The 72089-nt window shown below is 37.1% G+C and overlaps 4 protein-coding genes and 2 long non-coding RNA genes across 6 annotated transcripts; 4 read left to right on the forward strand and 2 right to left on the reverse strand.

The window, feature by feature from the left end:
• The first annotated feature begins 8888 nt into the window (after window positions 1-8888).
• On the forward strand, window positions 8889-9689 carry LOC147475614 (uncharacterized). The gene has a single exon (XM_086585467.1). The coding sequence runs from the start codon at window positions 8889-8891 to the stop codon at window positions 9687-9689; it is 801 nt and encodes a 266-aa protein (XP_086441593.1).
• Window positions 9690-16671: 6982 nt separating this feature from the next.
• LOC147475615 (uncharacterized) lies at window positions 16672-20701 on the forward strand. Its single transcript, XM_086585468.1, has 5 exons — window positions 16672-17375; window positions 17450-17920; window positions 18041-18267; window positions 19300-20088; window positions 20151-20701. The coding sequence occupies exons 1-5, from the start codon at window positions 16672-16674 to the stop codon at window positions 20699-20701; spliced, it is 2742 nt and encodes a 913-aa protein (XP_086441594.1).
• An 833-nt stretch (window positions 20702-21534) lies between these two features.
• Window positions 21535-23509, forward strand: LOC147475616 (uncharacterized). The gene is made up of 3 exons (XR_015208581.1): window positions 21535-21736; window positions 22844-23017; window positions 23107-23509. It is a non-coding gene; the product is annotated as an uncharacterized LOC147475616 (long non-coding RNA).
• A 12564-nt stretch (window positions 23510-36073) lies between these two features.
• On the reverse strand, window positions 36074-36646 carry LOC147475617 (uncharacterized). The gene has a single exon (XM_086585469.1). It carries the CDS (start codon window positions 36644-36646, stop codon window positions 36074-36076), a length of 573 nt encoding a protein of 190 aa, XP_086441595.1.
• A 915-nt stretch (window positions 36647-37561) lies between these two features.
• On the forward strand, window positions 37562-39668 carry LOC147475618 (uncharacterized). The gene is made up of 4 exons (XM_086585470.1): window positions 37562-37882; window positions 37988-38211; window positions 38406-38586; window positions 39438-39668. Exons 1-4 carry the CDS (start codon window positions 37562-37564, stop codon window positions 39666-39668), a joined length of 957 nt encoding a protein of 318 aa, XP_086441596.1.
• A 14308-nt stretch (window positions 39669-53976) lies between these two features.
• On the reverse strand, window positions 53977-56313 carry LOC147475619 (uncharacterized). The gene is made up of 2 exons (XR_015209577.1): window positions 56143-56313; window positions 53977-54113 (listed from the first exon to the last, which is right to left on the reverse strand). It is a non-coding gene; the product is annotated as an uncharacterized LOC147475619 (long non-coding RNA).
• Window positions 56314-72089: the final 15776 nt, after the last annotated feature.

The following is a 72089-nucleotide window of genomic DNA, read 5'->3' on the forward strand; positions in this document are numbered from 1 at the left end:
TGAATAGCGTCTTGTTTACGCGTGCTCAGTGTATATAACAAGTTAGAACACTAAAAACTTTGAAGAAATGGAAGTTCGAAACAAACTTGTGGAAATCGGGCAGTTTCAGATAGGCTGGTGCTTTCGAGAATATGCCTAGGCAGGGCGTAGGTCGCTCTCAGGTAAAAGGTGGGATTCCAGGCGTGTGGGCGCAGGTGGTGCTCCAAGTTGGCCTTGGTAGGGCACAGGTCGCAGTCAGGCAAAAGTTGGAATTCCATGCGTGTGAGCACGGGGTGCGCTCATGTTTTGCCTTGGCAGGGCGCAGGTGGCGCTTAGCCAAAAGATGGAATTCCAGGCGGTTGGGCGCAGGGTGCGCTCCAATTTGGCTTGCCCAGGGCGCGGGCGCGCTCCGAGTAATTTTTCCCAAGGAAAATTTAAGTGTTGGAACAGACAACCACAGTGAGAATCAAACAAGGGTGGGTGGGTTATGGGACTTTGAAAATCTATCAATTCTAAAGAAAATAATACTAAAGGGTACTAAGATGGCAGCGGCGCCATTTGATAACCATAAAAAATATAGTCTTTCTCACAAATAGAGTGATGAACTCTAAACGCAAGTAAAACTATAAACTGGATTGTTACTAGACTTATCAAAGATATTTGTTTTCTACTCTCGAATTTATTGACATAGAGTTGGAATAGAAGATTCGTTCCACTCCTAGTCCTTTAGCATTCAAGTTTTCAACAATTGATGGTCTATCCAAAGTCAATGAGAGATTTACGAGGGAATTTATACTACGATGTGAATTCAAATAACAAGATACGAATAACGAAATGATAGGATGCTAAGGGTTTGAATCTAGATAAAGAATTAATGGGAATTGAATCCACCTTAACTATACTTAATCAACTAAAAAAGACTCGTCGTGATCCAAATTGCAATGCTTCGCATATCAAAATGGTACTTCTAATCCCTAATTATACATGGCATCTCTACCAATTAATAACTAGCATGTGAGGTCGTCCACCCATTCTCATGGCGAATCAACGACCTTCTAGAGTGGAATAAACTCTCGCGACGATTTCTAAGTTAACAAAGATCAAGTTTCATCAAGGCTTCTTCAACCCCTCTAATGGAGGTTTAGCCTTGATTCATCAAGCTATCATTTCCCATTTAATTAACACTAGACATAATATAAAGATTTGAACTTTACTAATTTTAATTAAACAATACTTCAAATCTAATTAATAACTAAGAATTGGATAACAACAAGAATTGAAATTAGATCTAGAAATTTAAATGACAAATTCGAAATGAACAAGAATAAACTATTTTATTTATCTAATCAATGAAGAAAAATGATTCAAAGAATTAATCTAAAACAAGGAATGAAACTAATTAATTTAACTAATTGAATTCAAAAAATAGATCTACAAGCTATTTTAATGGCTACTTTCTATTCTAAGCTATCTAACTATCTCTTTCTTAAGAGCTAAGTCTTGTTTTATGTAAAGGAGGAGACCAGATCCACAATTTCGTGCATAGGCTGAGGAGCCATCTTTTGGGCCGGAAAATCGAGCCCAAAGCCCAATTTCTTCAGTCCACAGAGCCCGTTGCAGCTGACTTTGACTTCAGCAGACTTTTCGTCCACTTATGCTCCTCTGATTGGGTCAAGGCTTGGACTATTGGAAAGTTCTTTCCGATCCGGTCGTTTTGACATAAGGTAGGCCAAAATCTAAGGCCTGAGTCAAATGATATGGCCTTCGGAAGTTTTATTGACTTGTGCACTGTTTCTGCCCGTGTTGACTTTTCAGCTTTTGACTGGGCTTTATAAAGGCTTTGTCTCCTTACATCTTGGCCTTTATCACAGAACTTCTTAGCAACCATCCCTTTGCTCCTTTATATCGCCAAAGTGGCACATTTATGCACATAATTGAGTTCCATGCCTGAAATACATAAAAGCACGTAATTAGCATTAACTCCTATTTATTACTCGCATAATTGGTCTAAAAGTACTATTATTAAGTGGTTAAAACTACAGTTTTGGGCTCTTATCAAGCATAAACACTAAGTTATGGGTAACTTCAGAGAACTTCTCGCTCAAAGAGTTTGAGCTCAGTTCATGAGTGGATTGGAGTTCACCTCATATGATCAGTAAAGGTGTTAGTAACACTTATTCACTCAGAATTCAGACTAGTTATTGTTAGAGATCAAGATAAACATGGATTTAAGCCAATCAAAGTAAAGTCTTGAGGTGAAACACATAATTCACATGAGATCTCCTACCAAGAGTCACACCTCAGTGGTGTCAGCTGACTCTTGATAGGAGAGGGGGCATCTGTAGGGGTAATATTCCGTCAGTGTCCTAAAGACATGTGCTAGAGTGAGATTACACTGAAGGATCGTTATTATAAAGGGAATATAGCATAAGGTAATGGCTCTAGAACTTATTTTGTTAGTTCTGGTCAATTCCTAAGAGTTCAGGACAGTTCCTTTAGTTTGACTAGTCTGTTCTGCGAAGTAGTTCAAGAACTGTGCAGGTCAGTTCTGGAATTGGTCCAGAACTAGATGATGACCTTGTACAGCTGTATTTCATTATTAGAAAGACTCTTGGATGTGTTTAGAATAGGTGTTCCATTTAGAGCAGACTTCTAGGTCTAAAGGCTTATTATGGAAACCTAGTCCAAATGTGTCTCCTTCTATGTGATAACTTCTATTCTGATGTTGATCCTATCTTGACAAGAAAAGAGGAAACCCTAGCGAGAGGATGGTTTCTTGGTAGCCAAGGAAACCTTATTCTAGGGCCTTCCATAAGTCATTATATATAGGAAGCAACAGTATAGGAATAGAGGACGGATCCCTAATGGCCATGATATAGAGGCAGCTCTCTGGAGGCTGACTTCTGGTCATCTCTTCTTCCCCACTTAGTATGTTATTCAGTCATATAAAGAACTATGACAAACTTGATTCCTGAAAGAGGATACGTAGGTAGCCACTTCGTGGTTCAGTCCATATTATCAAATACTCTTATTAGTTTCGGTAGATACGCTTTGAACTAGAACACTGTGTGAAGACATTAGCAGAGGATTGTGGGAACTCAAAAAAGCCCCTACACCCACCACGTCGCCTTCACCCCAAAGGTCGTGTATGCACACCTTGGGCAATAACTTCTAAACCTCCTTGCTACAAAGTGTAAGAGGATACTTGTGTTTTACTAAGCATGCTTGGATAACTTTATGATTTACATTTCAATCTCGTCTTTACATTAACGCTAAGGCTAAACCCGAGCCTTAAATAAAAAAAAAAAAATGGGATTAAGACTCACTTTAAAATGGATGTTGCATGAAATGTTTGTTACATAGACCAAATTAAAAAGATAAAATCAATCAAGCAGAGCCAATTTACTCACGTCCATCAGGACAAACATCTAGCACGAACAAAAAGATTAGTAAACTACCAGATTCCAATGGACCAACCACTTTCCTCACTCCCCTCCCTCAGAAATACCGTGGGTGAGATTCTTGGTGGCACACCATTTGGTGAAGTAGCGATCTTCTCCCTCGATGCGTGTAGTTCTCAAAACCCAGTTTCACGCCCACTGTTAAATTCAAACAGGGCATAGTTTCCAATCTATAAACATTGCATGCAAACTTTTCAAAAACTTCAAAGTCACCAATGAATTTCTGTACATTGTGCATCATTCTTGTTTGAGCATTCATGTCTTATCAGTATGCATCGCAACTATCATGGAATTACAATGCAAACACAGAACCTTGTTCTTGTTGTGGTAGTCCGTATCGTTGGGCATCTCAATGCACATCATATACCGAGTTCGAGCCTCCTATGGAATATTCTTACAATTACAAACCTCAAATTTCAAATTTCCCTAGTACCCAATACACGCTAGAGTTTTCTAATCATGTAGACAATTCATGGAATTCCACCACAAATAGTCAACCATCATTCATGTATCCATATGGTCAGTCAGAGTGCGGTTTCACCCAAAGCTCATTACTATTCACATCACCATCCATATCTAATTCATATCCCACTCCACCATCTATCAGAGACCAACTTTACCAAGCAATGGTTGAGCAAACAATTCAAATACAACAAATAGCAAAGACCTTCTGTTCTCTCCAATCCATTTCAATCGATACCACATCTGAGACTAATATTCTTCCCACCAGTCCAGAACCTAACCAAAAAAAGGAACAAGGTGTTGCTATAACATAGCCAATTGATAAAGCCCATCCTGATGACCAATTAAAATCCTATCACCATCCACCTGACTATCATGCGAATTCCATATTCTATGATGATAACTATTTTCATGAGAACACTTCAACAAAAGAAACTCTAGAACCTATGTTAGAAAGCAACTCGACAAACTTGGACGATGACATTGAGGAAATTTATGAAGTTCTATATAAAGAGAACAGAGAAAATGAAGTGCCTGGAGAAGAGGATATAAATTCTATAGTGGAAAGTGGATCTAATTTTAGTTTGGCCGTTAAAGACTTATCGACGGAACAAATTTGTGACATCCTTAATATTGCCGATATAAACCACAAATTTGTGGAAATGCCAAAGCTAGATAAAGCGCTCTCTGAGTCCTCGAGATCATATGAAAAACCACCACCCGGCCATCATTCCCCCGAGTTAATATCTCTCGAAAGCCAACCTCCATTCATTACAAATCCACCAAATTCTGAGGACTACACTACTAAACCATTTCAAAGAAACTTCAAGCTCACACTTAAGCCAATTTCCTTTGAAATCCTTTATAATTTTCTAAACCTTCCCAGTAAAGAGACTTTGCCCAAAATAGAAACTCCCGAGACTGTCATTCCAATTGAGAAAAGCCCCGCATTAATTGAAGTGCCAAAAAAAGAGGAAATAGAATCTAAGGTGGAATATGAGTTCTTGAAAGCATACAATGATCCCTTTATTCAAGTGGTTGAAAAACCCAGTTTGTCATATGTCGCATCATCAAAGCCTCATACAAAACAACTACTACCACACTCACAATCTCTTGGAGAATTCAATAACGGGTTACTGCATAAGTTCCATGATGGTTTACATAAGCTTTATTTTATCACTCTGCACCTTACACTCCAAATGCATCATATCACTCTGTTTGGGGTAAATGCTTTCATATATTTTTCTATAAAGATCCCCAACTGTTTATACTATTAGTATATAGTTAATAGCATATCATCCATCTCATATGCATAATCTTGGGGAATCTGACTTAAAACGACCGACCCCACATATAGTCTTGAATATATGACTATAAAAGATTCATGTTATGTTTTCTCAATGCATTCCATGGGAGTGCATCATTAAGATAACTAGACCACTCCACTTGGAGTGTGTGGTTGTAAGTACTGGAGCCTTGAGTCCACGTATACCTTGCATATTCCTTGTTAGCACTTTTACTTGTGATTGAGTAGTGTACCCCTATGGAGCAAGTATAAAATTTTCTTTTTCTTTATTTTACACTTATTTTTAGAATAGCTTTTCTATTCCAGTCATTTACAATTCTAATCTTTATTTTCATTTCCCTGTTTTTTGTTTTTACATAAGCATTTTTCTTTCAGTCTTCACTTTTGACGTTGAGTAGTATTTCCTCTACAAAGAAGAGATGTTAAACAAAGAAGAGGATGATGAGGATTGAGTGAAGGTGTCTTACGGTTATCTCTCATGATTGTTTAACATGTCTCATCTTCCATAGGCATGCCATACCGTGGGATGGTTGGCAGTTGGAGCCCTTGATTTCAAAAAAATTTTACTTCTATGGGTGATTTCTAATTATTTTATGCTTCATCTTTCTCTCTGGTTGGAATAGCTACAAAATAAGGCTAACTAAAGATTAGGAAAGGAGAGACTAGAGTATCTAGCAATAGAGCTAGTCCTCTTCACTAGATTCACTTTCTTGCAAAACACGGAAGTGCACAATCTAGGGCAAGCCAAACCCCACGCAGGTTCTCAATTATAATCACTTAATTTCTAACATTTTTTTCATTCTATTGGGAGAATCATTCTCCTCATAGTGATTTTTCTTAGTAGTTTTTTTTTCTTCTGTTATTGTTTTAAGTTATTTAGGACCAAAAACCCAAAAAGCCAAAAAGAAAAACCCTTCTCTCATCCTTTCATTAAAGTTCTTGTTTTTCTTGTGCTTATAATAGAGTTTCTCAATACATCAATAGTCTTGTGCTTTTTCAAAAATAAAAACAAAACAAGCAATGGATTCCACATAGACCAACCCTTATACGCAATCTCCATTCTTCTAAGGGCAGTTTGAGGATCAGTTATATGTTAATAAGGGTCGCCCATATCACCATGCACTTTCTGTCTCAGCTTAACCCACATAGATACCAATTGTCCCTTGCGCAACAACATACCATCAAGAAGTCTGTGCTTTCAATATACCAAATGCACCATGGAGGTAACACCCAAAGCCACAAACCCAACCACCTCCAGGGTTCGTCAAACCACCAACTACATTCAGACAAGGGCAAAGTACTTACAACAATTAGAACAGAGCATTGGTTCCACCCCATTTTAACCAGAACTACCAAAATCCACCAAAGAGACCTAGTTCCACCATCCACTAGTGTCCAATCAGATAAACCATCCCACTACATTCTACATAATAAATCTTGTAAACACATATAACTGAAGCCACAGTCTGACTGGATTGTGTTAAATAAAGAGACCACACAAAAATTGCCTAAGATCTCCTACTATGGTTTGTTTTTAAAACTCACAAGAGCTTCTAGCTCAATTGGTTGTGTACCCCCTCTCCTCATGGGAGAGGTTGCAAGTTCAAATCCCACCAAGTGTTGGTTGGGATTTATTTCTTGTGTAATTATGTGATGGGCCTTTGGGCTAAGTGAGCCTTCGGGCTAGAGACAAGGTGCTGCTATGATGGGTGGACCGAGGAGCGAAAGCAAGTCTTCATGGACAAGGTGGAAGTGGTTGGGTCTACTCAAAATAGTGCATCGACAAGAGCCTTCGGGCTAGGTTCCCTTCAGGGTTGATTAGCCTTCAGGGAATATAAGCCTTTGGGCTAGGGTCCTTCAATGTAACCGGTGTGGGTTTGCCTTAACTCTCTAAATATTTCAAAAAAAAAAGCTTTAGAAATCACATCTTTTGTATGAGTTATCTTTAAAACATCTCTACATAGTTTTCAAATTTTGAGGATATAAAAATTAAAATATTACGCCCTCGAGTAAAGAAAATGATATTGGATAAACGTATGATTTTATCTTCTTGTAAAAACCCTCTATATGGTTAGAGATACCTTTTGAGAAAAATAGGATTAAAAAAAAAATCCACCATCAAATCCTCTCGCAGCACCGCTTGTGCTGCTCCACCACCCACTGCCTCACCATCACTCCCTTAAAAACCCAACCCTTCTTCTCCCTTGCACCTGTGCCACCCGCACCGAATCGGAAAACCCAAAAACAGATCTGACTTTGCAGCACCACTCGCGCTGGACCACCACCGTCCACCACCGGGAGCTACCACCATCTTCAAACATAATCCCCACATTGACCAACACCTAAGTACTTACCATTGCCATTGCCTCTACCATCTTCACCAATTCTCACTGCCAATAACACCATCTCCACCAATCCTCACTGCTACTACCATACACCATCTTCACCAATCCTTACCGCCAGTAACATCTTCACCAATCCTCACTCGCGCTTCACTAATCCTCACTACCACTGCTACTGCCTCCACCATCTTCACCAACCCTCACTCGCACTTCACCAATCCTCTCTGCCACTGCTACTTCCACCTCCTCCACCATCTTCACCCATCATCACCATCTCGGTTATTCCACTACAACCTCCAATAGACCATTCCCCAAGCCCAGGCCACCAACCACTTCCCCGATCTGTTCCCCCTCCTTATATAAGCAAAAAAAAAGTCAGGATGGTTTGCTTTTTTTCCTTGCTATTTTTGTAGCCTTTGTTTTGGTTAATTGATTAGCTAGGTATGGTTGTTTATTGGTTTTGATGGAGTTAGGTTTGCTTTAATGCTAGGTTTGTTGTTTGGGTTCAATTTATGGTAGTGCTCTTGTTTGTTGTGGGATAGATTTTGTTTCATCTGTTTTTGGGTTTATTAGAGCATAGGGTGTCGTCATCATGCTCTCTCAGAAAAAGCATTGTAGGAACTGTTATGGTTTCACCGAATGATTTACGAACTGTGAAAACCCATGCTTATTCCACTGCAACAGACCCATACTACTAACCCCAATTGTAGGAACCATTATGGTCGCAGTTAATGATTTACTACGAATCGCGAAAACCCACGCGCAGTGGAATAAGGGGTTCACAATTTTGGTTAGAAATGATACCTTAGATCGGCTAAGATAGCTTTGAGAATACAAGATCTATGAATCAGCAACCTCTTGATCTTCTATTGTATTCCTATCCTTAGAATGGACGTTGTGTGGGCAACGATCTACCATCCTCTTCTTTCTCTCTTGGCCTCTCTCACTCATAAAAAATGGAATTGATTTTTAGATCTACTTTTCTTGAGAAAAACCTTGAGAGAAAATATGGCCAGAGAAAGAGGTTTCTATTTATAGGCTATAATAGGGACCATGAGGAGAAATTAGGGTTGGGCCTCCTGACGGGCTTGGGCTTCTCATGTTCACCCAAAACACACGGCCCAAGTCCGTCAACAAATGGCTTATTCCACTAAAGGTCATTGTTGCACTACCACCCTAATCCCAAACCGTGTAATACGTTTATGGGCTCCATATTATATGCTCATTGATCTCCCTGTGTTTAAGATATCGAATGCCCATTGATTAAGTCAAGTTATTGATGGTGGTTGGACGAGAGTAATTACTGATCTACAGGAGTGCGAAATTAAGAAATGGATCATGGATACGGAGATCAACTCCTACATCATGGAGGACCAGGTCATATGGACGCCTAACAGTTCAGGAGTATTTTCTACAGCATCAGCGTACTCAGTACTAAAGAATGTGAGGAGTAAAGTCAAATGGTTCAAGATGGTCTGGGGGAAGTACTCAGTACCAAAGCATTCCTTCACTGTTTGGCAACTGTTCTCCGGAACTCTCCCAACACAGAATCGACTGGTGGCGAAGAAGGTAATAAGAAATACAAAGTGCTGTTTGTGTGGTAACCAGGGAGAGAGTTCAGCTCATCTCTTTTTTGATTGCTCATATTCGAAGATAGTCTGGGAAGAGTTCAAGAAGGCGATGGGTTTACCAGGTGCAGTAAGAGCATCACATGAGGAATGGTACTACCTAATGAGCCTAAGTAGGAAGAATAACATGGTGTCGGAAGTGATTCGAGCCTTTACTTGTGCAGCAGTGCAAGCTATATGGACTGAGAGAAATTGGAGGCTAAAGAGGAATCGATCCAAGGCAGCTGATGAGGTAAGCCACAAGGTCATAAATAGCATGAAGATATACATGGGGAAGATGCTAAAAGCTATACAGGAGGACATGGGATCCAAAGTGATGTTGGAGAGGTTGGGTATTAGGGTCCAAGTGATACAAAAGGAGGAAAGATGGGTCAAATGGGACAGACCAGGGAGTGAGACAGAGGCTCTAAACACAGATGGGTGGGTCGGTACAAGAGGGATGGCAGGTTATGGAGGTGTATTGAGGGATAGAGATGGGGAAGTGCTACTGCGATATAAGCGGCAGTTCTAAGAAGAAATCGGTGATCTATCGGGAACCGCTAGCTGTTCTAAAGGGGGCTGGAATGTCGGAGCAAAATGAGGATAACACGAATTAAAGTGCAATCGGACTCTATCGGGGGTACAGATATTAACAAAGAAAGGTAAGCCACCGGTATCTTGTAGGAACCCTGTAGCACAGATTCAAACAAAGAGCTCAAAGTTCGACATAGTATCCTTTGTCCATGTCTTGTGGAAGGTAACCAAGTAGTGACTACTTATCAAATTAAATAGAGACGAGTGTAATGGATTGGTGCTCTTTATTCCCCCGATGGATCAAAAAATGCATGTACTGATCACGAGGGATAAGGAAGGCACTATGTACTTGAGAAAATGAAGTTAATAAAGTTTGGGGGCTGACCCCTAGTTATTTCAAAAATAAATAAATAAATAAAAAATAAAAACTTCTTATGTCCTTAAGTAGTACCACTCAACCTCATTGTCATGTCAGATTAAATCCACCTGCAGGATTTACATGACAATCCATATGAGCTCCTCAAGGGGACATCATCAACCCGACTTCTTGCGGGTCATGGATTCCTTCTATAATCAACAGCACACCTTACATACAATGTCATTGCCCAATCCATCGAGTTTGTTGATTCACAAATGAATCTCACTCATTGATGATTTAAAGCAATGTACAATGCACGTAAGTTCCCGTTATTATATCTGGATTAAGAGGACAAGCATCCATAATAACAGAGGCGTTTGTTCTCTTATATAGTCAGTATAAAGAAAAACAACCTCACTTGGTCCTGTTCAATACACACAAAGTGTACTAGTGTAATCCTATAGTCAAGATAGACTAATACCAGATTATACTACGACCGTACCAATGGTTTGTCCAAATCCATCTAGGTTGTGAACGTTTACTTATACTTTATAAAGTACTGATGATATGATCTTCTGTGTGTCACCACACACCATATCATCTACAACATAAAGTATTAGACGCATGCATATAATCAATAACATATATAATATGCATAACATTTGCCCATATAATTCTCATTCAAACTATAAAGAATAAGAGTTAATACAAAAATAATACTTTTAGTATATAACCTTATCAAGCATGTGTATTTCCCCTTTTGTGAGTTTGACAAGTGCAAAGATGAGGCCAATGGTGGTGGCAGTTTTGTGGTTTCGTATATCGAAACTCATATTAAGAAGCAACACTTGAGTGGCCAGGGAGATACAGATAGACTGCGGGATAAAATTAAAAAGGACATAAGTTTATATTTATCCCTTCTTAACTTTTTGAAAATGATGAACAAATGGATATGTGGGCACTGTCTCAGCATGCATGCCTTAACAATACCATGTCGTTATTCAAGAGGCATCACAAAACCACCGGAAATGACTGATAATGGGGAGTTGGGATGTCTTATTGTCGGTATACCAGAACCACCGCCCATCAACCTACACTCTCATCACAAGGAGACGCTAGTGTTATCCTGAGGCCTCTGGGTGTTGTTCCCTCTCTTGATGAGACGTTACTTGATAGTGCATTCCGTATACCCTTTCGCACTATGAAAAGTATACCACGTGCTTGTCGTTTGGCCTTTTTTAGTGCATTGAAGTCTGCTCTCTGGGATATTATGCCTAATCTTAGTTTAATCATGTCATGGGTTCGTCTTCTCCTTCTTTCGTGTTGCACTCTATAAGGTTTTCAGCCACAGAATTGTCAGGAACGTCGGTCTGGTAATAGGAAAAACCTTCAGCAGAAACAGATTCTCTATGCTTTGTCGATATGGAACGAGCCTGGTGGATTGTTTTGCCTCTTAGAGTCTGTTGTAGAGCCTCCTTCAATCTAGCCACCTTAGAGATCTGTTTCCACTCAGAATGTACGACGATGCTTACAGAAAGTTACTGATGGGCATTTTACTGCAGCGATAAAAGTGTTGTCATTATCAAGGGTTACCTCTAACTCGGCCGAGACTATTCAAGCATTAGAGGAGAAATACCCAATGCGACAACCACCTGTGAGACCAACTGTTCCGTTTGCTAGGCCCCCTTTATTGGTATAGAGAGACACCATATTGTCATGCATTAGGTCATTTTCGAAAGGTACTTCTTGTGGTCGTGATGGTCATTGAGCTCAACACTTGTTGGATGCCATGAGTGGTGCTGCAGTAGCTATATCGTCTGATTTGCTAGATGCATTAACCCCTATGGTGAATCTTTGGTTACAAGGACGATGTCCACAGCTGTTAGCGGAATTCATAGTGAATGCTCCGTTTACTCCACTTCTTAAGCCAGATAATAGTATTTGTCCTATAGCTGTCGACATGGTTTGGCATCGTCTGGTCTCCAAGATTTCCATGAAAGGAGTTTCTAGAGATGTGGTTGGGTACTTACAGGATTTCCAGTATGGGGTGGGTGTTTCTGGTGGAGCAGAGGCGATTTTGCACGCTGTAAACTGTATGGTGTATGCTAACAGTAACAATACCTCTCTTTCTATGCTACTAGTAAATTTTCAGAATGCTTTTAACATGGTTGATCGGACCACCATGTTGAGAGAGGTTCATATCTGATGCCCAGCTATTGCCCCTTGGGTCGAGTACTTGTATTATCAACCTGCGAGGCTATACGTGGGGGATGGCTACATATGGTCTGCAACTGGGGTCCAGCAAGGCGACCCTTTGGGTCCTCTTCTATTTGCACTGGTGTTGCATCCTCTGATTTTATGGATCCAGTCAAGTTGTCAATTATTGCTACAGGCTTAGTACCTAGATGATGGGACTCTGATCGGGGATACAAAATAGGTGGCGACAGCTTTGGGTATGATTCAGAAACAAGGACCTTCTTACAGGTTGGTTCTTCATGTGGCTAAAATTGAGATATTTTGGCCATCACCGGATCCACGTCGCTCTACTCCTAGTCTCTTTCCTTCAGATTTGTCCCATCCTCAGCAGGGGGTCAGGTTGCTTGGAGGTGTAGTTAGCACTGATGCATCTTTTGTTATGGGTCTTGCTCACAAACGTATTGACAAGGCTATGACTTTAATGGACCGTTTGGCTGTATTGGAAGATCCACAGTGTGAGTTAGCACTCTTACAAGCTTGTGTTGGGCTCTCTACATTAGTCTTCGTGATTCGTACTTGTCCACCATCTTTTTTCAGAGAGGCAGCTCAGACTTTTGATCGGCATCTCCACAGTGTTCTCCAGGGTATTGTGGTTTCTGATGGTCCTGGCTTCGGTGACTTGTAGTGGCGTTTATCGACACTCCCATTACGTCTGGGTGGTTTAGGTATTTTTTGTGCCACTGGTGTCTCTACATTTGCTTTTGTGGCATCCCATTTTCAGACTTCTGAGCTTCAGAACCACATTCTTAGGAGTTGAGGTCCAGTGCCTTTGGATGAGATCATTGATGTTGCTAGCAGTGCATGAGTCTCTGTCTACCCGATTTTAAGCTCAATTCTATGGTTGTGAATGCTACCGCCCCCTCAAAACCACAAAATGTTTTGGTGGAAGCATTCTACGGTAAGATTTGTTGATGGTCTCGAGAAGGAGTTTCATTTATCTGCTCGTCAATAGGCAGTCATGGGATGCTTGCAGTCGGAACATGCAAAGAATTTTCTACTTGCTATTCTGATGGAGGGACTTGGACAGCGTATGTCACTAGTGGAGTATCATTTTATTCTCCGATACCATCTCATGATTCCTTTATACTATGACGGTGGTTTATGCCCTATTTGCAAAAAGTGTAGATTGGATGCTTTCGGGGACCATGCAGCACATTGTCGACATTTTCCAAGTTTCAAATATCGACATGATAATGTCAGAGACATTTTATGTGATGCATTTTGGAGGGCTGGGGTACAAGTGAATAAGGAGGCTCCTGTCAATTTTCTCACTCATCCGAATGAGGGGAGATCGACCCTTCGACCTACGGATGTATTGATTTATAGTTGGTCTGAAAGGAAGCATGCATGTGTTGGTGTAACTGGAGCCTCTCCGTTAGTAGGGCTTAGGAATGGAGTCTTTGAAGTGGGTGGAGCGGCTAATAGAGCAACAGCAAGAAATATTGAGAAACATGAGGATGCTTGTAAGGCTAACCAACATTGTTTCATTCCGTTCAGTTTCGACACTTTTGCTTTTTTGGCACAACAGTCGGTTGAGCTCCTTAAGAGGTTGCAGAAAGTTATGGACAGTAACGTAATGATAGCTAGTTCTAACGAGTTTGTGTTTAGGAGGATAGGATTTACCATTCAGAAAGGACTTGCAGCACAGCTTGTTGCACACTTGTCCTAATCATTTGTAAAACTCGTTATCATTATCAATAAAATTTCCACTTAAAAAAAAAACTTTTTCCACCCAAAAATTTCATGGTAGAATAATTACGTATATCCCTAGTATAGTTAACCCATGTACATCTTGTTCTATATCTATCAAATCATGCTCCAAACTTGTTTGGGGGTGGTATATTCTCATCACGAGGAACAGAGTATAGGTTAATGCAGTTTTTGCTCATGTTCCTATGGTAATCCATTTACTTTTCTTCATACTTTGAGGATAAAACATATTTCTGTTTGCGGGTGGTATAGTAACATTTGCAAAAACTAAACATTTATTATATAGTATTCTTATATTAGATAGATTTAGTATATTTCTATATTTCTTTCTTTCCTAAAATATTTCGAAAATACCAAAAATATTTTTTCTGTTTAGTACTAAAAGTCTTGTTTTCCTTTTTCTATGATGAATAAATGGTTTAGAAGTTTCATTGTAGCAATAGAGTAAAGATTCATTCTTCGAACTCAGACAAATATACATACAATAGTTTTTACACCTTTTCATGAATGGCATGCATCAGCATTTGATTATATATAGCAATGAGTTTCTGAGACCAAGGTTAGAATAGTTAAGTTCCATATCCTGTGAGAATCTAGCCAAAAACCTCATCTGAATGATTATTAAGTGATGGCACAAGGATGTTCGGATAGAAAGATAACACGTCCAGTTGCCTGATCACCACGCCATATCCTAGGAGAGAATTTAGGCCCTTTTTGGATCGAAATAGCCAAATAAACGTTAAAACCCTAAAAAGATAGTCTTTCTCTAGTTACCCCCCTTGAGCTTTCGCCAATTTCTAAAAGCTTTAATATTTCTTTGCCATCAATCCCTGAACCATTACTACACACACAATAAAAAGCTTACCCAACTGAGGAGTTGAGAATTGGATGAAATATAAAAAGAGAAGAGAAGGCCTTGTACAAAAACAGAATAGTTAGAAGCTTCAAAAGAGAAAATAAAGAAACGAAATAGAAGATTCAAAAGATTGAAATCTCCCAAAAGTTCAAAATCAAAAGGAGTAAATTTCAAAAGAAACAAAAGCAAAGTTAGGACTCCCAAAATTCAAAATCATATGGAGTCACAAAGCTAAAGGGCAATAAAAATGAATCACAATTTCGGAAGCAAAGAACAAAACAAGGTTCTTCTATAGTTACAATTATCCTAAAGATCCAATTTCTCAACTTATCTGAGTTTGTTTTCCCTTCCCTTTATTTATAAACCACTACCTTATCCCCGTAATTCCTAATAAAAGACTTCTAGCTCAACTAGGAATAGGATTGTGTGATAGTAAGTGGATATTGTGATCTATCGTTTCCTTGGACGTCATTCGAGTATGTGAGGAATATAAGTGCCCTCTGCACTTGAGAAAATGAAACTTTAGTGAATCTATTAGAGAGTTGTGATTACAACACACCCCTGTGAGAACCCAGCTTAAAGACGCTCTCCAAAAGTGTCAGAAACGACTCTACTTTTCCATTTCATCGCTCATGTTTTGCACGTTTATCTTTAGATGATTAAACTACTGTGTATATATTATTCTGAGTTCAAAAGAGCTTTTCTTTATTCCCCCGCTAATGAGATGTATAAACCTCTGAGAATAAATAAGGAAACGAGACCCTTTGTACTAAATAGAGGAATTTTGTGAGTACCTTCTCTAGAAAACTCTCACGAGGCTTAAACTTATCCACTAGGGAAATCCTAGTGGTTTAAGGCCTTGTTGCATATGGTCAATGCAATTGCACTCCGCAAAACGAGACTACTATAATAAATCACACATTTGTGATCTTAGTTTTTTCTCTCTTATCTTTTGCTTGAGGACAAGCAAAATGTTGTTTGGGGGTAGTTGATCAGTCCCCAAATGTGCGTTTTATTATCTTTACAATGCTTCAAATATGCCCTTCTTATGCTTAATGAACAGACGACTTATAGTTTTTGCTACTGTTTGCAGGATACAGGCCATTAAGGACGCATATTCCTAATACGTGCATTTTAGCACAAAAAGGATGGCTATTTACGCTGCTTGGGAAGATTCCAGCTTAGGAGCAAAAGTGCTAGAAAGTCAAAGTCAAAACTCAAGTCAACTGTCAAAGTCAAAGACTCATGGACTCATGGCTAAAAGCTACGGACTCAGGGACCTAAAGCCTAAATCAAGACTTCTATTATATGGGCTTAGGTCAAAAGCCCAGAAGATTGTTTCTAGAAGGAATGGTATAATTATAAATGGTGTCCTATATAAACCAAAGAGATGTAGAGAATTAGTTATCCAATGTTTTAGGGTCCAAACCATTTGGTTTGTTAGGAGTAGTGTAACCTAAATTTAATTTCAAGTCTTTTTTTATTTTATTTTAATTGCTTTATTCTTAATTTCCATTGTTGTCTTCAAGTTCTTATTTCAAGTTCAATCAAGTTCCTTTCAATCAAGTTTTCATTCTCTACAAGTTCTCTTCCATCAAAGTTTCCATCAAGTTTTATTTTCTACAAAGTATTCCATGTTTTAATCTTTGTTTTCATTTTTATGTTTTAAACCCCATCCCTAGTGTTTTCATTCTGTAGTGTTTCCACCATTAGAACTTAAGAACCACAATAAAGATTAGAAAATAGTAGAGAAAGTAGTTTCCATCCATCAAACCCATCCTCTAAACAAAAGAATCTAAGATGAACAACATAACCCTTATCCCACTATTTCTACCTCAACAGTTGTCTAGAATGCCAAAGAAGATTCCTGATTTGAATTTTTCTGCAGGTATGTGTTCTTACAAGTCAGATAAGCGAGGGAACCACCAAGCAAGCATGTTCAGTGTGGATAACTCAATACATCCTGGTATTGTGACTCTAGAATTGGCTCGTTTGATAGATTTAAAAAGAATTCTTATTGCTAGGGTGCACCCAATAATGTATGTATATCGTGTTAAAGGTCATCAATACAAATACGGTGGTAATGTGATAAACTTTGCACAAGATGTCAATGCAATTGCAACTATTTTGCCATACAAGCCTGCTGATTTATCTACAATACTAGTTGTTAATAGGGGCGAGCCACATACAAGCAAGGAGTTTCGTGTTCGTCGCGAGTTTGTACATGAAGCATTGGTTTGGTTGAAAAAATATCATCGGCACTATGATGATATAATTATTGCTGACGGAAGTCTAGAAAGACTTCCAGTAGATGGGAAACCGGAAAACATCCCAAGTGCGAGAGAAAGTTTGGGAGATCTTAACAATGGAGACAAAGTAATGCAGATGCAGGCAGATGAGTCTGAAGGACCACCTGATTCCACATTGATGATTTTTATGCTACTAGTACTATTGCTATTCTGCTGCAACCTAATCAACAAGCATGTCTCTGAAGGGCATTGCAAGTTCCAAATGCAGATCGGACACATGTGCATATGCCTTTCACTATAGAGATCATTAATGAGTTTTCAACTCCCAGATACATTGCTATGACTTTTCCAACCTTGTTTCCTTGTGGCAATGCTGATTTGAGGCAAGCTCGTCAAAGGAAAGTAAACTCGTTGCAATACTTTCAATATTTGATGAAGTACGATGATGGCCGTTTTGCTAAAGATTCAAGATTTTGGTACTTTGCATGGAACTCTTTATCAAGGTGGCGCGCACTTGCATTGGGTGATGTTTTCATGAGAAAGAATCCAGGAAATGTAGAGTTGTCAATACAAGATATTCGATATATGATTTCATTTGGTGACAAACAACTAGTCAGTCGCATTTCTTACTTTGCAAGGAATATCCGTGGTACTCGTGCTTTTTGGTTTACAAGGTTGAAAGAGTTAATAGCCATGGTGAAACAGTTAGGTCCACCAATGATATTTTTCACACTCAATGCTACTAACATGCATTGGCCAGAACTATTTCACATATTGGATCCATCTAATGCACTTGAAAGGTTGTCTCATTTTAATGTTGAATGATGGTGTTGTACATCATTTTAATATATCTTGGCTATAAGTTAGGAATTATTTGAGGATCTTTACAGGTATGACATGTTGAATTATATAACTTACAGGTTGTCTCCTTTAGAAAAAAGAAGGGGACGCGCAAGGTTGGTTAACGAATATCCAAGTGTCGTCGCATGGTTCTTTCAAGCCAGGGCATCTAATTTCTTTCATGAATATTTAAGCAATGAGTTTTCTGTGGTTGATCATTGGTACCAATTTGAGTGGCAGAATCGTGGCAGTGGTCATACTCATGGATTTCTTTGGCTAAGAGGTGCTCCAGATGTTAGTGGGATAGGTACAAGCACAGAGGTTATATCAAATGTCATTTAATATTTTGATAGGCATGTTTCCACTATAAATCTAGATCCTAGCATGGATAGAAATATGCAAGAGCATCCTTGTGCGCGTACTTTGCCACTCGAGTTGAATCTTGATACAGACGAAGATGACTATGCTTTATTGGTTAATCGGGTCATGTGACACATCATATGTGGAAGCCATTGCTTATGTTTACATAAAACAATGAAACAGATGGGATGCCGCTTTAGATATCCATTTGTCGTACTTGATTAGTTGAAGATTGTTGAGGAACCACCTAACAGTAATATGTTCCGGTTTATAGGGCGTCGGACTGATGAGTTAGTCTGCTCCCATAATAGAAAAATTCTACAGACATGGCGTGCAAACATTGATTGGTCTCCCGTCCTTTCGGTGTAGTCTGTAGTAAATTACATTGCTAAGTATGCTTCAAAATCTGAGCCTACATCAAAGAGTTTCATAGAAACTTTACGAGAAATTATTGAAGATCTTCGTCGTCCATGTCAGAATACAAAATCTACTTTCAAGCGATTGCTTATGAAAAGTGTATCCATAAGAGATATTTTTGCCCAAGAAGTAAGTCATTTGCTAATGTAAGTGAAAAGAGCATGTTAGCATCAACTTTATGTCATAGAAGAGGGGACAAAGATGAAGAGATTGTTGGAACAGACCCAATCAAGCTTTGTATAGTAGGAAGATATATATAGCGACCTCCTTGCTATGAAAATACATCCCTCCTTGATATGGTAAAAATACACTACTTTGATCGGAAGGGTTGGCACACTTCTCGAGCTAGTGCAATTCTGCATTTGGTTCCATAACTGGATGGTGACATCCTACCAAACACTGGAAAATGGGAATCATTTTGTCGCCAATAAGCCCTGATTCATCACCATTTTCGGACTCTGGAAGAAGCAAAAAGGGGATTTCCTACTATGGTCAGAAAGGTACATTGACGTGGGCTAAGGAGAACACCAACCAATAATTCTTCCTGAACCTGTTGATGAAGAATTCAAAGATGATATTGAGATAGAGAATGATATGGAAGACCTGTTTCAAGATGAATGGATGATGGCAGCAACAATGGGGCCCTTGTTTGTCCATGGGGAGAATGTCAAATTAGGGAGGAGAAACTTTGATATTTCACATAATTGGGCTGAAGGTTTATATCGATATCCAAACATGGAGAGTGAAAGAAAATTTGTGCATACTTTGCGCGGTGCAGAAGAAGTTGACATTGAACCTCTTATTGTAACCCTTGATGAACTGTCTCCTGAACAAAGAGTGGCACATGATATGGTTATTCGAGCACTAGAATATCGAGCGTGCATTCGTATGATAGTTTGTGGTGGTGCAGGCACGGGGAAGTCCACTCTCATAAATGCAATTGTGCATTCAATTACTGGATTTTTTAGATCTGCCAAAGCAGTACGTGTCATGGCTCCAACTGGAGTCGCTGCTTTTAATATTGGAGGTGCAACCATACACCATGAACTCGCCATCAAAACTGAACAAAGAACTGAACGAAATGTTTCAAAAAAATTTAAATCTTTTGAAGGTGATCAATGTCAGCATATGGAAGAGGACTTTAAAGACACCAAACTCATCATTATTTATGAATATAGTATGGTCGGAACATCTATGCTTGTGAATATTGACCGTCGTTGTCAAGATATTTTTGGGCCTAACGAGCCATTTGGTAATGCCTCTATTCTCCTTGTTGGTGATATGCGTCAGTTACCTCCTGTATGCGATAGGGCATTGTATAAAGGAGATAAGAGTCCTCAGCAACTATACGGTGGACTTATGAACTCTTTTTTTGATAAATGTTTTGGTTGTCTCATATATTTTGACAAGCAGGGGATACGCAAGCATTGTTCCGGGAAGCATTGATGAGACTCAGTGATGGAACATCCACGATCGATGACTGGAAATTATTTCTGACTAGAGACTTTTCCTCGCTCAGTGTGGAAGAAATTAACACTTTCAAATATGCTTTGCATCTATTTCTGACCAAGCAAGCTGCACATGATTACAATCTTAATCGACTAATTGAGCTTGGAAAACCTGTTGCTCGAATTGTATCAAAAGATAATTGTGATACTACTTCCAAGGCTTTGTCTGATGATGCAAAGGGCTTGGAAAAAGTTTTGTGTTTATCAGTTGGTGCACGTGTTATGCTTCAATCAAATCTTGCCATACACAATGGTCTGGTTAATGGTGCAATGGGCATTATTGTGGACATTGTGTATGCAAATGGTTGCAAATCACCAGAAGATATTCCTCTTGCGCTCATGGTTGACTTTGATAACTACTGTGGTCCTAAGCTCCGTCTAGATTCCAATATAATACCAATTGCTCCACAAACAACTCATTGGAGGACAAATGATACTTCATGCCAAAGAACTTAGATTTCTCTTGTTTTGTGTTGGGCTATAACAATTCATAAAAGTCAAGGGCTCACTCTTGATCAGGTTGTGGTAGATATTGGTGAAAAAGAAAGCCTCGGCTTGACATTTGTTGCTTTGTCATGTACCAGAAATTGTGTGATCTAACATTTAGCCCTATATTCACTTTAGATAGACTGCAAAGAATTGGAAGATGTGTTGGTCTTAAAGGCCGTTTGCTCCACATGTCAACTACAAGCATTAGTTGAAACTACACTTATCTTGAGATTTTGTTTATATTCTCGATATGTTTATCTAGTTAGATAAGCAATATGTATATTATATTTGCTTAAGTTCAATTTTACATTTGCGGTTAAGCCTACAATTACCTTGTTTTTACTTTTGAAGTAATGTCTATGTCATTACCTTGAAGAAGGTTTTTTTTATTACTTTGATAAAGTTGATGTTTTTTGTTTTTTTTTTAAATCTATGTAAGGACTCGGCAAATACCAACCATGAAGAACATTTTTTGACACTTGCTGCATATTTTATTATTCACTTCAACTGATGCTAGTGTATCTCGTCTGTTCCTACTAGACTTTGATTCACATCCACCCTAATCTTCATTAGGCTTGATTGTCTGACTGCCCGGCCCTGAGCTTTCTGCTTGTATGATTGCTCGAGGTTCACTTGTAAAGGTTTGTTTCTCAAAGCGTTGTTTATCTTCTAAGTCGCTTTACTTGCCTTTTTAGTCATCAACTCGTCTTGGGTATCATTTATTCAATCTTTTATTTCCTGAAATTGTAAGGAAATACTCGATTTGGTTCTTTTGGTTAAAGATTTGACTTTCCAAAATGGTGATGATGAATAAATTTACTTTTGCCAAACAGCCTTGGATATGAAATGAAATTAAGGAACAGAGGCACTGGGACATCTCTTCAGGTGAAACTACGCCAATTTTGAATACACCAATTTTGAATATTCTGGAATATTGAATATTAAATATTCTGGAAGACTACGCCAATTTTGGCCTTCAACACTGGGGATCCGATACAAAAGGTATGTCACGAGTCTTGTCAATCCAGTAATGCTCATAATATCTGCAGAACCAGTTCCTCTAATGCCATGCATTCTTTGAAATACTATTATTGTGGTGTTGAAGGGTTTTTTTTTTTTTTGATAAAACCTTCATACATTATATTAAAATAGGTAAAATATCTTTAGGACAGTACAAATAAAACTGTTTCGGACCATCAGAACTAGCCCACTCTGCTAGCTTTATAGCCCAATAATAGGACAGTACTATTATTGTGGTGTTGAAGGGTTTAATATACCAATGAGAATGTCATTTGATAAAACTTGCTTTTGTTCATGTCCACCTCGACTCCTCTTGGTTTTGGCAGATAACTTTTATATTCTTTTTGTAGTGCTATATCCAGGTAGTTCCTTAACTGCTTTGTTCAACTTTGCAGTCACTGTAAAATATCTCTTTAAACAATGATTGTCATATGCTTTTTGACGGGCATCATAACATTTCTTGAGACGTCCTTTTCACAGATAAACACCACACCATGTGACAGTTAGCAAACCAAACATTTCCCTTATCTCAACTATCTAATGAAACATCTTGAATTCATCTAGATGTAAATACCGATGATGCATAATTGCTTTATACTGGAAAAAAAATCCAACAAAACATATTGTATGAAGAAGTATTATTAGTGGAATAAATTTGCAACCTCGAACTGTAAAATTAGAAATTTCAACCTCTCTGCCACTAGATGAAGGTTTTCAAACCCCGTCTACAAGGACAGCCAGCTTGATTTGGTTTACATCATAGACCTCCTTTGGCTTCACCAAGTGTAAGAACTAAGAACTCATTAGATGAGACACTGAAGGAATTTGTCCGTTTGGTTGACTTCTTCATTGATAGTAACAGGTTATAAAGCAGAGGTCTTGAAGTGAAATTCTGAGCTTTTGCAGTACGAATGTAACAGTTTATGGATTCATCATTCACAATTAAATAGTTCTCCACTTTCTTTTGTTTGCAATTGCTTCATTGCCCGTAAATTAAGAGAGGCATAGTTGTCGCTTTTTTGATAAAGCCAAAGACAACTATATCTGGATGTCGATATCCGGAAGTTAACATGTTTTATGCATTTGCAGGTGTGGAGATAACCAGGCACTTCTTGCTTGAATGGCTCAGCTATACATATAGGTATGTTCCTGTAGGCTTATTAGATGTTATCCCACAACGGCTGAACTGGCGTCCACCCAGCTACTGTGGCCGTGATGACCTTGAGATGCTAATGGCCTCCGAATCTACGACTGACTGACTGGGTATGTGCTTTGATCGGAACAATGGACCATAAACCATCATTTAACTGTGATGCAAATTTTTAAGCTGTTGTATTCCATTTTCCACGCAGATAAAAATTTCTGAGATGCTGCTTGGAAAGGTTCTAGACAGCTTCACATTTTCACCCAAACAGAAATCCAATGCCTATGATAAAGCAAAGAATGGGTGAGTGATTTAGTAGTTACAGGGGCGAGTTGCTAATATCTTCCAGGTGTCGACATCCTTTTCATCCTTATGAAGTTGATTGGAAATGTTGCCGTGCACTGAATCAATTTACAACTTCGATGCTTAAAGCTAGTGCTGACATGAGCTGATCTGTTATCTAATTTTTTTATTTTATAGTATAACTTATCCGGCTGTGTCCCAACTCCCAGATGAAGACGCATAGTATTTGTATTTGTAGCCTTACATATACTAGATGCAATCGTTCATCTCTCATTATTTTTGCTGACCGAATCAAATTGATCCCGATATTGCAAGTGTTAAGGTCCCGAGTTTGGTTGGTTACTTTACAGCAATTCAACTTTAATTGATTTGCCAATTTCATGAAAAACTTGTCATACCTAGAAAATAAATTTAAATCATCTGGAGACGTTCCACTCTTAGCATGCTAATGTGATGTATGAATCAGCACATTAAAACTCGTTTCTCATGTGCTCTTGCCGTCTGGCTTGTAATGATACTTCCACTGTTCCATTTCTACCTAGCTAGAGGATGGGAAGTGGTCTTTGCCGGGTAAAACTAGGTTTTGGATCTGTTGGTGCCTTAGTAATATACTAATGGGTTTTTTAAACATAGAATATTTTGAAAGGCTACTTGAATTATAGATTATTTATGACATAGTCTAAAAAAAAACATATAAGTAATTATGTGAAACCTAATTGAATTTTTTTATTTATGGATAAAAAATATTAAATTTATAGCCACAAAATTGCATACTAGACTACCAGTACAAATGACTACTTTAGAAATTGTTGAGACTGTTAAAGGGATTTGGGACTTGATAAAATAAAAATTTATCATTGTGTAGAACTAGGTTTAATTATACCAAAGTTGTAGTCTAGAATTATGGTTGTTTTCCTAACTTCAAAGTGTTTGAGTAATAGGGTTACATGATTGAGCTAGTTTTAATAGAATATAGTATTTCAATCTTTTAACTAAACATGATTACGTGGTTTGCCTAATCTTTTATCTAGACATTTTGAATTTTTTTTCAAAGTCTTTTAATTTTAGTCCAACTGTGGTGATCAATTTTTTTTTAGAAGAAAATTTATAATTAAATAATAATTAATTTAACGAGTGAGATTTTTATAATTAATTATTAAATTAAAGAATATAATTTATAACTAACGAAAGGATATGCTCCACTCACGCCCACACTGCAATGCACTATACTAGTTAATAACTAGATTTTGGACCCGGGCATACGCCCGGGATCTATTAAATATTTTGTGTGCTGAAAATGCTTTATATAATGTCTCACACAAATTTTCGAATCAGAATATATTTTTATTGAAAATAAACCGAAATACGTTAATGACCAGCGATTATGATGCAGAAGTACTTCGAAACTAAGGGATCAAATTGAGATAGCCTATTCACTTTGTTGTTTAGGATATTAATCCATAATTTTTAATTAGAATTATTTTAAACTCAATCTAGCTTGTATAATAGTTTTCTTAGATTTATGGTGATTTAGCGGCAAATTTTTGAATCAGAATATATTTTTATTGAAAATAAACTGAAATACGTTAATGAGCAGCAATTATGGTGCATAAGTACTTGGAAACTAAGGAATCAAATTGAGATAGCCTCTTCACTTTGTGGTTTAGGATATTAATCCGTAATTTTCAAATAGAATTATCTTAAACTCGATCTAGCTTGTATAATAGTTTTCTTAGGTTTATGGTGATTTAGCGGCAAATTTTTGAATTAGAATATATTTTTATTGAAAATAAACTGAAATACGTTAATGAGCAATGATTATGGTGCATAAGTACTTAGAAACTAAGGGATCAAATTGAGATAGCCTCTTCACTTTGTGGTTTAGGATATTAATCCTTAATTTTCAAATGGAATTATCTTAAACTCGATCCAGCTTATATAATAGTTTTATTAGATTTATGGTGATTTAGCAGTAAATCGTCCCCGCTCAGCTTACGTACTAATATGTACAAATCACTAAAACAGATTGATTGTTTCCATATCCTCAAAGAATATACTACTCCCACTTGAAAAGATTTATCACATGAATGTATCCTACGAATGGGTGCCGTTATATTAAATTATTCTAAAATATATTAGCAACTATGCATAGCTATGAGATATGAAAATTATATTAATTACTCATTTAAATTTTTTGCACCACTCTCTATAAAAAGGAAGCATTAAACCTTGATAAAACTCATCGACTTCTTTTTATTGTTAGGTTTAACAATAAAAGTTTGATTGAAGTTTTGTGAGAATGCCCAATGTGGCTAAGATAATATTGAAGCTACTTGAATAGCAAGGCATTCCTAATCACAATAAAAGAATTGTGATAAACACTACTTAAAATACAAAACTATATTTGTTGAGACATTTATTCCCCCTACATATAATACAAATATGTTTTAGGGTTATTAGTTCAATACATTTGCATCAAATTTCTGATTTTCCATTAATTATTCTCTGAGGTTAGTTTAATGTAGTATGTTGCATCCAGTTTCCAAATTCCCATTAATTATTCTTTGAGGTTAGTTTAATGTAGTTGCATCAAGTTTTCGATTTTCCATTAATTATTATTTGAGGTTAGTTCAGTGCAATTGCATCCACTTTATGATTTCCCTTTAGTTATTCATTAAGGTTAATTAAGTACAGTTGCATCCAGTTTTTTATGTTTCGTTAATTAATATTTGAGATTAGTTAATTGCAATTGCATCCAGGTTCTAATCTCCCATTAATTACTCTTTGAGGTTAGTTTAATACATCTTCATCCAGTTTCTGATTTCCCGTTAATTATTTTTCTAGGTTAGTTTGATAGTTTACAAATTTTATATAGTTTGCATACATGTAAGAGTCTATTTTTATAAACTCACTTTCATTTTGGGTTCCTAATTACTCGTAACTACTAATGTGGGAAGGCTAAAAAAGCGGACATTTATGCTTTAAAGTCAGTACGATGCAGTTACATCCGACTTCCGATTTCCAGTTAACTATGTTTTGAGGTTATTTCAATACATTTGCATCCAATTTTTTATTTCCTATTAGTTAATCTCTGATTTTAGTTTAATGCAATTGCATCCAGTTTTTGGTTTTTAGTTATTATTCTTTGAGGTTAGTTCAATGCAGTTGCATCCAATTTTCAATTTTATATTAATTGTTCTTTGAGATTAGTTCAATGCATTTGCATCAAGTTTCTGATATCCCGTTAATTATTTTTTGAGGTTAATTCAATACAGTTACATCAAATTTATAATTTCTTGTTAATTATTCATTTAGGTTAGTTCAGTGCAGTTTTATCCATTTTTCAATGTTTAGTTAATTAGTCTTTGAGATTAGTTCATTACATTTGGATCCATTTTTCGATTTCTGGTTAATAACTCTTTAAGGTTACTTCAATACATATGCATCTAGTTTCTGATTATTTATGCTTTGAGGTTAGCTCGATGCAATTATATTCGGTTTCTGATTTCCCATTAATTATTCTTTGAGATTATTTCATTGCATTTCCATTTAGTTTCCGATTTCCCACCAATTATTCTATGAGGTTAGTTCAATGCAGTTGCATTCGATTTTTGATTTTATGTTAATTATTTTTTGAGTTTAGTTCAATGCATTTGCATCCAGTTTCTGGTTTTCGATTAATTATTATCTGAGGTTTGTTTGATGTATTTGCATACCGTTTCCGATTTCCCGTTAAATATTTTTCAAGGATTTGCATCTAATTTTTAATTTCCCGTTAGTTATTATCTAACATTAGTTTAATGCAATTGCACAAAGTTTCCGATTTCTAGTTAATTACTTTTTGAGTTTAGTTTATTGCATTTGCATAAAGTTTCCGATTTCCCGTTAATTACTTTTTGAGCTCAGTTATGTATTTGAATTCAGTTTCCGATTTCCTTTTAATTATCTAATGTGATGTGTATTACCAACTTCTACTTATCCATCTGTAGTGTCCTTGTAAACATGACATAAAAAGTAAATTATGCTTGATTTACTATGTGGGATCATCGAAGATTATCCAATTCCCGATTTCCCATTAATTATTCTTTAAATTATGCATGACTCACTATGTGGAATCTTCAAAGATTATCTACGAACGGGTATTGTTATATTAAATATTCTAAAAAAATATTTGCAAATATGTAGAACTATTATATATTAATATTATATTGATCACTCAACCAAATTTCTTATAACGTGAAAACCTCACTCTCCATTAAAAAAAAAAGAACTCACCTTTGATAAAACCCTTCAGCTTCATTTTGTTGTTTAATAATAGAAGTTTGATTGAAATTTTGTGAGATTGCCTAATAAGGTGAAGTTCATATATATTGAAGCTATTTGAATAGCAAAGAGTTCTCAATCATAGGGAAAGAGATAAGATAAACACCATTTTAAATACAAAACTATACTTATCGAGACATTCCCATAACATATAACCCAACTTTGTTTTGAGGTTAGTTTAATGCATTTGCATCCAGTTTCTGATTTTCCGTTATTTATATTTTAAGGTTAGTTCAATGCAATTGCATCCAATTTCCAATTCCCGTTATTTATTTTTTGAGATCAGTTTAATGCAGTTGCATCCAGTTTCTGATTTCTCGTTAATTATTCTTTTCAATTAGTTCAATACATTTGCATCTAATTTCCAATTTCCTATTAATTGTTATTTGATGTCAGCTCAATGCATTTCCATCTAGTTTCTGATTTTTCGTTAATTATTCTGTGAGATTAGTTTAATACATTTGCATTCAGTTTCGGATTTCTCATTTATTATTTGATAAAGTTACATTTGCATCTAGTTTATTTCTGATTTCCCATTAATTATTGTTTGAGGTTAGTTCAATGAATTTGCATCCAGTTTCCGATTTCCTGTTAATTATTTCTTGAGGTTAATTCAATGCATTTGCATCTAGTTTATTTTTTGAGATTAGTTCAGTGGAGTTGCATCCGGTTTCCGATTTCCCATTAATTATTTTTTAAGATTAGTTCGACGTATTTGCATCATATTTCCAATTTATAACTAATTTTTCTTTGAGGTTAGTTCAATGCAGTTGCATCCAGTTTTTGATTTCCCGTTAATTTAATTTTTAAGGGTTAGCTCAATGCATTTGCATCCAGTTTCTGATTTTCCGACAATTAATTTTTTATGTTAGTTTGATATATTTGCATCCAAACAAGTTTTGATCTTCCGTTAATTATTCTTTGAGGTTAGTTTAATGCAGTTGTATTCATATTCCAATTTTCTATTAATTACTTTTTAAGATTAGTTTAATGATTGCATTTGCATCCAGTTTCTGATTTCCTGTTAAATATTATTTAAGGTTAGTTTGATGCATTTGCATCTTATTTTCAGTTCCCCATTAATTGTTTTTTGACGTTAGTTTTATTCAGTATTATATATTTTTTAAAATATTTGTCATTATTGCTTTGCCGTTATTTTTTTTATTTATTTATTTTCTATTATATATTTTGTGATGTTATTTTTTGTATAATTATTTTTAACTATGTTTTGAGGCCGTGTTAAAGATATATTCGAAATAAGTCGGTGCTTCTTTATCATAGACACTAAAATTGTATGATATGTAATATGGAATTAGTTTATACAAATCACCTATTTTTTAGCAATTTTTTTTTATTTGATCAAATATATAAGAATTAGAACACTAAAAGTGTGGCACCATTATCCGTTGTATGTGTCTGGGAGTTTTTTATCCGCGGACCTCCCTTCGGAAGTTTCTCTGAGGCCTCTCCATTTCCTTACAAGTGGTAAGTAATCCATTTAGAGTCGCAATATTTTTGTCCCACTTGTTTGTAATTTGGCTTTATTTTTGGTGATCCAGGTTGGAGACCCGATTCGTGATCACAGATATACACCGGCGTTTTCTCAGAGATTTTCCAATCCCTTCGCGATTTGGGGAATGCCCAGTGTGAAGTCCTTGGTATAGATCCCGAAAAAGCCAATCCTCTCCTACTTAACCCTTCTTTGAAAGACATCGGCAAATACCAAGGCCCCCTCTATCGACTGCCGCCCCCCAAAGAAAGAAAGCCAAAACCTTCCCCCCCTCAAAAAAGAAAACGTCCAATTCACCGGTCTTTCAAGTATACCACCAAAATCTCTCAATCTCGTGTTGCTGCTCAAAGGGCCGCTGCTACCAAGGCCTCAAATACAAAAGTTGTCCCACGTCCTCCCTCGTATTCTCGCGTGGCTGAGTGGGAAGACGACTTTGCCCCCAATCTTAATCCAACTTATGCTCCCGATATGGATGTAAATAAACACAAGCTTTGGGACAGCGACTCTGATGGTGATGCGCCAATTGAAGTTTCTGATAAGAGTCCTCCCGCGAAAAAGGCCAAAACCACTTCGCACTCCAACACTGGTGCCCGCGCTGAACCTTCGTGATCTATAGCTCCCACACGTCGCTCCAGGCAGGATCCAACTCTAGCGAGTCCATTAACATCCGGCCCGGTTGAAGTATGGCATCCCAAATTCAAGGCTAGAGACCGCAATGTCAACACCCGTGATTCAGCTTTGGAGAACCCAGCTGTCGCAGCATCTATGTTTTTCAGCTCCCATCTCCCTCGGGATCAAGCGTATGGAGACTCTGGCACTGTCGCTTCTCATAGGGCTTCCATATATACTGGTTGGGAAAAGGTGTGTGTCATTTATATTAATTTCCCATTATATGTCCTACTACCTTTGATTCCAAATATGTCTCTCGCGAAATGCACGGATATTGGCTCGACATTACCGCGCCTAACCAAGATCTTGTGGAGAATTTGGATGTTCAGCGGCCGGGATATTGATGGCTGGAAATCAAAGTATGCCACGTTGGAGAAGGAAAGGGATGAATCTCAAAGCGCGGCACGCAAGGCACAGAAAGAGCTCCAGATTGCTGACGATAAGCACCGCGACTACGTAGCGGGGGTAAATTCCAAACTTGAAAGTTTGAAAGAGGCGGAGAAACTTGCCTCTCAAGCTGCTTTGGACAAGGCATTGAAGGAAGCTGCAGAGAGATTCCGAGGTTTAGCTGGAAAGAAGATTGCTCGTGAATTGCAGCAGCAACTTGATCAACTCACCGCGGTCGGACGTCTTCTTCCCCCGCCACCTTCAGTTTCAGATACCATATTGTTGGTTCCCTTGCCTACGAATTGTGAGACTGATGAGACGACTACCACTGATATGCTTATCAATCCTACCAGTGCTGACACCTCCCCAGTGGAAGTGGATGCAGCTGACAACACCGCTGTTAGTGAAGAGGCAAATCCCACTCATGAAGAAGTGAATACTGAATCTCAGCAGTAATACGTGCCGGCTTTCTTTCTTTGTAGTTGATCCATCCGATTTGTAATATTTTGTGAATAAATACTTTTTCTTGTGTTTGAACGAGTATTTCTCCGAACCAATACATTTGCGTTGCAGGTGTCAATCTAAGTTGTTTAATTTCCCTCAACACTTTCATTATTGGATGTTATACCTTTTGATTTTTCCGTAATCAATTCACTATGCCGTGAGGTCATTTAATTAGGAACTCTAATCTTCATACTCCTTTCTTAATATTCGTTGGGGATGTTTTGAGTTGCTCTAAGTTTATACGGGTTGTCACTACCATCCGTGAAGGGCTCCTCCCCTCGATCTCTTTATCCAGCTGTGAAGCTATACAGGACTGCCTCCAGTTTGATTCGGACATACAGTCCACGAAGGGCTCCTCCCCCCCGCTCTCTTTATACAGCTGTGAAGCTATTTAGGGTTGCCCCCAATTTGATTTAGACATATAGTCCGTGAAGGGCTCCTCCCCCCCGCTCTCTTTATACAGCTGTGAAGCTATTCAGGGTTGCCCCCATTTTGATTCAGGCGTCATCCACCCCCGCCCTCTCTTTATACAGGTGTGAAGAAGCTATCTAGGGTTGCCCCAGTTTGATTCGGACATACAGTCCACCCCTCTCTTTTATACAAACTGTGGAAGCTGTTTAGGGTTGCCCCGGTTTGATTCGGACGTCTGCATAGTCCGTGAAGGGCTCCTCCCCCCCTCTCTTGATACAGCTGTGAAGCTATCCAGGGTTGCCCCCAGTTTGATTCGGACATATAGTCCGCGAACGGCTCCTCCCCTGCTCTCTTTATACAGCTGTGAAGCTATTCAGGGTTGCCCCCAGTTTGATTCGGACATACAAATCCATGAAGGGCTCCACCCCTTCTCTCTTTTATACAGTTGTGAAGCTATCCGGGTTGCCCCGGTTTGATTCGGACGTCTGATCCATGAAGGGCTCCACCCCCCCCGCTCTTTTTATACAGCTGTGAAGTTGTTCAGGGTTGCCCCTAGTTTGATTGGGACGTATAGTCCACGAAGGGCACCTCCCCTCCGCTCTCTTGATACAACTGTGAAGCTATTCGTTCCAACATTGATTATTTATTATCTACCGGTGATTCGATTGAAAGAAGTGCCTGTTTATTTCATAGACATAATAATAAACAATACAAATAGTGCGCTACCATAAGCCTTTTCTTAAACCAGCCATACAAAAAAAACAAAGTACAGACCCTAGACATGGAACTTTTTCAACATTCTGACATTCCACGGCCTCTCTATCTTTGCCCCAGTCGTATTCTGTAATCCATAAGTTCCAGAGTTACCCTTCTTACTGATGACATAGGGTCCTTCCTAGTTTGGTCCCAACTTGCCTTCATTTTCTTTCTTGGTGGCAGGAGTAACTCGTCGCAGCACAAGGTCACCCACAGCAAAACTTTTCGCGGCTTTACTCGTTTATCATACTGTCTCTGTAGAGTCCGATGGTAATCCTCCAACCAAATACGAGCTATCTCTCTTCTTTCTTCGAGAAGATTCAAATCCGCAGCTAATATTCTCTCATTCAGTCCTCTTTCAACAGCCTGGGTTCTGGTTGTGGATTCTATCATTTACACTGGTATGACGGACTCTACACCGCACGCCATTGCGTATGGGGATTCATTAGTTGATGTTCGCGGTATGGTCCGATATGCCCATAGCACAGGACTTAACTCGTCTGCCCAAGCACCCTTTCTCTCCTCCAACTTTCGCTTTAAATTGTCCATTATTATTTTGTTGGATGCCTCTGCCTGTCCATTTCCCTCAAGGTTGTAGGGGGCTGAGAACCCTTACTTTACTTTAAATGCCTGTAGAAACTCTCGCACCTTTCCCTCGGTGAACTGAGTTCCATTGTCCGCGATTACTGTATGTGGCAGCCCGAACCTGCATATGATATTTTCCCACAAAAACTTCTTCATGTTTTCTTCTTTGACTTGTTGCAAAGCCACTCCTTCCACTCATTTGGTAAAATAGTCAGTAGCGGCTAACATAAATCTCCTCTTACCGCTTGCTATGGGTAGCGGTCCTACAATATCCAGTCCCCACATGGTGAACGGCCATGGGCTGAACACATTATGCAATGGTTCAGTTGGTGAGTGTATGAATGAAGCAAATCGTTGGCATTTCTCGCATTTCTTAGCGTACTCTGTGGCGTCTCTTTTCATATGGGGCCAAAAATACCCTTGTGATATCAACCTATGAGTTGTAGTTCATCCTGCAGAATGACTACCACAATCTCCTTCATGAATCTCTGCCATAACCTCTTGTGCCAACGGCGGACCTATACATTTTAGCAATGGTCTGCTGAAATTTCTTCTGTATAGTGCACCTTCCAGCAATGTGTACCTCTGACTCAACTGTTCCATTCTTCGTCTGTCCTGTTTATTCTCTACCTCTACTCCCTTTAAGAAATTCTTTATCGGTGTTATCTAACCCTGATCTCCCTCGGTAGTGAGCAAAACCCCTTCCTCATCTGTGTACTTGGTTTGCTCAACACTCTAACTTTAATAGACCAACCCTTTGATCCGGGTAGGACCGCCGCCACATAAGCCAAAGCATCGGCATGTCTATTCTCTCCGCGGCCCAGATGAGCAAATTGTATTTTGTCAAACTCGGTTGCCTTTCGATGTAGGACCTCAAGGTATCTCGCCATCCGAGGGCAGCGAGCCGCAAACCCTCCATTCACCTGACAAACTACCAAATTGGAATCTGAGAAAACAGACAATTCCTTCACCCCCAGATCCTTGGCCAAGTCTAATCCAGCTATCACAGCTTCATATTCAGACTCATTATTTGAAGCCGCGAATCCCAATTTCATAGATAGCTCAAGGCGATTGTTCTGAGGAGTCACTAACACTACCCCTATTCCATTTCCTGTATCTATAGCAGACCAATCCGCAAAAACTCTCCACCCATTGTGCATATCCCAAGGATCCAAATGATTGCTATTGACCTCCCCTTCATATTCCATTACCATTTCCTCTCCCCAAGTGGGATCCTCTGCCGAAAATTCAGCCAGAAACTCCGCCACGGCTTGTGCCTTTTCCGCTGTTCTGACTTGGTATGTAATCTCGTAAGAACTGAGCAATACCGCCCACTTAAGCATCCTACCTGATTTCTCGGCCTTCAATGCTTGTCTCAGAGGCAAGTTTGTTACTACCACTACAGAATGAGCTTCGAAGTAAGGCTTTAATTTAAGAGCTAAAAATATCAGAGCCAAAGCATACTTTTCAATCCTACTGTACCGGGTCTCTGCAACAGTAGGGTTTTGATTTGAAAGTAAACTGGCTTTTCTATCTTGTCGATCACCCTCACCAGAACTGAACTTATAGCGTACTCGCTAACACCCAGATACAAATGCAGCTTTTCTCTGTTCTGGCCATGATAGCAAGGGTGCCTGCCCTAGGTAGCTTTTCAACTCTTGAAAGGCTCCTTCGCATTCTGCGGTCCAATGGAAATCAGGAGTTTTTCTAAGCAAGCGGTATAGAGGCCGGCATTTGTCTGACGACTTGGAAATGAATCTATTAAGGGCGGCGACTCGTCCAACCAGTCGTTGTACTTCTTTCACATTCTGTAGATATGGCATCTCAATCAACGATCGAATCTGCTCCGGATTTGCCTCTATTCCGTGGTGTGTGACTATGTAGCCCAGAAACTTTCCTGAAGTTACCCCAAATGAGCATTTCTCGGGATTGAGTTTCAGTTTATGCTTGCGCAATATGTAAAAAGTCTCATGGAGGCCTTCTAAGTGTTCCTTTTCCGACATGCTTTTTTCCACCATGTCGTCAATGTATATCTCTATCCCCTTTCAAATCTTTCCTTCAAACATCTTTTCTCCCAACCGCTGAAAGGTAGCACCCGCATTTTTCAAGCCAAAAGGCATCCTGGTGTAACAATAGGTACCACCTTCCACCACAAAGGTGGTATTCTCTTGATCTGGCCCGAACATCGCGACCTGATTGTATCCCATTGATGCATCCATGAAGGAAAACACCCTGTATCCTGCCGTTCTATCAACTAACTCATCCAGCCGGGGCATAGGGTAACAATCTTTCAGGCATTCCTTGTTGAGGTCTGTGAAGTCGACACACATTCTAACTTTTCCATTCTTTTTCGGTACCGCGACCACATTAGATAATCACTCTGTAAACTCCACTTCCCTTATTATCCCCTCCCTCTTCAGCCGTATAACCTCTTCGCGAATACCTTCAGCATATTTGGGCCCTATGCTTCTCATCTTTTGTCACACTGGCTTAGCATCTTCATTCATATGCAAACGATGACAAGCATACTCTAGGTCTAAGCACATGATATCCTCGATTACCCATGCAAATATATCGGTATTGTCCGTCAGAAACTACACCAACTTATCCTTCCATTCCTCCAGCAAGTCAGCTCCAACTAATGTAAACTTTTCCTCATCTCCCACCCCCAGGTTCACTACCTCTAACTCATCCAACGTTTTCGGTCCCAAAAGGCTTTCGTGCCATCTGTTTTTCGCTGCCCCTCAGAATCGCTATGCTAATCCCGGGTTGGTTTGACGACCCCTCCCCTTTTGTTCCAGGACCACCATACTTTTTTATAGTAACTTGATGGATATTCTCTTGCACTACTTGGTCCCCTTATTTTCAGATGCCCCCCCCTCATTAGTAAGGAAGCGGATCACCTGATAAAATGTCGAGGGGATGGCCTTCATTTCGTGGATCCATTTTCTCCCTAAAATGGCATTATATTTAGAACTCGAATCCACCACCATAAACCTAGTGAATACCGTTGTCGAACCAACTGTAACCGGTAGCATCAATTCCCCCATGGGCTCTGTCATGTTGCCATTGAACCCATACAGATTAGTTCGAGGTGCTTTTAACTAATTTTTTCAGATATTCATCTCCTCCATTGCCCCCTCAAATAACAAATCCACTGAACTGCCGCAGTCTATCAATACTCTCTTTACCAGATAATTGCCCATTGTTATAGTAATTACCAACACATCCTCTTGCGGGGAAATCACTGACTCTAAGTCTTTTGGTGAACCTTACGCCTTCCTCACCCACTGCTGCTCCGCGAATTAACCGCGGTATGCTTACCACCTCATTCACTTGTTGTAAACTCGCTGTCTTCCTCATCTTTTCTCGATGTGCATTTCTTCCCAGAGTTTCTCCACTAAAAATGACATTGATGGTACATAAAATTCTAGCCGGAGCTGGCACCCTCTCTTCTTGGTGGTTCTACGACAAACTCCCTGAGCATCCCATTTTCAATCATTCTTTCCACCAACCATTTCAATGCATAACATTCATTCGTGGCGTGATTCCTGATTTTATGATATGCACAAAATGGTTTCCCTGGTTTCCCTTCTATCTCCACAGGTGTATTTCGCGGACCCTCAAAATACTGTTGCCCCTTAATCAGCGGCAAGATTTCCTCTAAGGGCCTGTTGAGCGGAGTCTGTTCGATTTTCCTGTACCACTTCCTCTCCCGGATATCCCTTCAGCCACGATCTCCCATCCTATCCGGACCTCGGCTCTCTCCTCTGTACGCTCCTTTCTCTCTTTCCTCTATTCTACTTTTTCCCTTGTTGTCATCTCGGTCGACGGTCTGCACTGCTTTCCCTGATCTCTTCTGTTCCTTTGCATTTCTATGCATTATATCCTCATAGCGTATGTATTTTTCTACCTTTGGATACAGAGCATGCAAGGAAGTGATTTCGATTTTGGAAACCGACTCATGGACCCTAGTTCTAGCCCTCAAGCCGTGTTGGAAGGCTATGACCGTGGTATGTTCCTCCAAATTTTCCACCCGCAATGTCTCCTCCTTGAACCTACACAGAAACTCTCTCAATGACTCCGCTGACCTTTGTTTTATGTTGAACAGAGCTGCGATGTTAACCACCCTTCTTTTCTGGTGTATGAAGTGATCAACAAACGCGCGCTCCATTTCTTCAAACCTTTTGATGCTCCGTGAAGCCAACCTGTAATACCAATCGGAGGCTCCCCCCTTTAGACTGGCGGGGAACATCATGCAGCGAAGCCCATCATATTTATTCTCCTGCCATAACGACATCTGTTGCCGAAAATGGTGCAAGTGATTCATCGGGTCTCCCTTTCCATCATACCTCTCAAATCTTGGCTGGGCGAACCTCTTAGGCACTTCCGAATTCCATATCGAATCTGCCAATGGATTTTTGTTGAGGCTTGCAACCTCTTTCTACGTAGCACTCTGGTTCGCTTTTTCTGCTGCGCGGTTCATCTCCCTATCTTTCTCAATCATCGCCTGTACTACCTCCAATGTGATACCCACCATTTGTTCAGCCTCTAGTGGCGGGTACTCCTCATTCTCCCCCTGTACTTTGCTGCTTCGATGATCATCCCGCCCTATTTCACCATGTGTAATCTCTCTCTCTTTCCTTAACTCATCATTCTCAGTCCGTAACCTAACTATCTCCTCCTGAAGAAGTCTGGTAACGTCCGCCGCCGCATTAAATACTTCTTCTTCTCCTACCCCTTCTTCTCCTACGCTTTCCACTTCCGTGCTCGCTGTTTCCTCGACCGTTTCTCTAACCATTGCTTTCTTAGATCTCCCTACTCCCCTTTTCACTACAGTAGCCATTTTCTCTCAGGTCCCCACAGACGGCGCCAAAATGTATACACTGTTATTACAACCTATAAGATCACTTCTCTCTTCTCCTTACTCTTCTCTTCTCTCATTTTTCCTTTTCCTCTTTTCTTCTTTCTGCTCTTCTCTTTTATCTCTCTCCCACCCCCCACTCTCCCCACGTTCTTCTTCCCCCCATCCAATGTCTCTTCTCTCTCCACGTATCGCGGCAGTTATCTTGCGGTTAGGATTCCGCTCTCTATCCACGTCTCGCAGCAATTCCAAAGCGGTTAGGATATCGCGGATATGATCCCATGCAGCCGCCTTCCTCGTACTATACCACATCCGGTCCATTTGTCACCACTAGCCTTGTAGGTCATGAATATGACCCCTACAGAATTCCAGAAGAGAGGTTTACTACATGCTCACATTTTACTCTTTTTGGACAACGCTTCGAAGCCTACTACTCCTTCTCAAATCAATAAGCTCATATCTGCTGAGTTACCCGACCCAATTGAGGACAAAATTACATATGAATTAGTTGTAGAATTCATAATTCATAGACCATGTGGTGATGAAAACCCAGTTTCCCCTTGCATGGATGAGAAGAAGTGTACTAAGTTCAATCCAAAACCTTTTAGTGAAGAGACAACTATTGATGACAATGAATTCACAATTTACAGGAGGCAGAATAACAATCGGAAGGTAATGAAAAAGAAAATATAAGTTGATAACAGATGGGTTGTTCCACACAATGCAGATTTGATAGTAAAGTACCAAGCTCATATTAATGTCGAACACTGCAACAAGGCCAGATCAATCAAGTACCTTTTCAAATACATTAACAAGGGAAGGGACAGAGCTACTGCAATTATTGTTGAAAACTTGGTTACAAACAACGACAGTAATCATCAAATAGTAAAGGATGTTGATGAAGTAGCAAATTTCTTAGACTGTTGTTTCTTATCTGCTTCGGAAGCGGTTTGGACACTATTGAAATTTGATATTCAATACAGAAATCTAGGCGTTGAAAGGTTACTAGTCCATCTTGAAGGTCATCATTTGGTTTATTATAGTGAAAGAGATTATCCAAAAGATGTAATAAATTAGGAAAATGCTTCAAAAACAAAGTTCACGAAGTGGTTTACGGAAAATGTTGAGTATCTAGAATTAGCCAGGAATCTTACGTATGTTGATTTTCCTACTAAATTTGTATGGAATAAAAAAGAAAGGAAGTGGAAGCCAAGGAAAAAAGGGAAGAAAGTTGGACGTGTGTACACGCACATCCCATATCAGGAGAGAGATTTTATTTGAGGCTATTGCTGAATATTGTCAAAGGTCCTTTGAATTATGAGGATATTCGAACTGTTAATGGAAAAGTTTATCCAACTTTCAAAGCTACATGTCAGGTATGTTTTTAATGACATTTTATCTTTAGTTTATATTGGTTTCTAACATAAATATGTTGTACATAATCTATAAGTTAAAAACAATAAGGACTGGATAAATATGTTGTACATGCGTTCAATGCAACTTGGGAAGATTTTCTGATATTCCAGATTTTTAAAATAGACCTAATATTGACTTCTACTCCTACACTGGACTGACAGTAGTAATTTTAGTCTTTTAGCAATGTTCATCCACATGCTTTCACTGCAGGTTGGGAAGCTTTTATGATATTCCAGATTTTTAAAATAGAATTAATACTGACTTCTACTCCTACACTGCACTGACAGAAGTCATTTTAGTCTTTTAGCAATGTTCTTCCAAATTTGATTTGTTATATCACTTAAAGGAAAGTCATGCATAGAACCTATGTTCATATCACACTAAGTTAAGCTTTCATTTCTATTATCGAGTCCAGAAATAGATGATTTTATGATAGCTAAAGTTCACTTTATGGGATAGATACAAACCTGACAATTTCTAACTTGATGACGACATCCTGCCGTTTGAGACTTTCAAGGTTCAAAAACTGGAAAAAGTAACCATCAAGTATCAAATATATAGTTTTTATAGGATTGCCCTTGCAAAGATAAAGTGGCATTCACTTACCATATTCGTCCAAGAAAAACTATAGTTCATGCATAGGGTGGATTACCAGAAAAATAAAAAACCAAGTTTATCAAGGTAATAATTAGCCAAAAAATTACTATCAAAGATATTCACTGTATCAAAATAAAAAATTGAAATTACGGACTAATTTATATTTTTTATATTCAAATTCTAATGTTTCATTTTGTTAAACTCTTATATCAAGGAGCATGGATTACTAGAGGACAACAGCGAATGGGATGATGCTATGGAGGAAGCAAGCCATTGGCAACTTCCAAAATCTTTAAGACAATTGTTCGTCACTTTGATACTGTTTTGTGGGGTGACTTATCCTGATAAACTTTTTGAGAAACAACAAAAGCACCTCGGAGATGATATTTTGTTTCGATACAGAAAGAAAAACAATAATGAGAAGCTCCAACTAACTGAACACTAGATTAGAAATGAGACTCCCTATGAAATTGAACAAATTATGGCTGAAAAAGGATTATCTCTCACAAACATTCCTGATTTCCCAAAATTTGATATGTCTTCAAGGATCTCCACAGAAAACAGATTGATTGCTAAAGAATTAGACTACAACTGCAATGAGTTGCAAAAGGAATACGAGATTCTTTAGAACGGAATGAATACTAAGCAGCGTGAGGTATTCAACTCTATTACTGATGCAGTTCAATCTCAATCAGGAGGTGTTTTTTTTTGTGTACGGATGCGGAGGAACTGGTAAAACATATCTTTACAAAATAATAATTTCTAAACTTCGGTCTGAAGGAAAAATTGTTCTTGCTGTTGCATCGTCTGGGATAGCTGCACTTCTACTTCCAGGTGGAAGGACAGCTCACTCTAGGTTTAAGATTGTTATTCCGACTAGTGAAAACACCAATTGTGACATCTCTCATGAGACATTATTACACAACCATATCAGGCAGGCTGATCTAATAGTGTGGGATGAAGCACCAATGACTCACAGACATGGATTTGAGGCTGTAAACCATACACTTCAGGATCTTTTGAATCCACAAGGCAAAGATTTTGGTGGTAAAACATTCCTGATGGGCAGAGATTTCAGACAGATATTGCCAGTCATTCCAAGGGGCACAAAAACTGATGTTGTTGATGCTTCTATCAACAAGTCAAAATTATGAAAAACTATCAACAAGTCAAAATTATGGAAAACTATAAAGTTTTTCACTTAACTGAGAACATGCGACTGAAGATTGGAAATGTAGACTCAACTACAACAAACTCTATTGAAGAGTTTAGCAAATGGGTTTTAGACCTTGGAGATGGAAATATGCCTTCTTCTAGATTGAGTGATGAAGTGGAACCAACTTGGATCAAAATTCCTGAAGACTTGCTTATTCCTGAGAGTGATAACACAGTAGAAGATATTGTGTCATGCATATATCCGGATTTGGTCAACAAATATACATATGTTCAGTATCTCAAAGAAATAAGCATTCTAGCCCCGAGGAATGAAACGGTTGATGAAATTAACTCTACAATAATTTTAGAACTCCCGACATAATTGAAGACATACTTAAGTGCAGACTCACTAAGTCTAATTGAAGGTAAACATGCTGAACAAGATGTTCTATACCTGACAAAATTCTTAAACACTCTAGAATTTTCCGGCATACCAAACCACAAACTGGATTTAAAAGTTGGTGTTTCTATTATGTTAATGAGAAACATTAATCAGAGTCAAGGACTATGCAATGGTATTAGGATGATCATCACAAAATTGGCTTCGAAAGTGATATATGCAAATATTATTACAGGGAACAAAGTAGGAGATCCAATTTTCATTCCAAGAATAGTATTGTCACCAAGCGATACGAAATGGCTGTTTGTATTCAGAAGGAAGCAATTCCCTGTAAAAGTTTGTTTTGCTATGACCATAAACAAAAGCCAAGGACAAACTTTCAAAAAAGTTGGAATATATTTGCCAACACTAGTTTTCATGCATGGAAAGTTATATGTTGCCGATATTCTGTAAAACGCTAGTTTTACCAATGAATAAAGCGATGAAACTCTAAACAATAGTAAAACTAGAACTGCTTTATTACTAGATTTATCAAAGATTTCTACTCTCAATCCTATTGAGATATAGTGGAGTAGATGATTCGTTCCACTCCTAGTTCTTTCACATATAATGTTTTCTAAGTCTAATCAATATTAACTAAAGTCTAATGAGAGATTTACGAATTATAAACTACGATGTAACTACCCACAAGATACAACTAATTAACTACGGAATGTTGCGTTGATTCTATGATAAGGAATTAGGGGGGATTGATTCCACCTTAACTCAACTTAACTTACTAACGACGAATCGTCGTAATCCGAATTGAACTGCTACGTAGAACAATCGGTTCTTCCTAATCCCTAATTACACATGACACTTCTACCAATTCATAACTAGCATGTGAACGATTAAACCCATTCTCATGGTGAATTAATCGTTTCTAGAGTGGAATAGAAATTACGAAGACCCTACGATAATCGGAATCAAGCTTTCATCAAGGCTTCTCAACCCCCTCTAATGGAGGTTTAGCCGAGAATCATTACGCAATCATTTTCGATATGAAATTGAATACGACATAATATAAAGATTCTAACTTTATGAATTTTAACTAAACAATAATCCAACCCGAAATCAATAACTACGAAATGAATAACAAACAATAAATGAAATTAGATCTAACAAATTTAAATGACAAAAACGAATTTGATCAATAATAAACTACTTTATTTATCTAATCAAGCAATAACAATATTTTAAAGGTTTAATCTAAAACAAGGAATGAAATGAAACTAAACTTAATTAAAAACCATTAAAACTAGATCTAGAAGCTATTCTAATGGCTACTTTCTATCCTAAGCTACTAGATATCTTAAGAGTTAAGTCTTCTTTGTTGATAAGGAGGAAATCAGATCCAAAATCGTGCATGGGCTTGGAGCCATGTTTTGGGCCGGAAAATCGGGCCCAAAACCCAATTTCTTCAGTCCAAAAAGGGCTCTTCAGTTGGATTTGGATTCAACAGACTTTTAGTCCACTTCTGCTCCTCTGATTGGGCCAAAGCTTGAACCATTGGAAAGCTCTTCCCGAGCCAGTCGTTTTGACATAAGGTAGGCCCAATTCCAAGGTCTGAGTCCAAAGATACGATCTTCGGAAGTTCTACTGACTTTGTGCACTGTTTCTGCCCGCGTGGATTTCGACTTTTCACCTTTTGACCGGGCATTACAAAGGCTTTATCTTCTTAAATCTTGGCCTTTAATCACAGAACTTCTTAGCAACCAACCATTGCTCTTTTATCTCATCAAAGTGTCACATTTCTGCATATAATTGACTTTGAAGCCTAAAACGCATAAAAACACGTAATCAGTATTAACTCTTAATTATTACTCACATAATTGGTCTAAAAGTATGATTGTTAAGGGGTTAAAACTACAGTTTTAGGCTCTTATCAATGCAGTTTCAAGAACAACATCACGAGAGGGACTGAAGTTTTTGATCAAAAGGAATGGGAACGAGCCTGAAGGACACACACAGAACATTGTCTATAAAGAAGTGTTCAATTCCATCTGAAGGTTTTAACACTTAAGGTATTTTCTAAAACTAATAACTATTATATTTTTGATATTTTAGACACTGATTTTTTTTTTTAACATTGTTAAATTATAAAAGATGGTGCACTGACTAAGCAAAGAGACTGCGTATATGATTTTTGGAATAGCATGGCATAGCTCAGCAAAACCGGTTCTCATTTGATGTCACGGACCGGTCATAGTTGAGAAAGCAACAAATGCATGCATAAATTTGAAAAAACGATTCTCATTCATTTGTTTAATTTAATTATGGATTTTATATTTATATATTGTCTTATTAAATTTATTAAACATAGCTTTGATAGACATTATTTGTTTATTTTAAATCAAATGGACGACCACAGTCTAATTATGTTAGTTTTGTGTCGCAGATGTACCCTAAGTTAAATATAGTCATAGGAACCCAAATTGTCATTACATTGTTATACATATTAGTTTTTAATTTTTGAAAATTGAAACTTGGATTTTTGTTAAGAAAGAGAAGTCCACTCTGGATCTATCTAATTTCTTGCAGTGGTCTTATCCTTCGAGTCAGTAATAGAAAATCAAATCGATTTTTTCTGATGTGAAGAAGCCCATTTTGGAATCTGGCAATTAAATACCACTCTTCAATTGGGCTAAGTTATGTATTGAATGGGAAGGGGTTCTTTTCAGACTTCTGTACTTAGGTGGTGCCTATGTTGTTAGGGGGAAGGCAAGGCACTGTGCTTCCCAAATGGGAACCTTGGCACCCCCTCCGGAAACAAAATTCAACTGTTTAAAAAAAAAAAAAAAAAAAAAAAAATTTGTCCCCTTGGGTACCTTTGGCACAGTCTTGATAAATCATTGGTGGCTCTAGTGCTGTGAAAATGTTTTTAACAACATTTGTTAGAGGATTCTATTTGTTTAAGTTAAGTGTGGGATGTGGTTTGTAATTTTCCCTGTTGCATTTCTATTTTTTCTTTCTATGAGATAGGCTCCCTCAACCTACATTTACTTACCTTACTGTAAAATGTCTATTAAGAAAAAACAAAATTATTAGTACATACAGTTTTATATCTTTTATATGCAATTATTACAAAAGCCTTAGCATGAAGAACCAAAAGGCGGTAGTTTATTACACAATGTAGATCATGTGATACTACTACTCATGCGTTAACAAACATAATCTAATCTCAAAATACATGCATAAAGCATTAAGAAAAACATGTTCAGTTCACCACAGCAAGAATCATAAGTTCCTGCAGTTGTAGAATTCAGTAATTCTCTATCTATGGTGAGAGAGAGAGAGAGAGAGAGACTTACAAATACTCCCAGCAGTGTGCTCATAGTAAATAAATAGAAAAAGTTCAGAATAACCTTTAAGACAGTGTTGTAGTTGATGTTTGTCAGATCGAAATTATGGATTGCATTGAAAAGCACTACTGATGTGGCATTATTACCAAAGCCTTTGCCAAAGACCCCGCAGAATAACCTATACCAGCAGTTAGCGAAGAAACAATAATACAAGCTGAGAAAGCAAAAGCAGGACACACCTAAAAAGAAGTTGTCTTTATAGCTAAATTTTCTACTTTTACGCAACTCCTACACCTAGCTTGAAATCCTTTTGTTTTACCAGCTCTCTGTTGCGTCGAGTGTGTGCTTGTGTGGACCTTATTTGTGCACTCCAAAATAGTGTTTATGCATGTCATAACCGGTCTAGGGTCTCATGCGAGTGAGCTAACCGACATCTTGTCGCGATGGCGATGGTCGCATTTCGCGCGAATACCTAAAGGAATGTTTGTATTCATGCTCATGAACTCGGCCAATTACAGATAGCGATATTTTCTATTTTGACTTTATTTAGGATTGTTTAAAGGGTCTTTAAACCAAGGTTCTACTCTTTGGAAGCTCGCTCGCCAACATCCATATAACAATCTTAAACTTCTCGCAGTTCCAACTTTGCTCCACCTATTTGTCTATTTAAGGAGTTAGAACATATAGCTTATTTGTATCAAGTTGAACTTTGGAAAATAAAAAATTGGAACTCTTAAAAACAAAGAAATATGTTAGAAACCACGATTCAATCCAATATGACCCTGAACGAAAATGAGTGGAACTTCCATACATTTAAACTTTTGATTACAAACAGGCCCTAAACTTTTGACTTCAAGGCTCACCTGTTTTTTTTTTTATGCAAATGATCTTTAACATGGTAAGGCGGGGCTAATAGATATTGCCAAACATGTAGCACTTTCAAAGTAGTGGTACGTCCTCTGTTATGGTGTTTATCAGTGTTATTTCCAGACATGGTTGTCATCGTGATCTAAACATAATACTGGCTATGGGCGTCAATTGGACTGCCAGAGCTCATGAAGGAAATGATGTTTACTGGAACCGAAAGAATAAGGATTGATAAAAGAAAGAAGTAATGTGTATTAAAGGTATCTCGACCTCTCTCCCATTTTCTTTCTTTTTTTTTTTTTACCAAAAACATAATTTATTAGCTTATAGCAAGGAGTTCATATAATGAGTCTTTGGACTCGACCGAAAAGAGATTTGAATTTGTCATGGGAATAGCCAAATTACAACCCAGATCAATATTAGACTTCCATAAGTCAGCTAGCAAGTGCGCATGCTGAATCATTTCTCTAGGACTAATGACAACTTTACAAGACTCAAAACAATGTTGCATAGTGACCAACTATAACAAAAGACTATGTAATTGCCATGAAGTATCTTCGGTAGACCCATTTACACCTTTCACCAAAGACTACATATCAAATGGACTCCTACTTAGAGTTTTCATAAAAAAGAAACACTATAAAGATGAGTTTAACTAAACTTCTAAAACCATATCACAATAGATCCTTATAAATTTAACAACACAACTTCCTGTATACCACAATGCAGTAGCAGAAGGTAAAAAAAAAAACTTTTATACTGACAATTTTTATACAGGCTTATCATAAGTATCGTAGTGATTTTTTTAAAAAAACTTACACAATTTTTATTTTCTTTTGCAGATTATTAATAAGAGATAAGATCATCTACGAGGTAATTTCATAATCTACCATGGTATTTATTCACTGTATTTGTTCTTAGCAATAGAAATAATATAGCATGTTTTACAAGCTAATACGGTTAAAAAACTAATTTGAATAATAAGAAAAAGATAGTTCAGTATCATATTCATATTTTCTGTTATATATGAATCAAATTTTATATTAATTGTGACTAAAATTCTATAAAATAATGCAGGTAAACCACATGGATAGCATAGATGTTGACGAAAATAGTTTCAACTGCAATGAAATGATGATTACTCAAAAATTAACTGATCCATGGATTATAATTGAGCAAAACAGACTCTGTTACTACAGGATACACAAGAATACTATTTATTATGAAGACTACAAAGGATTGACAGATGAATTGAAAAATAAAGTCCAGGGAGATCGTTTAGAAAAAAAAAAGAAAAAAAGAATTTAGAAGAATAATAGGGAGAAGAAGATGAAATACAGATGAAAATGAGCAAATAAAAGTTGTGATGGAAGACTTACCTTTCGGAACAGATTAATTAAGATCTTCTATAACCACTACTTCTTCTAAGTTCTTTTCTTACATTCAGAACTCTTATTGCTTCAACTACATTGCCTATAATAGGACTGTGAATTTTTGTGTCTTGATCGCAGAACTTGAGACAGTTCTATAAAAAATAATTGCCTTCCCTGGAACCTCCTCAACATCAGTTTCTAAACGATAAATAAAATCTGCTTTATATTGTACTACAAACAAATTAATAATGTTATGTTAGAGGACTAAGGCTAAACATGGAGTGTATCTGAAGTTCCGATTTTTAGTAATTCATTCTGACAACATAAACCGACAAAAAACACATCAATGAAACCAATAGCAACTCATCATTAGAGATAGTTTTTGGTGGAACAAAGTCATGGAATTCAAGTTTAGATTGTTGTCAATGGAACTTGGTCACCTGCGACCCCCGCTCACCTTCAAGAAATGTTGTCACTCTTGATATTTACTCATTTGTTACTTCAGTGGCTCCAAAGGTTGTTGTAAACTCAAGAGTGTTAGCGCCATTGTTTCGTATAACAACCTTGATGAAGCTTGACATCTCCTCTAATTCTATACAAGGTGAACTCCCAGCAAATGGGATTGTCAACTTTACCAAGTTGCTTCACCTCGACATGAGAGAAAATAGCTTCAATGAATCTATTCCTACTAAATTGTTCCGTTTACAAAGGCTACAAAACCTTGATATGAGTAGTAATATGTTCAATGGAATCCTGAGTCAAGAAGTAGGAGCCCTTCGGAACTTGAGAGTACTGAACTTAGCTGAAAATTTCCTCTATGGAGAGATTCCTATGGAAATTGGAAATCTAACATAGCTACGACAATTGTCGCTTCGTCAGAATAGATTCTCTGGTGGGCTTTCAAATTCACTTTTGCATTTAACTGAGCTCCAAGTCTTGGATTTGCGCAACAACTCTCTATCAATGTAAATTCCTACCATCATTGGAACTTTGTCCAATATTTCAACTCTAGCCTTAAGCAAGAACCAGTTGACTGGTGGAATCACTTTGTCATTACAGAATTTGAGCAAGTTGGTGACACTTCAGTTAGACAGTAACTTGCTATTAGGTGACATTTCGATATAGTTACTGGATATCAAGGCGCTGAGGGTTTTGAACCTTGGAGGAAACAACCTTACTTAGAACACCAATGCTAATGTAGCTCCAAAGTACATGTTGTCTCAGTTATCTTTGAGGTCATGTCGTGTTGCTGGACCAATTCCTAAATGGATCTCTACTCAAAAGACTCTTTATTTCTTGGATCTAAGCGAGAATGAGCTCAATGGAAACTTCCCTAAATGGCTTGCTGAACAGAATATCAGAACTATAATTCTATCAGATAACAAGCTCACACTCTGGAAAATTGCCTAGAAACATGAGAGATACAACTTCCGTCATGATACTTATGTTGGCCAGCAACAACTTTTCAGGTCCCATCCCTAAGACGATCTCAATAATTTATTGACTACTATTGTTAGACCTGTCACAAAACCAATTTTATGGTAACACATTCCCAAGCTTTGGTCAAGATGCTTTACTTGCTTATGTAGACGTCTCTTCCAATAGATTGTCTGGTGAGGTTCCAGTAAACTTTGCATTAGGAACAAAGATACTTGCATTAGATCAAAATGAGTTTTCAGGTCCCTTACCTCAAAATCTTAGCAGCCTGAGCGAACTCAAGCACCTCGATCTCCATAACAACAATATAACCGGTGAATTGCCAGAGTTCCTCTACCAAATGTCTAGCCTTCAAGTTCTTAATCTTAGGAATAATTCTCTTGAAGGCCGGATCCCAAATGCTCTTTTCAATCTCAAGTAGCCTTCATTCTTGACCTCTCCATCAATCATCTCTCATTGGGTGTAGATGCTTGCGAACAGTGAAAGATTTCTGAAGTCTTATCCTTGGAAATGGCACAAGAGAAAAAGGCATTGGATTATCAGGTATTTGTAAACTCCAGAATGGATTGCGTTAATGGTTTTGAAAATGAGTCTAATTATGATCAAACAGGACCAACATTTGGAAAGGGTTTTTTCCAATTTAAACTGGTTTTAGCTAAAGATGTAGTGAAGGTAAATGGGAGTTTTCCACGGACACCAGAGTATGTCACATTCTCGGCTGGGTTTTACAACCAGACCTCTACTGTAATTGATATTATTGACACGACCAAGGCTCTAGGATTCATGGGTTTTACTTTTGTTGCAAATCCCACCTATGGAGACTTCTTAGCACAACCAATTCCCTTCTCTGTTCCTGGCATTATGATTCCAAAGATCTCAGTGTACTTAATGTCCAAGAATGATCACACAAATAGATTTGGTAGGGGGAACTGGGCACTGATATGGTGTGCTGTCCCACCGGAGCTGCCAAAATTTGATAATCCAGTTGATATAGTAATGGCCTGCCAACAAGAGGAGGCCAAGTGTCCTAAGTTTAAGAACACTAGAGAGCACCTAGAGTTTGAGTTGTTCTAGCGAATCTTTGTACAAGTTTAAATTGTTGTTAACTCAGTTAAATTTGCACTAAATAATATATAGAGTGGGCCAAACTTGGATTGGTCCGGCCTTTACCATACTAAAATCAATTCTATTTTATATACTTATCCGTTTCTAATTCAAATAAGTATTGCTTAATTCAACTTCTACATACGATCAGTTTCTAATTCAGGTAAGTATTGCTTAATTCAACTTCTACATACGGTACAAGTCCAAAGCAGGTATACTTCTAAAACTAGAACAAGACCTTCGGAACTTATAAATACAACACAACAATGCCTCCGAGTAATATAATTTTCAGAAAACTATAGAGCTACTACAGAGAAAAGGTACACATGACAATAATTTCTTTTTCAATCTTATTAGATTGTTTAATAGTATTAGTAAACATGTGTTATTTTAATCCATGAATTCAGCATAAATAATACATCTGTCCATGCATACATAGCAAAACGGTTGTATATTCATCATAATTGTGATAAGAATTGTAATTCTAATAGGTGGATATACTGTAACATAACATTATGACTGGAAAATTCAATTTTTTCGATGTGGTGAACGACAAATCTGACAGTTGGAAGGTTCGAGCACGCATAAGCGAACTATGGGAAGTTGTTAATCTACAGGACAAGACACAATCATATGGTCTACACATGTTGCTACTTGACGAAAAGGTAGAACAGACTCAAAAAAATTACTTCTTTTACGAAGAGCAATCAGACAGTGGTGAGAGAACCTGTCCCAGAAGCAGCTCAGCAATGACACAACCCACAATGCCTCGGAATAGAACACCATGACTGCCAGAGCAACTAACAGAAGTGGAAGAGAAGAATATCTTAGCACTACCAGAGTTCTGAAAAAATGAAGCAAAATAATCCTAATCACTGCTACAGCGTCCCATTAATCATAAGCAAATGGTCAATGGTACATAGAATGGATTTACCTGGACCAATACACGACTTTCTGTTTCCTCTCGCCTCTTTAATAGCTCATCCGCAACCGAAAAATTTAACGTATTGCAATTATAATTAGAAGCTTCATATAATGTATTCTAAAGTTGATTATTTGGGGACTCCCATAAATAATTCTTGATACTATTGATACTGAGATACATCATTAGTTATCGCATCGATCAGGAACATGCAATAAGTTTAAAATTAATTACCCGTAACCCTATATCGGATATATTGGGTTTGATTCATTAACAGTAGTAGTATTTCTACTTCTAGCTCCTCTGGAACCACCCTGTGTCGTAAAAGATCTGATAGAGGTGGAAGTAATGGTGGGAATAATCATTCTGGTGAGCTTTGTCGACAGCGTCGGGAAATAGTATACCACCATTGATATATTCAGGTGGTGGAGGAAATGGAAGTGTTAGTAGTAGTGGGAGTGGTTGTGGAAATGTCGGTGTTGGGGGTATGGTGAATTCACCTATTGTGAAGGCATTACCAACTGAGAACATTTGTCCATCTGGGAAAATTTTGAAAACTGGTATGGCGACACGAAGTTCATCGCGAAAGGATGTTTTAGGGTCTGGGACAGGGAACTATGGTCATGGAAGTATAGTGCGGGGTCGTATTTGCGCGAAATGGAGTGTGGGTAGTGGTGGGAATAGTAGTGAGGTGAGTGAATTAGTAATGGTGAAGAGGGCATCAGTGAGTAAACTGCCAAAAGACTAGAGAATAAAGGAAACAATAAGTAAAAATTTACATCAATGTAATAGCCTAGAAAAAATGACCAAGTCCAGTAGGGATTACCTGTGCAAACATGTGGCAAGGTGGAAGGGCCATCAATTTGAGATCAGCCGAATTCCAAGCTGAGAAAATGATCTGCCAGTCGTCAGGCTTATTCTTTACATTCTCAATCACATCCAGCAATTGATCAAATCCTTGGCCAGTGTAATCAGCATTCATGTTAGTATACCTGTAAAAAGCAACTCCTTACGAGGATCCATGCAAATAGGAAAGTAAAAACATACAAAAGACTCGGGTTGTTCATTTGGCACCAAAGTGTCTCCATTGGAAACCATAAATGGGGCCTAAATCACCATCTTCCCTATCTGTCAAACCAATGCTGAAGAGATTAGAACTATTGAGTTACGCAGGAGCACTGCTATAGTGCTATAATAAATAAAGCAGTGTGCAATAGCTCAAGTAGTTGCTGTCAAGATAGTCTTTGGATGCATTGCCATCCCGTCGCACGAATACCTTTTTCCTGTAAAACCTGTTGACATTAAATATTACATATGAGGCTTACTTTGCATAATTTTGACTTCCAAGATATCGCAAACAGAAAACAAGCTATAGTTAAGCTCAAAAGAAAGAAATGAACTTAATTGAAATGAAATATAGTGGAAAGAAAATTTGGGCCAAGTACACTAAAGTCATTCTGAAGCTTCAAACTAATGCTAATAGCAAGCATAAATAAGCTCACCGTTCACACGAGATATTTATGGAAGAAAGACACGAAATAAGGCATGGGATTTCATAACAAACTTCATAATAATGATATTACCTTTGCATTTATTGAACCACTAATAGACGACAAAAGTTCTTCAACTACCCCTCGCCAGAAAACTATTTGAGTAACCAAACATTAGCCATTAAAAATACTCTTTAAAATTAAAAAACATAACAAAAAAAAAGAAAAAATGTACAGCCCAATGAAACATTTACTCAAACAATATACCACATACAATAATTCACTTCAATCAAAAATAAATAAATAAATAAATTACTAGCCAATCACTCTTTATTTAACAGAGCATTCTTCCTTCCCAAGAGAATATTCGTCAACAAGACTTTCATCGAGATTCTCAACAAACCAATAATCCAACGTGGGTGCAACACAAGCACAAACACCAAACAAAAAACAAGCTGAATCCAAACTATTGCGGTTTATTGGGGTTTCAACTTCAATGACTTTATTGGGGTTTATTGTTCATTTTAAGTTCATTTCCAATTTGGCGCGTAATAACTCGGAGGAAATGAAGTTGACTTATTTTAATCAATGGGTCAAAACTCAAAAGTAATATATAATGGGCTTGAAGCCCAAGTTAAAGTTACGACCCAAAACCAATATTTGCAATCTTAGCCCAAATAGAGAAATTATAAATATACATTAAGTTAGAATAATACACAAACTAAACTTCTAATCACATAGGCACTACAACAGAAAAGACATTTAAAATCACTCCATAAGTGATGTCAAAAATATACGACGTCACTTTTGCAAGTGATGTAACTGGTGGCGACGTGAAAAGTCAGGGTTTTCCACATCACTTTTTAAACGATGTCCACAAGTGATGTTACTTTACATCACTTTTTAATTGATGTCCATAAGTAATGTTATAACTTTGCATCACTTTTTAATCGATGTCCACAAGTGATGTTATAACTTTGCATCACTTTTTAATCGATGTCCACAAGTGATGTTATAATTTTGCATCACTTTTTAATCGATGTCCACAAGTGATGTTATAACGTTTAACATCACTTTTTAAGTGAAATCAATAAGGCCGATTAACATCACTTCGGAAGTGACATTTCATTCAGATTCCAAATTACTTGTAAAGTGATGTGAAATAACTCTATAAATCACTTTAAAAGTGATGTCCCATTTATCAAAATAATAAAAATAATAATAATAAAAAAACAAAATTTCCAATATCATCCCAATATAATACCATTTTTCTAGTCATTTATCATCAAATAAAGATGAAATGTATCTTAAAATCACATTCATCACACAAATATTATCTCCAATTACAAATATTACACTATATACAAAAAATTGTAATGAGCCAACATATACCAACAAAATCTAATCTGCAGTACCGAAATGAGCCAAAGAGAACCACAATCACCCAACCAAGAACCTATCACAGCCCAACTTGATGCAATCAATTTAATCGAAGAACCTATCATAGCCTAACAAATCACTCTGTTTTCTTTTTTCTGCGTTACAAAACATTGTATTAGAAAGTCAATGCAAATTTTATAAAAGGAAAATAAACAGACAGAACATCTGCCATAATATAGTACCTGAATGACAAAGGAAGTTCTACAAAAGACAATTACTTGTTTTCAATATTACCTGAAATTCAGTATTATTCAGATCCTCAATGGCCTTAGCAGCCAAATCTTTAGTCCTAAAGGTAACAAACACATAACCCTTATTCTCTCGCGAGTCTTTGCCTTTCATCATCCTGACGTGCAATAGCAAATATGTCAATCTTAAATCTTTAGGTGTAATGAAGAGAGGTAAAACCACCATAAAAACCATAAACATTACCGCAGTGACTTCTCCTATTGACTCACAAAAGCCCTTTGGATCCTTCTCAAAAGCATCATGTGGAATACCACCAACATACACCTCAGACCCATACAATCAAATTTCAAAAATGCATCCACCAGAAGGGAAAAAAACATAGGTAGCACATATGAAAAAGAATTTGATACCAATTATTAAGTCGAGACATAAGAGGATTATTCTAACATCTCTAAACAAATTCAAGTCAGCCCAACAAAATAATACCAAAAAATGAACTGAAAGGTAATTCAGAGCCAATGATATTAAAGAATGATCAAACGCTGCACCAGAAAACTAGTGATGCTTACCAATGAACCCGCAAGAACTCCACATGTTTCTAGATTCTTCGCTGTATTTTTCTGTGCTAGCCTCAGGAAGTCCTCCATCATTCTCACAGGTTGTAGCATTATCTCATTGAAGTTAATAAGGAATTCAATAAGCACGTGGCAGAAGCCTTAAATCTAAATTCTAAAACCATAAAAGAGTAAAGGAAATATTCTGTGAAACCTAAAACAGGAAGATAATTTGGGGAACTTACAATGTGTAAGTTCTGATAGCCCCGTCCTGTGATAACTTTGCTGGTTCAGTCTTGGATCAAAGAACTTTTGAAGGAGATAATGGAAGGAAATTAGCCTCAATAACTTGTGGCGAGAACCGGGGAGGAAAAGGTTATTATGACCTCCTTGAACTCATCTTAATGCCAGATTTTAACCTAAGAACAAAACTCTAGAAACAAATTTGGTTTGCAGAATTCTACTTATGGTAAATATCTGCTTGTATAAAAGTAGTTTTTCCATGACATCATTTGTCAGAATTTCGTCCTGTAATTGTTACACATGGGCAAAAATCTGATCCACAAACTGAGTTGGCCCTTGTGATCGTGAACTCAAGTTCTTTCCACACATGAGATTCTGCAAACAAAAATACAAACTAACTAAAAATACAAACAAACTAACAAAAATACAAACTAACTAGACGAGGTAACTCATTTCCTTCAACATCACAGACACTATCTTGACCAAGGAAAACATGTAGTTCCAACAATCATAAAATATAAGAGGGAGCTGAAAGATTTGATCAGTGGAGTAATTTAGCTGAAAATTTTGATCAAGTAAAACTACCATTCCATAAGAGATCACATGATGAGAACTCCGAACTAGAATCAGATGAACTATCTGGCTCAGAACTAGAATATCTTCATCTTTTCCTCCTCCTTCCTCTTGAAGGCTTCTTAGATTTTCCTTTTCTACGCACAACACCTAAAAACATTCAGTTGTAACTCATAAGAAAATCTATTATACCACAAATTATCTAGAAACTGAAAAGCTCTATATCTTTAGTGATAAACAATAAAAACTCTATCACCAAGCCGACCGACTCCCCTCTCCAAAGCAGCTCTCACATATCTTACCTTCAAGAAGTTCACCACAATTGACAATTTTCACAAAAAATGCAGATTCCCCCTGCTTGGAACCTGCGCTTTCAATCTTCTTCAATGTCCGACGCCCTTGCACAAACTTCCCAAAGACAACATGCAACCTGTTGAAATCAAAGGAAAAAAAAAAATGCACATATGAGCAACAAACAATACACACATATAGGATGGGATCTATACATAAAAAGGATTTCAGATAACGGGCACCTACAAGATAAATTGCGGTGAGATATTTGGAACAAATCATTAGCGACTCATCCGACAGTTCTAACCTTTTTAAAAGTTGTCTATACCTTAAACAACTTTTTGAAAGTATATGAGGAGCCGTATTTCTCAAAATAGGATCCTCTTTTGACAAGGTTAAAACCGTCCGAATGAATTGAAAGCTTATGGGGACATCTCTACGATGAGGAGACCATATCCACCAAACACCAAAGACCTAAGTCAATTTGTAAGTTCACCAACTCACACTTTGTACAAAACCATATGCATATACATCACGTCCCAAAGATATATATAGAGTGGGGTATCAAACTAACCCATCAAGATGGTGTGCGACTCTGAAGGTAATGAAGAACTGAGAGTTATTCTTTGTTGGGACCAAGATTTGACATAGACAGATAGCCACGACCATCATGTTTCAAAGTGAAGGACTCATCCGAAGAATGTCAAAGCAACCACTTTCGTTAACAAGAAGATAAATATAATGAAAAAAACCAAAGAGTCTTTGCTAGAGACTTAAGAGCAACATATGAAAGACGACACCACCAAAATACCTAGCCAATTAAGGAAGTGAGCATCCACATATCAATACACCGGCCCGATACGTATGATAGGTTCGAATCATACGCACCCAACAAGGAGCATTTTCCCGTTTCTCCTTCTTTGGTGACATTTTCCCCGTTCTTCTTTCTAGATCTACAACACAGCAAAGCACCATTTTGGCTAACAATTTTCGGGTATTTGCGGGGGTTTCTTCTTGGTGGGGAATCAAATCCATACAAAGCTTGCCTTCTAAAAAACACAACCTGTTCCAACATAAATAGGTCCCTATATGCCATCAAGCCCTTTCATGTTGATCTGCGTGACACTCGCATGAAAAAAAAACAAGTTATCCATTCTACAAGATCGGAGAAAAACAAAAACACCAAAATGTGGATGAAGCAAGCAGCATTACGCACATCAAAGAATACAATGTTACGATTTGAATATCTATCATTACGATCAATTCCATCAAACCTTTGAGGAATTGCACGTGAGCGCATCTTCTTCCCTAAATTGGGTCCATCATAAAGCGCGCATGGCCTCTCCGAGTGCCTTCATCATTGTTTATATAGTGATCACAATCTACATTCAGAAAGTATGGAGCATTGGAGATGATTGCTGAGACTCTCACCTTGAGCAACCGGGCAAAGAAGTAAGTAGAAATAAAGCTGAAATAAATAATAAAAAGAAGTGCAAATACAAACATCAGAAAAATGTTGCTGATTAAAATTCATTCTTACCAGAGCATGCATTGCCCCTGCTTTCTTATGGTGATCAAAGCCTGGTCTTTTCTCACAAGAAACATACACCAGACGAGGTAACTCATTTCCTTCAACATCACAGACGCTATCTTGACCAAGGAAAACATGTAGTTCCAACGATCATAAAATATAAGAGGGAGCTGAAAGATTTGATCAGTGGAGTAATGTAGCTGAAAGATTTGATCAAGTAGAACTACCATTCCATAAGAGATCGCATGATGAGAAGTCCAAACATAGAGAGAGAAACAAACAAAACTTGGGAAAAAATATAATAAATAGACAAAACACCAGCTGAACTAGTGTACTACTTAACAGACTACTACACATTGCCCATCAAATGCAAGCTTTTTTAGTTTGACATAATTAGTCTTCATAGTTTGTTATTTGCTTTACCTCGCATCATCTTTTATATCGATCAGTCTATAGTCTCCTACCAAAAGATAAAAGATAGAGAGGGAAACAGGCACATTGCATAACATTGATAAAGTAGATAATGCAAGGACTAAGGTTTTAAGAATAGTAGGAAACACTGATAATATACATGACGAATTACCTGTATCATTCCAGGATGATCCCGGACATTGTTCCCAGGCCATGGTGTTCCATCTTGCATTGTCCAACCCTCCTTGGGAACCTTCTTTGCCATGTCAATCAAACTATTTATCCGAACCTTAAAGCCTCCGTACTCTCTCTGAAAATGGAATGATGCAATCAAACACTTAATTTGAACTTGAATGGTTTCATAACCATCAAGAAAACATAGTTGAAAGTAGATAACACTAAGATAAGATCGGACAACACATCCAACTAATTTGTCTAAGGCCAACAACATAATTTCTTCTAACAGGGTGCGTGTGTGTGTCTTTGTGTCCGAACCGAAAGCGCATACATGCTAGACAAAAATAAACCAAATATGGACAAAAGATTAAAACCTTCATTGCACGTCATTCTCTCACAAAGTTTGGATGGACTTTGTCTTTTAGATAGTCAATCTTCTGAGAAAAGTACCACTCTGGGGCTCGGGGTTCTATATTGAACTTTTTGCAAAATGGAACCCACTTCCTTGCAAATTCACACGTCTCAGAAAAAGCTTCAAAAGTAAGCATAGCCGCACCTATAGTACAATAACATCATTCGGAAGTAGCACAGAATCCACATTTGTGTAAATATACATATAGTCAGAATGCGACAAGATAAACATTTCAGTTCGGAAAAATCATGTTCATACTTTTCAAAGCCTCGACTCCCAAGCAAAGTTTTGTACATCCCGACAACTTTAGCTCCCTATTAAGCACAAATACAAATGAACAATCAAATAATGCAAACCGTAATTATCAAACTAATTCCTAAAAATTATCAAGTAGTAGTTAGAACTAATGAGAAAATGCGATTTTGGTTCCTCGACATAAAAGTAAATACAAAAAGAGGTGAAGTAAATACCGTGGTTACAAAGAGAGAGATCATCTGCTTCACTCCCAAACTTTGATATATTTTAAAAGTGAAAATTTTAATTGCAATACCCTATACTCTTCCCTTTCCCTCCTCCTTTATCCGGGCTTGGGACCGCATTGTAAAGATAGCGACAACTTTACAAAGGCGGAGTTAAAATTGTTGGCCCGCAAAGAAGCAATAGAGAACAATCAAGATGGATATATGAATAATGATCAGTTCTAAAACCTGCAAAACGGATCAATAACAAAGCTAAGAATAATAAAGAAAACAGATACATATAGCACCAAGTAGAAGAATCTAAACCATTCACCATTCATTGAGTCCAATTCCAACTAACACAACCGCCCAAACACGATAATTAAAAGGTCTTCAAAATTTAAGTGTTTTCAAACAACAAAAGACTAGCTCTTAAAATTGAGTGCACATCGCAACTTAATTATGGAATTGGTTGGCCAAGCCACAAAACTAGAGACAAAGATCTTCTATCGCCTTCATAGCATTATTCCCCTAACAAGCAAAGCATCCTTTTGAATTGCAACTTCAATGAAACCTTTGAATAACTCCGGGCCTAAAGGCTTAGTATGCACTCAGAGCTGCCGGATCATCGGATACCACAATCCTTCTACGCTCGACATCTTCGTGGAAACAAGTCTAAACAACTTGCACTTCACAACTTTAGATTTAGTACCCTGTATGAAAACAAAAGGATATACATACATGACTCTAGAAATTTACATGTTAAATGAAATAGCATTTAGCAAGGATAACATACGGAAATCAGATTTTGATTGCTTTGGGCAGATGGACTTTGATGGTCACGTTGAGCCTGATGAGTAGGTCTTTGCATAGATACAACTTTGGATTTAGCCCCACCCTTTACTTAAAACATGAAAGGGAAAAAAAAAAAAAGACATGAAATTTTCAAATTTAATGAAATAGGATTTAACAAGGAAAACTTACTGAATTTTGATTGCTTGGGGCAGATGGACTTTGGTGGTCACGTCGACCCTCAAGAGATCTTTCAGTAGACACATCTTTCGATTTAGTCCGTCCCTCAGCGAATAATATAAGGAAATAATAATATAAATGTAAATCTAGGAATTTGAAATTTAAAAAAAATAGAATCCAACATTGTATACATACGAATTCATTGTGATTGCTTTGGGAAGATGGACTTTGAGGGTTCATTGCCACCTCCGAGAAGGTTGAATGCATCGAATGGTTTGGCTGAAAATAATTTTGATGTTAGTAAATCAAAACAAAAGTATATATGGAATCCCCAAACAAATTTGAATACCTCTTCACTATTCAATAGTTTGGCAACAAGTTTCTTGACATAAGACATTTCTTCCAATACAACATCATATTTCTCCTGCAATTCACTCATCCTCCCATTGCATTGTTGGATACCATACAAAGTAGATGGAGTAACTCCATATCCCACTCCACGCGCACGACCATTAGGATCTGGACCTAAAACTTGTGAGAGGGCATCTCCTCTTCCACATTCTATATCACAGTCTATTTCATTCAACTTATCCTATAACAACAACAACAACAACAAGAATAAAAAATATAACTAGAGTCGCATGGAAATCGAATAAGCATGCCTTTTATCTTAGAAAACATTTTATGAACAGTGAAGGACATACTATTTTCTCTTTAGCAAACTCATTTACTGGTTCTCCGTTTTTCCTCTTGTGGCTTGCAACCCATACAGTACCTCTTGTAACAGGCTTACCAATAATCTTACCCTTTTTACGTCTCTACAGAACAAGGAAATAAAACATTTCACATATATATATTAAGTACTCTTAAGGGGAAAAATCTTCACAAGTCAAAAATAGATCATTCAATTACCAGCTCATCTTCCAATCTTGCATAACCTTTACGACTACAAGTATGGGGCATCTTGTGGTGTTGAACTACCTTCTTCCCATTTTCCCTTAGTTTCTACAAAAAAAATAATATATGAGTCTTGATATGCAAAATGGATTTTATAACCAATATAATGTATGATGAATACCTTGTATCCTTCGTGTGAACAATTTGCAACAAATGTTTTCCAATCAGGTAGCTTTACATCAGCGCAATTCTAGCTTGGTCAGTATCATATGCATCATAAATTCCTGATCTCAATTTTGTTTTGAACCCACGCCAGAGCTTCCCAATAGACTTAAAAGTCTGTTTTCTAGCACGCTCGTGCTACAAAATGTTATCAGAAAAGATACATAAACAAATATTACTATATTTCTTTAATAATATATAACTTGCCATGTAAATAAAGAAATTTACCTTTATAATAAATTCACATTTTGTCCTTAATCTCGGGTGTTACTTTATGCCAAGTAGGATAGCCAATTGAGCGCGATCCCTTGCTACTTTGCCCAAGTAACTCTTTGTATAAGTTCAATTAGGACCTATAGGTAGACCTTTTTCATTAAAGTCAAACACAAGTTTTTTGAGCTTTTGGATCCAATTGATTCAGTTTTGTCGCCCCCGGTGTTGGTTGGCTGAGGATCATTCGAACCTTCGATGCATTACCTTCTCCTTCAGAGTCATTTTCATAGTGGTTTTCCAACCATTCGCCATCTTCCATTTCCGTGTCATGATTTCCATTTTGTTGCTCACTTGGTAGCTTTTCCATATCCCCGATTTTTATTTGGTTAATCCCTTGGCAACCTTTCCACTTGAACTTTCTTACCATAAACTTTATTTGACTTTTCAAACCTTGTACATGACAAAATAAATTGGTATAATATACTCACAACCACACCTTAATGACACAATCACAACCAAGCATAATTATTTTTCTAAGTGGAAATTAACAATATACACAAACCTGAATGTGCACGCCCACTTTTCTTAGATGTTTCTACAAGTGCTCTTTTAAACTTTTTGAACCTTAGCTCTTGCCGCTTTTTGGTACTAGAAAATCCAAAACAAACAAGAAAAAAAAAAATTAAAATACTACAAATACAAAGATGAATAAAAAAATTGAGAGAATCAAAATATCTTACCAAGGTTAGTTCTCTAGTCTTTTCCTTTGCCATTCTTCACATGCATTGAAAAGATTAGAAAATACGATAGCAAAAAGCAAAACAATCATATACATGGCACTTAGATAAAATAAAGTACATAATTTGATCATGACCATAACACAACATGCCTTGCACCATTATAAGAAGCACTCACAAAACAAAATAAAGTCAATAACTAAATAGAAAAAAAAAAAACCACATAATAATCAGTCTAAATGGACAAAATGAAAACAAAATGACATTACAATTACACTATATTTCTTTTTTTTTAGCACCCAAGTTCCCTCACAATCTTGACGCTTTATAGACTTCTCAAGCTTCTACGCCACCTTCGATGTCATTAACTAGCTCCACACTTGCAAAAGGTGGTGGTGCAGGCACATTGCTAAGGTCCTCTTCCTCAGACTACATTCAAAAAATCACGGAATCCACGAGAAGGTGCTTTCAAAACCACATACCAACCGCTGTCATGTGATTCTCGTGGAGTAGAAAACTGGTTCAAATTTTGGGATGCAAGGATAAAAGGGTCTTGCTTTGTGTGTTAAACTTTGATGCAAATTAACTAACGGAATCCCTCTTCTACTTTGATCCCACTTCCTACATTTGCCCAATCACAATTAAATAATGGGTACCTTGAAAACACCATAATCTAGCAAAATTATCTGTTTTATCACACCATAATATGTCACATCTTCCTCGATTTGTTTGGTGTCTTTAGCACTTGCCCTACACAAGCTACTAGTCGACAATGACACTCCGAGTTTTGAGTTCCTTTTTCTCCATCCTTTATGTGAAGCGTAGCCACTTATCAAATAACCTTTATAGCTCCAAGCATCACAACGAGGTTCATCCGAGAGCCAAGCCAACATATCAGATACATGTTTGGTTTTTTTTCTCATTTTCAATCTAAAGACAAACAAAAATTGAAAGTCAAAGTCTTACATCAATTAAAACTTCTATAAATTTAGATAACAAAACCTGGTTCTTCACCTCAAGCTTAAACCACTCACTGAACGTTTCAGCATGCCTTGCTCCTAAAGCACCTTCATTTCTTTGTAAGCGAGGTTCCTTGCGGATGAGCATTTTTTTGTGTCTTCTGTTTAAAAAGGTGCTCATTAATATATATATATATATATATATATATATATATATATATATATTAAGTTGTCACATTAAACATATTAACTTACTCAATGTATGGCTGAACTTCCTCGAAATTGAACAAAATGCAACGATGTGCTGCTTCAACCATGTCTCTTGTTAATGTAATAATTGTCCCCTTCAATAGTGGCTTACCTTCAAGAATACTGGATTTTGTTGACTCATCATTATAGTCTTCATTTCTACTTGGTTGGTCATTATTAATATCAACTTGCTTCATATGCTCGGAAAAAAATGTTACACTCTCTTCAGCCAAGTTACATTCCGCCATGCACCCTTCGGGCCTTGCATGATTCCTTACACTTGCTTTCAAATCCTTCATATACCTATACTCAATAAATAATCAAATGTTTAGAATGCAAAACTCTACAAACTAAAAGGTGTATCTTTTAGCTAAAATATATTGTAGTAAAAAAAAAAAAAAAAAAAAAAATTAATACCTTTCAAAGGGATACATCCAACGAAATTGCACCGGTCCTCCAAGGCACACCTCCCACACAAGATGAAGCGTCAAGTGCACCATAATGTCAAAGAAAGATGGAGGAAAATATCTTTCTAGTAAACACATTGTCACTACAACTTCATCCTCCATTTGTTCCATTTTTTCCTTATCAATAGTCCTTTGACATAGTTCATTAAAGAATGAACAGAGTCGGAAAATTGCATTCCTAGGCCCTTTTGATAAGAGATTCCACAAGGCCAAAGGCAACAGTTGTTGCATTAATACATGGTAATCATGAGACTTCAAGTCATATATAGCATAATCAGACAAGGAAACAAGGTATGATATATTGGAACTATACCCATCAGGCAACTTCAGCGCTTTCAACCTTTCACAAAAAATTTGCTTCTCACTTTTTGACAAGGTGCATTGTGATGCGGGAAGTAAAGTTCTACTCCCATTCTGTACAGGGTGCAAGTCAGGTCTTAATCCCATTTCTTCCAAGTCTTTCCTAGATTTAAGGTTATCCTTTGATTTTTTTTTTTCAGATTCAACAAAGTTCCGAAAGCAAACTTTCACAAATGTTTTTCTCTATATGCATAACATCTAGATTATGAGTTAACAAAAGAAATCTCCAAAGATGGCAAATCAAAAAAAATACGATTGTTTCTTCCACAATTTTGCACCTTCAGGTTTTTTCACTTACCTTGTATGCCCTTTCCACGTTTTCTTTTTTTCTTTCCTATAGGTTTTCCCCAATCATCTCTCAAATTCTTTTCCGGATCTTTCCCCCAATCATTTTCTATAGATTTTACCCGAGTAAAAATCTCATCGACTTCAAAGGAACCGGCTTAGCCCCTTGTTCTTGCTTCCCATTAAACCAACTTTTCTTCAAACGATATGGATGATCATCTGGAAGGAACCTACGACTTCCCATGTAAGAGAATTTCATGTTATGCTTTAGCCAATTTGCACATGTATTAACGCCACACTGACATGCTAATCGCTTTCCGTTGCACATCCAAATAGGTTTCCAAATGCTGGAAAATCATTAATGGTCCACATTAAAACAGACCTTAATGTGAAGGTTGATTTTCGGTATGCGTCATACGTTTCCACACCATCTGTCCATAAAAGTAGCAGGTCATCAATCGGTGGCTTTAAATAAACATCTATGTCATTACCCGGCCGGGGACCGGGATTATCAATGTCAACATCAAATACTTCTTTTCGCATGCACATCCAAGGAGGTAAGTTATATATTGCCAAAATGATCGGTCAACAACTATACCTCGAGCTAAGAGTGCAATGAGGATTGACATCATCGCAGACAACGCCAAATCCGAAGATTTCGTGGCTTCATCAATTCGAAGAGGGCCAACCGCTATCAATATGTTTCCATGCGGGACTATCAACCGATGACGATGTTTCCATCAAGATTTCTCATTGGATGCATGCCATGTCAACTGTTTTTTCCATTTCGAAATGGTGAAACATCCTCTTGAACCTTGGAATAATAGGAAAGTACCTCAAAACCTTTGCGAACCTTCTCGTACTTTTTTTGTATGAGGATCGGTTTTCCATCGTGTAGTCTTGCACTTTTGACAGCTCATCATTTTTAAAATCACCGTGTATAACATGCAATCATTTACACATGCATCGATTTGCTTATAATCCAGGTCAAACTTCCTTAACAAATTTGCCGAATTATTTTTGACTTTGGAATAACATTACCCTCGAAACATATCCTTCAATGCCTCTAAAAAACTCTCAAAACCTCTATTAGACAAACCATGTTTAGCTTTTATGATATACAACGTAACAACCTGCTTCCAACTTCAGATACTTGCTACAACCTTCATACAATGGCCTTTCGGACTCCTCAACCGCCTTTTGAATTTGGCTTTTTTTTTTATCACCGTAAAAACTCTTCTTTCTTATTACTCTCATTTGTCGCTTTAAAGCATCTCATAAGTCTCGGTGAGGTTAAAGTCGATAGTTTCAACTCCTTCATCTACTACATGCACTTGCCCTTCTTCTCCATGCAAAACAAAAGGATCATAAGCCATATCAATACCCTCAATGATCAAATGGTCTTTACAATATCGACTCAAATGGTTAAAGTTTTTGCAACTAATGCATGGACATCTAATGCTTGTTTTATCCATCAAAGGAGCCAAAGCGAATGCGATGAATTCATCAACAGCATCTTCATACTCATCACTAGCTCTGGAAAATTTCAGCATAGTCAATGATATATGTACATAGTAATAAGCACTTGTTTCAAATAAAGCAATAGAAGTGTAAACTATTTAACCTATTTAAAGTTCTCCAAGTCTTGTCCATAACGTCGCTTATATTGAACCTACTATATCGAAGAGTAGCACCTAGATGTATAAGAATCAGAACAACATTAGCAGTAGTCAATCCTAACAAATCAGGTGAGAAATTAAGTGATGCAATCGTGAGATGCAGTTCCCACAAATGTGTAGATCTCAAATGTCTACACACTCTTGACTCTTGAGTGTACCAGTTAAGAGGTATATTACAGCTGAGATGTTGTTGCATAAATCTTGAGATATAGTTACAACTAAAACTGGATCTATTGACAGCTGTGATGACCTGGTCATGGTGAACAGGTCACTTAATGGTAGGAATTTTATCAGATTATACTGCCATTCAACCAAAATCAATGACCAGAACTTAAGGCACAGAGCCACATTTCAACAAAAAAGAAAGAATACAGAAAAAATGGAGTAGTACTACAAAAATTTATGAAGCAGAAAGTGTTAAACATCCATAAGTTTGTTTGGCAATGATGAACACAAGGCAAGCCCCACCATACTTGAGGTCTTGATATTCTACTAATTTTGAAGTTTCACCTATTATAGTCAAGAATCTTCAACCAACGAGAAATTACCTGGGAATTTCAGCAATTCAAGGCGACTTGGTAATTTAAAATAGAGGGAGCATACAATGGCACATTCTATAACCACTAATAGTTACACCTTTGTTCTTATGTAGCGACCAGCCTCCTCATTACGTACAAGATCTATCTTATTGGCATTATATTAATGTGAATTGAATCTTGAGAAATGCTATATTTTATAATTCTTTGACGTCAAACTTTCTTAAACTTCTAAATTCCTAGTATTTAATGATCATGTTCTTCTTTATAAGTTCCACTTTCCTATAGAATTGTAGTGTCCAAAAATCTATCTCCTGTCGGCTCAGAAGATGGAGAAATTCATTTCGTTCATTATGGTTCTCTTCCTAGTAATAGGCATGGGATCCAGTGATCTTGTCCAAACAAAATCTTCTTCCTCAATTGGTCTATGATGGGCTTAATCGTGTTAACCATTCTCCTAATGTACTTATTCAATCCCACAACTTCCTAAGTGACTTGTGAACCATTATATGGAGTCTTGCCTTGTACGAGAAGAATCTTTGGGGATGCCTTCTTGTTGTTGTTCTCAGACACTGCTATACCTAGGGGAACAATTATGTTGCGGTTAAGTGAAATAATCCTCACCAACTCGGACCGTATCGTTGGAGCCAAGCAGCATTCAGATCCTTGGCGCACCGTGCACCACCCTAGCCTTTGGTGAGTTCGATTTCAACTTTTAAATTCTCAGATCCTTGGCACACTTCCAGCCCATCCTAGCCTTTGGTGAGTTCGATTTCAACTTTTTTTAATTTTTTATCTTAGTAGTCCTATTAACCATATATTCCGTAAATATTAAGAAAAACTGATATTTGTACTTAAGATCCTCAACACATTATACATAGTGTTCAGATGAACTGCCCGAAATATTATTTTTTTCAATTGTTTCAAGATGAAATTTGTATTCATTCTTGAACTCCACCAACAGGTAGTATCCCTTGGTAACACTAGTATATTTAGTTTGTCTAGAGGTTATATTTCCAAGGAAATTGTGTTAATCATGTTGCACGCTCTAGGGTGCCAAACCTAGTTGGATGTCCAATCATGATATATAAATCTTCCGATCATCAGATGGATTTGTTGCGATCACTCACATATAGCCTTAATTATTATCCTTTTTCTATCCGGACATGGCCAATTTAGAGTGTAATTATCTATATTTGTCTATAACAACACTCAATTTTAAGGATAAATGGTCCAAGATAGTGACCTTTTAAGAAGGCAGTAGTATGTGTTCTGTAACCTCAGTGATAGCGCCATTATCAAAAAGCAAGAAAAAAAATCATTTTAAAGGACAAGGTACCTCTATATAATAAAGGTCGGGTAGTTTGATGCTAATTTATGAAGAATAATATTTAGTTGGATGTTATGGCGATACGTGTGTTCTTTTACATGATAGCTCACTTCACCACAAACTATTGTTTTAATTAGCTCCCAAGGTCACTTAATTTAGCCCAAGGCTTATCGTTTCCTTGGCACTTTCAGCCGTAATTTCCCTTTTCATACGTGAGAGGCAGTCGGAAATATGACCAGCCAGAAACACACCATGCAGACTACTAAATAATATCGATAGACCTCAAACCCAAACCATGAGTTATCTTGCAACTTGTAAAACCGGACTCCATGACTACCATCTAGACAAAGTATCACCATTGCAGTATCATCATGCCCAATTCCACACACAAAAACTACTTTCTCTACAAAAACCATCCTTTAACTTATCCATAAACAAGTGCAATCCAAAAGATTGCAGCCAAACAATTCCAAACAATTAATCTTAAAGACGAAATCAACCACGAAAAATCACAATAATAATTCAATAAACATATCGAGAAATCTTAAAGAGGCCATGCCGATTCACAAGTAGAAAAACACCCAATTGAAAAACGGTAAAAATTTAGCACCCACCGGACAAACACAAAATATATTGAATAAAAACATCGGAAATCGAAATGGAGGAGAGAGGGAGAGAAAAAAAAAGGAACCTGCTTTGTGTTCTTCCTTCACTCACGCGTGTAACTGAAAAAGAAAGATTCTGTTTTTTTTGAAGAAATCGTGAAAACAAGGTATAAATTAGTTAGTTTCAAACTGATATATGAGAAAAAAATCAAGAGGGGAGGAAGAAAGGAAGAAGAAACAAACCTGCTTCACAATAATTTTCAGCCGACTTTCTAGCTTTTCCCATAACAATTTGCCCTAAGTATAACTTATACCAAGTTCTCTCAGCGCGAAACCAAAATTTTCAGTATCAAATTTGCGGTTTTTTATTTCTAATTTTGGTTTAAGGCTAGTCGAGCAAACCAGTTCTAAAGGGAAACCAAAATATATTGAGTAGAAAAAACCGCGGTCTTTTATTTTTTTATTTCTCGGCTAGTCTAAGACAAGGCCCAAAATATCGCCCGTATATCGGAGATATCTCCGATATATCTCGTTTTTTTGGTACACCGATATAGAAATATTCGATATATCTCAACCGAATATTGAATTATTTTTTTCCCAATATATATTGCAATTTCCGATATAATGATATATATCGACCGATATATACTATATATCCCATATAAAGTATTGACTTTGACTTATATTGTTGACTTTGACCGATATATTGACGGTATTTCGATATAATCGATTTATATTTTTGATATATCAACATACAAAACAAAATTTTGACTGTCAACAAAAAGTATATATCTCCGATATTTCCGATATATTTGATATATATCAGTTTTTGGGTACATCGAAATATTCACCGAATTCAATAATTTGGACCTTGGTCTAGCAAACCAATCACGCGCCTATTTCATTTCTATTTAACCTAATTTTTTTTTTCGATTGTTTTTCTAACTAATTAACTTAATAATTAATAGGTATATCATTAATAACACTTCTGGAAGTCACATCACAAGTGATTTCAAAAACTTGGCAAAATCACTCTTAAAGTGATGTTGAATACTATTCAACATCACTTTATAAGTGACACGGCGAGTGACGTAAAAAAGTGTTACTATATCACTATTACGACATCACTTATTAAAATGATGTTGTACAACTCTACTAAATCAGCCTTTCAAATAAGTGATGTTAAAAAAAAAAATTGTGATAATTATTACATCACATATTGAGAAAAGTGATGTCATAGTTTTCATATGACATCACTTTGCTGAAAGTGATCTAAAATTAGTGATGTCATATGTCATATTTGTTGTAGTGAGGGAAACCTAATCAATTTACATAAATAGACCTATATATGTAGAAAAATAAAACTCATTCATATTGAAACTAGAGCATACCCCATAGTAAACAAACGGTTAAGGTAAACAATTCTTCTTATCTTCCCCAATATTGTGCACCTATATAGCAAAGAATCCAATTTAATCGAAATATGTATATTTATAAGTTTCATATATTTAATTGTGTTTTCCTATATAAAAAATTCTATTGCAGGGTCATGGAGTATGAAAATTACAACTTACGTAAAACTAAGTTGCTAAAAGAAATTCTAGAAGCAGTTCTTAATGTTCAACAAGATCCAGTGTACAACACAAAAATAGAGAACGGACGATTCATCAGCAATGTAACACTACATGTACCAAAAGACATATTCTTTAACAATGAAGACATTATAGTTAAAGAATTCTCTGGAAGCTCTGTATATTCTTTAGAAAAAGCACAAGATTTTGTTGTTTTTAATGCAATAAAATTTATAAAAGATGAACGTGAAATAGAAATTGAAGACTTCCATTTCAAAGAGTTGTTGAAGAAAAGAAAAGAAGTTGAAGAAAAACAAAATCAGCTTGACACCCTCAATAACCTTATGCTAGATTGTATGATTCAAGACAAAGAAAACAGAGATAAGATCTTTGAGCTCAAGGAAATAATTAAACAAATGAAGGAAAAGGAGAAAAACGCTTAGAAAGATATTAGCAGCAAAGACGAGAAGAAAGATTTGAGAATAAAGAAAAGAAAATCATCATAATTAATGGCCGAGGTTTAACGCTTCTTATTTATGAAAGTTTGTCACTATTGAGTCCTTTAATTTTTAGTTTAAATTTATAATATTAGCACGCTCGCTTTTCCAATTCGACTACTTCAAGTTATATTGTGTTCGATATCAAAAAAAATATAAGTCATTGGTCACCTTTAGAGTAGGTATTCATATCATAGCATTGTTTTGTTTGCTGACCTTCTAAAAGAAGTGAGTAAATGTAATCATTACCAAATTACCTATCCTCCCTTACTATTATTACAAACGAATTTAGCAAAATAAGCTAACAATTAACAAATATCGATAAAAAAACAAGTGAAGAATAATAGCTGATCAGCGATTTCCATACTGCAATAAGTGGATGCCCTGAACATTCTACAATGTAAATACTGGACAGTGTCTTCCAAATATTAATGAGATAGTGAGTTCCTCCTTCAGTATTCTAATGGCAAATACCAGATGATCTTTTAAAAAAAACACTCACCATTGGGAGTGCGAAAGAATTAGGTAGTCAGCGACATTCTTTGATGTCTAGATTTTTTTAGTATTATCAGGGCAGTTTTGCAACTCTTCATTATATAAACTCTCCTAAATCACCACAAATTACCACAAGAGCACACTCCATCATGAAAATGGTGAAACCTCATGTTATCCCTCAAGACAATCTCTCTCCTCATAATCAGAGACGCACCACACATCACAGTGTGGAAATCCTCACACACTCTAAAGTTCTTTACAATCCCAATGGGGGTTCTAGCAGTCATAGTCAATAGTCCAAATACCAAGGCAAGCTTCTCACTATGAGTCTTTAACAATCGCTCCTTTTCTCCATCACCTATTGTCATGAACAACAGGACTCAAGTTCGGTTTGCACCCATTACGTTTTAATGTCTGTAAAACCTCCTCCAGTGCTTCCTTGATCTATTTTGACTTTGGTGTGTCATGTCACTAACAAAGAACTCATGTATAATCCCGTCCTCTGCTTCCATCCAGATGCAGCCAGGGTTCTTTCTGAGTCCTTTTTCTCTCTGCTATACCCACATCTTCGACTAGGTCCAAGACTCTTTAATTAGTCGACCAACAGAGTTGCGTCTTTGCATTTTCTACATCTCTGCACCATTGGATGCTAATTTCTCACTGACAAGAATTTGCCGGAGAACCAATATGTTGCACATTTCATTAAATTAACATTAGGAGAAGTATAAGATAAACAACAATATATGGTTGATTAAATGAAGATCAAGAAATAGCTAATCCCACACACACACACACACACCCCGTTTTGTTATTCCATTTACTAAAAAACTTAAGATGATCTGGTCACCAAGGGTTTTCACCAGAGTAGACATCTTGCAATTAGAAGTGGGTACTGTGTTACACGAACACAGCAAACCATAGAATTTGCAAACAAGAGAACAACATATGTCCTTGAAACACCAACACAGAGAAATCTAGCAAACATTGTAGTTCTTATCCACATACCTGTAGAGAAATGTACATCTTTTAATAGATAGATAGAGAAATCATGTTCAGAAATAAAACATCATCAGAAACCAGCTTCTAGAAAAAGACACTCTCATAAATCTTTTGTTGGATCTCATTTGTCTCAAAGAGAAAGTGCACATTATAAATTAAAGTAATGATAAATTTTCCCATTGATACGTGGTTTAGACCAAGAGTTTCCTAGACCCCTGAACTATATACCGGGCGTGATCTTTTCTTCTTACTCACAAACGAAATGGAGGACATTTGCCCATTCTCAAGATAATACATTACACCGCCAAAATACGATGAATAAAAGTAACTACAAATCACATCATAGTGGAAATCTGGATTATGTAAAGTGTAAACCATTTAGCATAGGAATCTATTCCAAAGTGATGTAATGGGATTCTCTCTTCTTTTGGATTGGATATAAATATTTACAAAGGATTAGATAGGACATATGCAAAACACAAATTACATCATGGTGAAAAACTGAAAGTGTGAATGAGAAAAGGTTTGAGATCTAGAGCCAATTTTTATAATAAAGGTAAAAATATTTCCACTCATAAGCACATCTCCTCGATTCCTAAAGGTGCCAAAACAAAAGATATCACTTGCCACAAAGAATATTATTGGGTAATTCTCAAATCTAATTTTTACTTGCGGGATCTAGTAATCTTTATTTAATTTTGTACATATTCGATTAAAATGTCATGAAAATGAGTAGCTATTTTACAACTTCGGATGTTTCTAAAGAACACAGAGATTACCTTTTATTTCCCATTTCCCTATATCAGTTGGGGACTAAGTACAAGAATAACGCAAAAACAAACAGAAAAATAAAGAGTAGATGATCGAGAACACTGAACACAGAACATCTTAACCCCAGATCCATCTAACTCTTCCTCTTTCAAGGGAAGCTATAAAGACAAATCCCAGTCAAATAGAGCATTGTCTTATCCCCACATCCCAAGCAAAGCAAGAATATATTGCTACTTCATACCATTCTCCTCCATCCTCACTCTCACAAGAGAAGATATAACATCTCTTATAGGCATTTGATGTGGGATAACAAATGTGAAAGAAACCTAACCCTATATTTTTACAGATGGGGCAAATATAATAGTTTGTACAAAAAGTACCTAAAACTAACATTCACCCCCTCGATGCAATTTTAGGCCCCACTCAATGTTTCAAGACGCCAATTTTTTATATCCTATCCCCGCTTACAAGAAACATATGAATGAAACTAATCTTAGCCAAATCCTTCAAATATATAAAGTAGCAAATGATCTGCCTTTACAACTTTGTTCCCAAATGCCAACTTATAATTCCACATACGCATGAAGAAAAGCAGACATCTATAGCTGCAACCTTTATTTCTTTGTTTCAATTTTGGATTACTAATCAGCACAC

The sequence above is a fragment of the Coptis chinensis genome, chromosome 9 (assembly GCF_015680905.1).
Source record: "Coptis chinensis isolate HL-2020 chromosome 9, ASM1568090v1, whole genome shotgun sequence".
Classification (NCBI taxonomy): Eukaryota; Viridiplantae; Streptophyta; class Magnoliopsida; order Ranunculales; family Ranunculaceae; genus Coptis; species Coptis chinensis.

Coding starts and splice junctions, on each gene's coding strand:
- LOC147475614 (XM_086585467.1), top strand. CDS start 8,889: ATGGATACGGAGATCAACTCCTACATCATGGAGGACCAGGTCATATGG.
- LOC147475615 (XM_086585468.1), top strand. CDS start 16,672: ATGAACAACATAACCCTTATCCCACTATTTCTACCTCAACAGTTGTCT. Junction 18,268..19,299: donor TCCAGATGTTAGTGGGATAG/GTACAAGCACAG, acceptor CTGTTGATGAAG/AATTCAAAGATGATATTGAG. Junction 20,089..20,150: donor GAGTCCTCAGCAACTATACG/GTGGACTTATGA, acceptor TTTGACAAGCAG/GGGATACGCAAGCATTGTTC.
- LOC147475617 (XM_086585469.1), bottom strand. CDS start 36,646: ATGTCGTTATGGCAGGAGAATAAATATGATGGGCTTCGCTGCATGATG.
- LOC147475618 (XM_086585470.1), top strand. CDS start 37,562: ATGACCCCTACAGAATTCCAGAAGAGAGGTTTACTACATGCTCACATT. Junction 38,212..38,405: donor AGAAATCTAGGCGTTGAAAG/GTTACTAGTCCA, acceptor GGAATAAAAAAG/AAAGGAAGTGGAAGCCAAGG. Junction 38,587..39,437: donor CTTTCAAAGCTACATGTCAG/GTATGTTTTTAA, acceptor TCTTATATCAAG/GAGCATGGATTACTAGAGGA.